The sequence below is a fragment of the Triticum dicoccoides genome, chromosome 4B (assembly GCF_002162155.2).
Source record: "Triticum dicoccoides isolate Atlit2015 ecotype Zavitan chromosome 4B, WEW_v2.0, whole genome shotgun sequence".
Taxonomy (NCBI): Eukaryota; Viridiplantae; Streptophyta; class Magnoliopsida; order Poales; family Poaceae; genus Triticum; species Triticum dicoccoides.
In genome coordinates, this window is record NC_041387.1 from 194828198 (window position 1) to 194900286 (window position 72089).

The 72089-nt window shown below is 44.1% G+C and overlaps 2 protein-coding genes across 2 annotated transcripts; one reads left to right on the forward strand and one right to left on the reverse strand.

Moving 5' to 3' along the window:
• The first annotated feature begins 31155 nt into the window (after window positions 1-31155).
• LOC119295754 (pentatricopeptide repeat-containing protein At3g24000, mitochondrial-like) lies at window positions 31156-34719 on the forward strand. Its single transcript, XM_037574207.1, has one exon. The coding sequence runs from the start codon at window positions 31534-31536 to the stop codon at window positions 34303-34305; it is 2772 nt and encodes a 923-aa protein (XP_037430104.1). The 5' UTR covers window positions 31156-31533; the 3' UTR covers window positions 34306-34719.
• Window positions 34720-52746: 18027 nt separating this feature from the next.
• On the reverse strand, window positions 52747-55264 carry LOC119293536 (probable glycerol-3-phosphate acyltransferase 3). Its single transcript, XM_037571987.1, has 2 exons — window positions 54524-55264; window positions 52747-53926 (listed from the first exon to the last, which is right to left on the reverse strand). Exons 1-2 carry the CDS (start codon window positions 55262-55264, stop codon window positions 52994-52996), a joined length of 1674 nt encoding a protein of 557 aa, XP_037427884.1. The 3' UTR covers window positions 52747-52993.
• Between the last annotated feature and the right edge of the window lie 16825 nt (window positions 55265-72089).

Genomic DNA, 72089 nt, shown 5'->3' on the forward strand with positions numbered 1-72089 from the left:
TACTCATAACTATGCTCAATTCTGTCAATTGCTCAACAGTAATTTGTTCACCCACCGTAGAATATCTATGCTCTTGAGAGAAGCCACTAGTGAAACCTATGGCCCCCGGGTCTATTCTCATCATATCAATCTCTATCGCTATGTTTACTTGCTTTGTTTTTACTTTGCCTTTTACTTTTCACTTTGCATCTATCTATCAAAAATACCAAAAATGTTATTTATCATCTCTATCAGATCTCACTCTCTTAAGTGACCGTGAAGGGATTGACAACCCCTAATCGTGTTGGTTGCGAGTAGCTATCGTTTTGTGTAGGTGCGAGGGACTTGTGCGTGGTCTCCTACTGGATTGATACCTTGGTTCTCAAAAATTGAGGGAAATACTTACGCTACTTTGCTACATCATCCTCTCCTCTTCGGGGAAATCCAACGCAGTGCTCAAGAGGTAGCAAGAAGAATTTCTGGCGTCGTTGCCGGGGAGGCTCACGCAATCAAGTCAACAAAACCAAGTACCCATCACAATCCCTATCTCTCGCATTACATTATTTGCCATTTGCCTCTCGTTTTCCTCTCCCCCACTTCACCCTTGCCGTTTTATTCGCCCTCTCTTTCCGAATCTCCTCCTCTCTTTCCCGTTTGCTTTTCCCATTGCCTTTCTGTTTGCTCGTGTGTTAGTTTGCTTGCTTGTCGTCATGACTAGTCTCATATCTTCTCCGTTATCTCCCGAGAATGGAGTTCTAAATTTTAAGCAAAGGGAGGGAGACAATTTAAAAGATGCTTGGTATAGAATTTGCAATGCTCAAAATAGATCTACCAGGAAGCAATCTACTTCAGTTCTTCTTCGTAATTTTTACGTAGGTGCTAATACTTGGTATAGATATATCCTTGATACCATTACCGGAGGGAATTTCTTGGGTAGCCATACTTTTGATTCTTATAATGCTTTAATAGATTTATTTGGCTCACCACCCCTTTTGATTAATGGAACTACGTTAACTTTGGAGCATGTTATGCAAAGGCTTGAAACTATTGAGAATAAAGTTTCTACCATTGAATCAATTGAAAATCTTGATAAAAAGATCCACAATCAAATTACCCTATATGGATCTAAGGTAGGAATGACTTTGAAAAATATTAAAGAAAAAGAACCCATAGTTAATGAGAAAATAAATCTAGATTCCACAAGAATCGATAAACTTGAGGGTATCATTACCAACTTGGGAACCTCTTTTTCTTCCGTTCAAAACACTCCAAGTTCTTCTACTAAAAATACTAAGCTTACTTATGTTCCTAAGAATAAGGGAGAATCATCTAGTAAGGAAACTGCGGATCTTAAATCTATAAGTGTTCATCCCAATCTTTTTACCATCATTAAGGAACCATTTGCTATAAATGAATTTTTCGATCATTTTCTTGAAAATTTGATAATTGCTAGAGAGAAAGAAAATTCTAAAAGGGGTAGATATCTCATCAAAGAATTTCCTACCAAAGATGGCAATACCTAGATCTATCCTTGCTTTTATGCCTAGCTAGGGGCGTTAAACGATAGCGCTTGTTGGGAGGCAACCCTATTTTATTTTGTGTTTTTTTTCCTTCTGTTTAGGAATAAATAATCCATCTACCTTATGTTTGGATGTGGTTTTATGTTTTAATTAGTGTTTGTGCCAAGTAGAACCTATAGGATAACCTACGATGATAATTGATTTGATTCTGCTGAAAAACAGAAACTTTGCACGCACGAATAGAATTTTGTTAAATCACAGGAACGTGATTTTGCATTGATTCTTTTTTATTATGATCAATAAACAAATTGTACAGGACTTAATATTTTGGTAGAATTTTTAGAGTTCCAGAAGTTTGCGTTAGTTACAGACTGCTACAGACTGTTCTGTTTTTGACAGATTCTGTTTTTGCGGGTGTTGTTTGCCTATTTTGATGAATCTATGGTTAGTAAATTAGTTTATAATCCATAGAGAAGTTGGAATACAGTAGGTTTAAAACCAATATAAATAAATAATGAGTTAATTATAGTACCTTAAGTAGTTCTTTGTTTTCTTTCTCTAACGGAGCTCAGGAGATTTCTGTTGAGTTTTGTGTTGTGAAATTTTCAAGTTTTGGGTGAATTCTTTTGATGGAATATGGAACAAGGAATGGCAAGAGCCTAAGCTTGGGGATTCCCATGGCACCCCAAGATAATCCAAGGACACGAAAAAGTCAAAGCTTGGGGATGCCCCGGAAGGCATCCCCTCTTTCGTCCACTTCCATCGATAATTTACTTGGAGCTATATTTTTATTCACCACATGATATGTGTTTTGCTTGGAGCGTCTTGTATTATTTGCGCCTTTGCTTGTTAGTTTACCACAATCATCCTTGCTGTACACACCTTTTGAGAGAGCCATACATGAATTGGAATTTGTTAGAATACTCTATGTGCTTCACTTATATCTTTTGAGCTTGATAGTTTTGCTCATAGTGCTTCACTTATATCTTTTGAGCGTGATAATTTTTGCTCTAGTGCTTCACTTAGATCTTTTAGAGCACGGTGGTGGATTTGTTTTAAAGAAACTATTGATCTCTCATGCTTCACTTAGATTATTTTGAGAGTTGTTAATAGCATGGTAATTCGCTTAATATTAGTATACTTGGTGTTCAAGATATGTGAAACTTTCTTTTGAGTGTGTTGAATACTAAGATAAGTTTGATGCTTGATAATTGTTTTGAGATATGAAGATGGTGATATTAGAGTCATGCTAGTTAAGTATTTCTGAATTTAAAGAATACTTGTGTTGAAGTTTGTGATTCCCGTAGCATGCATGTATGGTGAACCGTTATGTGATGAACTCGGAGCATGATTTATTTATTGATTGTCTTCCTTATGAGTGGCGGTCGGGGACGAGCGATGGTCTTTTCCTACCAATCTATCCCCCTAGGAGCATGCATGTAATACTTTGCTTTGATAACTTCTAGATTTTTGCAATAAGTATATGAGTTCTTTATGACTAATGTTGAGTCCATGGATTATACGCACTTTTTCCATCCTTCCACCTTTGCTAGCCTCTCTAATACCGCGCACTTTTCGCCGGTATCATACACCCACCATATACCTTCCTCAAAACAGCCACCATACCTACCTATCATGGCATTTCCATAGCCATTCCGAGATATATTGCCATGCAACTTTCCACCGTTCCGTTTATTATGACACGCTCCATCATATTGCTAGCATGATCATGTAGTTGACATCGTATTTGTGGCAAGGCCACCATTCATAATTCTTTCATACATGTCACTCATGATTCATTGCATATCCCGGTACACCGCCGGAGGCATTCATATAGAGTCATACTTTGTTCTAAGTATCGAGTTGTAATTGTTGAGTTGTAAGAAAAATAAAAGTGTGATGATCATCATTATTAGAGCATTGTCCCAAGTGAGGAAAGGATGATGGAGACTATGATTCCCCCATAAGTCGGGATGAGACTCCGGACGAAAAATAAAAATAAGAGGCCAAAAAAAGAGAAAGGCCCAAATAAAAAAATGAGAGAAAAAGAGAGGAGGGACAATGCTACTATCCTTTTACCACACTTGTGCTTCAAAATAGCACCAAGATCTTCATGATAGAGAGTCTCTCATTTTGTCACTTTCATATACTAGTGGGAATTTTTCATTATAGAACTTGGCTTGTATATTCCAATGACGGGCTTCCTCAAAATGCCCTAGGTCTTCGTGAGCAAGCGAGTTGGACGCACACCCACTTAGTTTCTTTTGTAGAGCTTTCATATACTTATAGCTCTAGTGCATCCGTTGCATGGCAATCCCTACTCACTCACATTGATATCTATTGATGGGCATCTCCATAGCCCGTTGATACGCCTAGTTGATGTGAGACTATCTTCCCTCTTTTTGTCTTCTCCACAACCACCATTCTATTACACATAGTGCTATATCCATGGCTCACGCTCATGTATTGCGTGAAGATTGAAAAAGGTTTGAGAATGTCATAAGTATGAAACAATTGCTTGGCTTGTCATCGGGGTTGTGCATGATTTAAATATTTTGTGTCGGGAAGATGGAGCATAGCCAGACTATATGATTTTTTAGGGATAACTTTCTTTGGACATGTTATTTTTAGAAGACATGATTGCTTTGATTAGTATGCTTGAAGTATCATTATTTTTTATGTCAATATGAACTTTTGTCTTGAATCTTTTGGATCTGAATATTCATATCACAATTAAGAAGATTTACATTGAAATTATGCCAAAGTATCACTCTGCATCAAAAATTCTTTTTTTATCATTTACCTACTCGAGGACGAGCAAGAATTAAGCTTGGGGATGCCTGATACGTCTCCAACGTATCAATAATTTTTGATTGCTCCATGCTACTTTATCTACTGTTTTGGACTATATTGGGCTTTATTTTCCACTTTTATATTATTTTTGGGACTAACCTATTAATTGGAGGCCCAGCCCAGAATTGCTGTTTTTTTTGCCTATTTCAGTGTTTCAAAGAAACGGAATATCAAACGGAGTCCAAACGGAACGAAACCTTTGGGAACGTGATTTCCTCACCGAACGTGATCCAGGAGACTTGGACCCTACTCCAAGAAGTGCCAGAGGCGGTCATGAGGGTGGAGGGCGCCCCCCTGGGTGCGCCCCCTACCTCGTGGGCCCCTTGTTGCTCCACCGACGTACTCCTTCCTCCTATATATACCTACGTATCCCCAAACGATCACCAGAGGAGCCAAAACCCTAATTACACCGCCGCAACCTTTTGTATCCACGAGATCCCATCTTGGGGCCTGTTCCGGAGCTCCGCCGGAGGAGGCATCCACCATGGAGGGCTTCTACATCAACACCATAGCCCCTCCGATGAAGTGTGAGTAGTTTACTTCAAACCTTCAGGTCCATAGCTAGTAGCTAGATGGCTTCTTCTCTCTTTTTGGATCTCAATACAATGTTCTCCCCCTCTCTCGTGGAGATCTATTTGATGTAATCTTCTTTTTGCGGTGTGTTTGTTGAGACCGATGAATTGTGGGTTTATGATCCAGTATTATCTATGGAAAATATTTCAATCTTCTCTGAATTCTTTTATGTATGACTGAGTTATCTTTGCAAGTCTCTTCGAATTATCCTTTTTGGTTTGGCCAACTAGATTGGTAGTTCTTGCAATGGGAGAAGTGCTTAGCTTTGGGTTCAATCTTGCGGTGTCCTTTCCCAGTGACAGAAGGGGCAGCAAGGCACGTATTGTATTGTTGCCATCGAGGATAACAAGATGGGGTTTTTAACATATTGCATGAATTTATCCCTCTACATCATGTCATCTTGCTTAAGGCGTTACTCTATTTTTAACTTAATACTCTAGATGCATGCTGGATAGCGGTCGATGAGTGGAGTAATAGTAGTAGATGCAGAATCGTTTCGATCTACTTGTCTCGGACGTGATGCCTATATACATGATCATTACCTAGATATACTCATAACTATGCTCAATTCTATCAATTGCTCAACGGTAATTTGTTCACCCACCGTAGAATATCTATGCTCTTGAGAGAAGCCACTAGTGAAACCTATGTCCCCCGGGTCTATTCTCATCATATCAATCTCTATCACTTTATTTACTTGCTTTGTTTTTACTTTGCCTTTTACTTTTCACTTTGCATCTATCTATCAAAAATACCAAAAATATTATTTATCATCTCTATCAGATCTCACTCTCGTAAGTGACCGTGAAGGGATTGACAACCCCTAATCGCGTTGGTTGCGAGTAGCTATCGTTTTGTGTAGGTACGAGGGACTTGTGCGTGTTCTCTTACAGGATTGATACCTTGGTTCTCAAAAACTGAGGGAAATACTTATGCTACTTTGCTGCATCATCCTCTCCTCTTTGGGGAAATCCAACGCAGTGCTCAAGAGGTAGCATTGCGTCTCTTGATTCCGCCCAACCCTTCTCAAGCTACTGCGTAGATGCGTTGGCCTCGCGACTAAGTCCTCACACTAAGGACATCTGGCGTGTTAATTCTACGACAACTGGCCTGGATGATGTCCGGAATCATAGTTGGGGTCGTACTGCACTGCGGCAGATACCGCTTGGCGAGCTGCCTCCTGAAGACGAGCAGCCTCCACTTCTCTCTCATACTCATTTGCCTCCTCTCTAGTTATAAAATATCGTCCATTTGCGTGAAAGTTAAAGAAAGCAGGAGCAGGAAGAGTAACATGGATGGTTTGTCGTCTATCAAAGATTAGTCTGTACTGGAGGAACTGCTCGTTCCTCTTAAGAAACTGATATCGTACCATATCCTCATAATCTAGAAAAGCAGGTGGCAACTCAATATCATACCCTCTAATAGGTACACCCAAATAGTTAGCTAAACAAGTTGCATAGATCCCACCAAATAAATCTCCATCTTTAGCATTATGGTGTAACCTCCTAGCAATAATAGCCCCTAAATTATATCGTTTATCATCCAACACCACATGAGGACACTAAGATCTGAGGCACAAAGGTGGTTATGATCATGTTTACCATTAATGCATCTTTCTATAAAGAGAGCAAAATAATATACGGCAGGAAAATGAATGCTCCCCATGGAAGCTTGTGTGATATTTCTAGTTTCTCCAACTGTGGTGCTAGCAAGGAAATCAGTGTATTCAGATTTGTGAGGCTCCCTAAGATTACCCCACTATGGAATTTTGCATGCATCGCAAAAATATTCTAGGTCCATAGTATAAGATTCATCATAAAGATCAAACAAGACAGTATGAGTATTATGCTTGGATGAAAACTCAAACCTTCGCACAAAGTAGTCGGTGAGATAATAATACTATAAGCACTTGTCTGATAAGAATTCCTCGAGGTCGGCATTTTGTATGTACGCATAGAATTCATCCTTGAAACCTGCACGATCCATAAATTCATCCGATGGCCATTCGCAAGGCTTCACTTGAGGTTCCCTTGGCGGTTCAAGGTCCTGCTCATGAATTGCAGGCCTTGGTCCTTGCTTCCTCGAAGAACCACCTTGATACATTTTCCTGGACATTTTTCTTCCTCTGAAAAATTTCTGAAATTTTTAGCGACTCAAAATATAAGTGAACCAAACTCAACAAAATTGATAGCAACTACTCCTACAAGTGCCTAGAGGCTATATCATGCATCAAAACTACTTTGGACCATATGAATTTGACATGCAAGCTCAAGTACAAGGTCACCACAGCAGCAAAAATTTGCAATGAATAAAGCACTAGAACAAAAACTAATTGGACCATTGGAGGAGTCACATACCGAAGAACAATCCCCCAAAGCAATTTTGTGAATGGGGATTTGAGCAAGGAGACCGAAAATGGCAGCAAGATGAGAAAGAACACGAGTTTGAGCTATGGAGTGATTTTTTCTAGAGGAAGAAGGAGTGGATGGGTGCTGGAATAAGTGGAGGGGGCCACGGATGCGGGGGAACTTTAAGACGAGATAGAATACCTAATATGGTAGTGGTTTAAGTGAGGGGGCCCACAAGGTCAGGCGGGCGCGCTCTCCACCCTTGTGGCCAGCTGGTGAGGCCCCGTGGTGTGTTCTATGTTCCAGAAATTCTCAAATATTTTATAAAAAATCATACTCAATTTTTAGGGCATTCGGAGAACTTTTATTTTCGGGACATTTTTTTATTGCATGGGTAAAAAGAAAATGGACAGAAAATACTATTTTTGCTTTATTTAAACTAAATAACAGAAAGTAAAAGATGGGTACAGAGAGTTGTGCCTTCTAAATTCATCCATCTCATGCTCATCAAAAGGAATCTATTAACAAGGTTGATCAAGTCTTACTAACAAACTTCTTTCGAATGACATGAAACCGGAGAACTTTTGAATAACAGTAGGTTACCTCAACGGGGATATGCATTTCCCCAACAATAAGAATATCATATTTCTTTTAGATAGTAGGAAGAGGGAATTCAAAACCTCCGATAGTAATAGTTGAAATTTTGCAATAGATTTTATACTATGAACTTGAGGTTGTTTCTTTGGAAAGTGTACCATATGCTCATTACCATTAACGTGAAAGGTGACATTGCCTTTGTTGCAACCAATAACAGCCCCTGCAGTATTTAAAAAGCGTCTACCAAGGATGATCGACATACTGTCGTCCTCGGGAATATCAAGAATAACAAAGTCCGTTAAGATAGTAACATTTGCAACCACAACAGGCACATCCTCACAAATACCAATGGGTATAGCAGTTGATTTATCAGCCATTTGCAAAGATATTTCAGTAGGTATCAACTTATTCAATTCAAGTCTACGATATAAGGAGAAAGGCATGACACTAACACTGGCTCCAAGATCACATAAAGCAGTTTTAACATAGTTCTTTTAATGGAGCATGGTATAGTTGGTACTCCTGGATCTCCAAGTTTCTTTGGTATTCCACCCTTAAAAGTATAATTAGCAAGCATGGTGGAAATTTCAGCTTCCGGTATCTTTCTTTTATTTGTAACAATATCTTTCATATACTTAGCATAAGGAGGCATTTTAAGCATATCAGTCAAACGCATACGCAAAAAGATAGGTCTAATCATTTCAGAAAAGCGCTCAAAATCCTCATCATCCTTTTTATTGGATGGCTTAGGAGGAAAGGGCATGGGTTTCTGAACCCATGGTTCTCTTTCTTTACCATGTTTCCTAGCAATGGAGTCTCTCTTATCATAATGTTGATTCTTTGATTGTGGGTTATCAAGATCAACAGCAGGTTCAATCTCTACATCATTATCATTACTCGGTTGAGCATCAACATGAACATCATCATTAACATTAGTGCTAGGTTCATGTTCATCACCAGATTGTGTCTCAGCATCAGAAATAGAAATATCATTGGGATTCTCAGGTGTATCTATAAGAGGTTCACTAGAAGCATGCAAAGTCCTATCAGTTTTGTTTTTGTTTGTAGTACAAGGACTAGGTGCATCAGTATTAGTTCTCTGAGAATCCTGCTCAACTCTCTTAGGATGACCCTCGGAATACAAAGGTTCCTGGGTCATTTTACCACATCTAGTCATAACCCTAACAACATTATCATTATTCTTACTATTCAACTCATTAAGCAAATCATCTTGAGCTTTAAGTACTTGTTCTACTTGAGTTGTAAGCATGGAATCATGTTTACTAATAAGCTTAAGATCATTAACAGTTCTACACATATAATCACCCAAGTGGTCAAGCATGTAATCATTACGTTTCAATTGTCTACTAACATAAGCATTGAAGTTCTCTTGTTTAACAATAAAATTATGAAAATCATCCAAGCATTGTCTAGCAGACTTATTATGAGGAATATCACCTTCATCAAATCTACCGAGAGATTTTACCTCTACTACCTGTGTCTTCAATAGGCGGTAAATTTTAACATCTTCAGCTTTAATACCTTTTTCTTTCATAAATTTCTTTGCCTCTTGCATATCTTCAGGACTTAGAAACAGAATATCCCTTTTCTTCGGAGTTGGTTCAAGAAGTGTACAATCATTATCATTACTCAATATATTATTCAATAGAAATTTCAGCTTGCTTCAACAGTTCTTTCTCTGAAAACACAACCAGCACAACTATCCAGGTGGTCTCTGGAAGCATTGGTTAGTCCATTATAAAATATATCAAGTATTTCATTTTTCTTGAGAGGATGACCAGGCAAAGCATTAAGTAATTGGAGAAGCCTCCCCCAAGATTATGGGAGACTCTCTTCTTCAATTTGCACAAAGTTAAATTTTTCCTTTAAAGCAGCTTGTTTCTTATGAGTGGGGAAATATTTTGCAGAGAAGTTGTAAATCATATCCTGGGGACTACGAACACAACCAGGGGCAAGAGAATTAAACCATAACTTAGCATCACCCTTTAATGAGAAATGAAACAATTTGAGAATATACTAATAGCGAATTTTTTCCTCATGAGCAAATAGGGTGGTTATATCATTCAGTTTAGTAAGATGTGCCACAACAGTTTCAGATTCATAGCCATGAAAAGGATCAGATTCAACCGAAGTAATTAACTCAGGATCGATAGAGAATTCATAATCCTTATCAGTAACAAAGATAAGTGAAGTAACAAAAGCGAGATCATATTTCATTCTAGCATTCAAGGATTTTTCTTTCAACTTAGCTAACAATTTCTTAAAATCCTCTCTATCATTGCAAGCAAAGAAGTCTCTAGCAGTTTCTTCATCCATAACATAACCCTTAGGTACAACAGGCAATTCATATCTAGGGGGAGAATCATAATCTTCGGTTCCAATAATATCATCAGTTTCAGTAATTTCATTCTCTCTAACCCTAGCAAGTTGTTCATCAAGAAATTCACCTAGTGGCACAGTATTATCAAGCAGAGAAGTAGTTTCATCATAAGCATCATGCATACGCAGAAGTGGCATCATCAATAACATGCGACATATCAGAATCAATAGCATGTGTAGGTGTCGCAAGTTTACTCAAGACAGAAGGAGAATCAAGTGCAGAGCTAGATGGCAGTTCCTTACCCCCCCCCCTCCCCTCGTGGTTGAGGGGAAAATCTTAGTTCTTTGATCTTTCAAATTATTCATAATGATCAACATATATAAATCCCAAGTGACTCAGAGAATAGAGCTATGCTCCTCGGCAACGGCGCCAGAAAAAGGTCTTGATAACCCACAAGTATAGGGGATCACAACAATTTTCGAGGGTAGAGTATTCAACCTAAATTTATTGATTCAACATACGGGAGCCAAAGAATATTCTCAAGCATCAGCAGCTGAGTTGTCAATTCAACCACACCTAAAAGATTTAATATTTGCAGCAAAGTATTTAGTAGCAAAGTAGTATGGAAGTAACGGTAACGGTAGCAAAAGTAATAGTAGAAGTATTGTAGCAATTGTAAGAGTGGCAATGGAAAAGTAACTTAGCAAAGATCAATATGTGAAAAGCTTGTAGGCAATGGATCAATGATGGATAATTATGTCGGATGGCATTCATCATGCAACGGTTATAACATAGGGTGACACAAAACTAGCTCAAGTTCATCACTATAATGTAGGCATGTATTCTAAATATAGTCATACGTGCTTATGAAAAAGAACTTGCATGACATCTTCTGTCCTACCCTCCCGTAGCAGCGTGGTCCTATTGGAAACTAAGGGATATTAAGGCCTCCTTTTAATAGAGTATCGGACCAAAGCATTAGCACTTAGTGAATACATGAACTCCTCAAACTATAGTCATCGCCGGGAGTGGTCCCGACTATTGTCACTCCATGGTTGCCGGATCACAACACGTAGTAGGTGACTATAACTTGCAAGATAGGATCAACAACACAAATATATTCATGAAAACATAATAGGTTCAGATCTGAAATCATGGCACTCGGGCCCTAGTGACAAGCATTAAGCATAGCAAAGTGATAGCAACATTAATCTTAGAACATAGTGGATACTAGGGATCAAACCCTAACAAAACTAACTCAATTACATGGTAAATCTCATCCAACCCATCATGGTCTAGCAAGCCTATGATGGGATTACGCACGCGCGATGGTGAGCATCATGAAATTGGTGATGGAGGATGGTTGATGATGACGATGGCGACGGATTTCCCTCTCCAGAGCCCCGAATCGTAAAACGCGATGAATCCTTCTCTCTGATTTTTTTCTCCCTGAGAGTGAATATATGGAGTTGGATTTGAGGTCAGTGGAGATCCAGGGGGCCCACAAGGTCGAGTGGCGCGCCCTAGGGGGGTGGGCGCGCCCCACCCTTGTGGCCAGGGTGTGGGCCCCCTTCACTTGATTCTTTCGCCAATATTTTTTATTAATTCCAAAACTTATCTCCGTGAAGTTTCAGGTTATTCCGAGAACGTTTATTTCTGCACAAAAATAACACCCGTGCAATTCTACTAAAAAAGTGTTAGTCCGGGTTAGTTCCATTCAAATCATGCAAGTTAGAGTCCAGAACAAGGGCAAAAGAGTTCGGAAAAGTAGATACGACAGAGACGTATCAGCAGCATGACCAACCCACCCCTCGATCAGGTCAGGCCCAGGCGACGCCGAGGTCCATGCACCTGGAGAAGCATCGCCGCTTCCTGGTGACCATGGCGACCACCGAGCCAACCCAGCTCGTGTCGATGAAGACAGACCCCGGAGCCACGCAAACCTGCAGGATTTCCGCCTCCGCACCAAGGTACAGCCCACATCCTTTCCTCCACCCCAGCGTGCCGCCCCAGCCCTCTCGGTCACCGCCTCAGATCTCGCTCCGCCTAACGCTGGTATGGACCCGCAGATCCGCCCGCCCACAGCGCCACCAACATCGGCCTTCCCTCCAATAGAGCACCCCTTCGCCCCTAGCAACTCTTGTTCACCCTTCAGCTTGACCCGCCGCGCGGGGCTCTCCTCTCCGACGCCCATGCCGACCGGTGTGTTCTCCCCCTGCGCCCCCTCTGTCACGGCCTCGTCCTCCAATTCCACCCCGAGCACCCGGAACCGCCCCACCCCCCGACGCACCGCCCATGCCTTCCACTACGAAGGGAAACACCTAGCTAGCCGTGGCCGGTGAGCCACACGCTGGATTCACCCCTCCGACGGTGGCGCCCTACACAAAGGGACGGGGGACGAGGACGAGCGAGCACATGATGAGTGATGTCTACTACACAACCTTCTTCTTGTAGACATTGTTGGGCCTCGAAGTGCAGAGGTTTGTAGGACAGCAGCAAATTTCCCTCAAGTGGATGACCTAAGTTTTATCAATCCATGGGAGGCGTAGGATGAAGATGGTCTCTCTCAAACAACCCTGCAACCAAATAACAAAGAGTCTCTTGTGTCCCCAACACACCCAATACAATGGTAAATTGTATAGGTCCACTAGTTCGGCGAAGAGATGGTGATACAAGTGCAATATGGATGGTAGATATAGGTTTTTATAATCTGAAATTATAAAAACAGCAAGGTAACTAATGATAAAAGTGAGCGAAATCGGTATTGCAATGCGTTGAAACAAGGCCTAGGGTTCATACTTTCACTAGTGCAAGTTCTCTCAACAAGGATAACATAATTAGATCATATAACTATCCCTCAACATGCAACAAAGAGCCACTCCAAAGTCACTAATAGTGGAGAACAAACGAAGAGATTATTGTAGGGTACGAAACCACCTCAAAGTTATTCTTTGCGATCAATCCATTGGGATATTCCTATAAGCGTCACAAACAGCCCTAGAGTTCGTAGTAAAATAACACCTTAAGATACAAATCAACCAAAACCCTAATGTCACCTAGATACTCCAATGTCACCTCAAGTATCCGCGGGTATGATTATACGATATGCGTCACACAATCTCAGATTCATCTATTCAACCAACACAAAGAACTTCAAAGAGTGCCCCAAAGTTTCTACCGGAGAGTCAAGACGAAAATGTGTGCCAACCCCTATGCATAAGTTCACAAGGTCACAGAACTCGCAAGTTGATCACCAAAACATACATCAAGTGGATCACGTGAATATCCCATTGTCACCACAGATAAGCACATGCAAGACATACATCAAGTGTTCTCAAATTCTTAAAGAGTCAATCCGATAAGATAACTGCAAAGGGAAAACTCAATCCATTACAAGAGAGTAGAGGGGGAGAAACATCATAAGATCCAACTATAATAGCAAAGCTCGCGGTACATCAAGATCGTGCCAAATCAAGAACACGAGAGGGATATATATATATATATATATATATATATATATATGTATATATATATGTATATATATATATATAGAGAGAGAGAGAGAGAGATCAAACACATAGCTACTAGTACATACCCTCAGCCCCGAGGGTGAACTACTCCCTCCTCGTCATGGAGAGCGTCGGGATGATGAAGATGGCCACCGGTGAGGGATCCCCCCCTCTGGCAGTGTGCCGGGACAGAGTCCCGAATGGTTTTTGGTGGCTACAGAGGCTTGCGACGACGGAACTCCCTATCTAGGTTTCTTTTCGGGGGTTTCTGTATTTATAGGAATTTTTGACGTTGATGTCACGTCAGGGGGGGTCTCTGAGTCATCCACGAAGCAGGGGGGCGCGCCCTCCACCCTCGTTGATGGCTCGGGACTCTTCTGGCCCAACTCTTTTACTCCGGGGGCTTATTTTGGTTCATAAAAAATCATCAAAAATTGGCACGTCAATTGGACTCCGTTTGGTATTCCTTTTCTGTAAAACTCAAAAACAAGGAAAAAACAGAAACTGGCACTGGGCTCTAGGTTAATAGGTTAGTCCCAAAAATCATATAGAATATCATATAAATGCATATTAAACATCCTAAATGGATAATATAATAGCATGGAACAATAAAAAATTATAGATACATTGGAGGCGTATCAAGAATCCCCAAGCTTAATTCCTCCTCGCCTCGAGTAGGTAAGTGATAAAAATAGAATTTTTGATGTGGAATGCTACCTAACATATTTATCAATGTAATCTTCTTTATTGTGGCAAGAATATTCAGATCCATAAGATTCAAAACAAAAGTTTAATATTGACATAAAAATAATAATACTTCATGCATACTAACAAAGTAATCATGTCTTCTCAAAATAACATGGCCAAAGAAAGTTCATCCCTACAAAATCATATAGTTTGGCTATGCTCCATCTTCGTCACATAAAATATTCAGATGATGCACAACCCCAATAACAAGCCAAGCAATTGTTTCATACTTTAGTATTCTCAAACTTTTTCAACTTTCACGCAATACATGAGCGTGAGCCATGGACATAGCACTGTAGGTGGAATAGAGTGGTGGTTGTGGATAAGACAAAAAGGAGGAAGATTGTCTCACATCAACTAGGCGTATTAATGGGCTATGGAGATGCCCATCAATAGATATCAATGTGAGTGAGTAGGGATTGCCATGCAATGGATGCACTAGAGCTATAAATGTATGAAAGCTCGACAAAAGAAACTAATAGGGTGTGCATCCAACTTTCTTGCTCACAAAGACCTAGGGCATTTTGAGAAGCCCATTATTGGAATGTACAAGCCAAGTTCTATAACAAAAATTCCCACTAGTATATGAAAGTGACAAAATAAGAGACTCTCTATCATGAAGATCATGGTGCTACTTTGACGCACAAGTGTGAAAAAAGGATAGTAGCATTGTCCCTTCTCTCTTTTTCTCTTTTTTTTGTTTGGCCTCTTTTTTTTCATTGGCTTCTTTGGCCTTTCTCTCTCTTTTTTTCTCACACGGGACAATGCTCTAATAATGATGATCATCACACTTTTATTTATTTACAGCTCAAGGATTAAAACTCGATACCTAGAACAAAATATGACTCTATATGCGTGCCTCCAGCGGTGTACCGGAATGTGCAATGACTCATGAGTGACATGTATGAAAAAATTATGAATGGTGGCTTTGCCACAAATACGATGTCAACTACATGATCATGCAAGTCAATATGACAATGATGGAACGTGTCATGATAAACGGAACGGTGAAAAGTTGCATGGCAACATATCTCGGAATGGCTATGGAAATGCCATAATATGTAGGTATGGTGGCTGTTTTGAGGAAGGTAAATGGTGGGTTTATGGTACCGGCGAAAGTTACGCGGTACTAGAGAGGCTAGCAACTGTGGAAGGGTGAGAGTGCGTATAATCCATGGACTCAACATTAGTCATAAAGAACTCACATACTTATTGCAAAAATATACAAGTCATCAAAAACCAAGCACTACGTGCATGCTCCTAGGGGGATAGATTGGTATGAAAAGACCATTGCTCGTCCCCGACCGCCACTCATAAGGAAGACAATCAAAGAAACACCTCATGCTTCAAATTTGTTACACAATGGTTACCATACGTGCATGCTACGGGACTTGCAAACCTCAACACAAGTATTTCTCAAATTCAAAATTAATTTACAAGCATGACTCTAATATCACCATCCTCATGTCTCAAAACAATCATCAAGCATCAAACTTCTCATAGTATTCAACGCACTTTATATGAAAGTTTTTTTATTATACCCATCTTGGATGCCCATCATATTAGGACTAGCTTTATAGCCAAAGCAAATTACCATGCTGTTCTAAAAGACTCTCAAAATAATATAAGTGAAGCATGAGAGATCAATAATTTCTATAAAATAAAACCACCACCGTGCTCTAAAAAGATATAAGTGAAGCACTAGAGCAAAATTATATAGCTCAAAAGATATAAGTGAAGCACATAGAGTATTCTAATAAATTCTGATTCATGTGTGTCTCTCCCAAAAGGTGTGTACAGCAAGGATGATTGTAGTAAACTATAAAGCAAAGACTCATATCATACAAGACGCTCCAAGCAAAACACATATCATGTGGTGAATAAAAATATAGCCTCAAGTAAAGTTACCGATAGACGAAGACGAAAGAGGGGATGCCTTCCGGGGCATCCCCAAGCTTAGGCTTTTGGTTGTCCTTGAATTTTATCTTGGGGTGCCTTGGGCATTCTTAAGCTTAGTATCTTGCCACTCCTTATTCCAAAATCCATCAAATCTTCCCAAAAACATGAAAACTTCACAACACAAAACTTCAACAGAAAATCTCATGAGCTCCGTTAGTATTAGAAAATAAATCACCACTTTTGGTACTGTTGTGAACTCATTCTAAATTTATATTGGTGTAATATATACTGTATTCCAACTTCTCTATGGTTCATACCCTCCGATACTACTCATAGATTCATCAAAATAAGCAAACAACACATAGAAAACAGAATCTGTCAAAAACAGAACAGTCTGTAGTAATCTGTAACTCTAGAATACTCCCGTAACTCCAAAAATTATGAAATAAATTGGTGGACGTGAGGAATTTGTATATTAATCTTCTTCAAAAAGAATCAACTTAAAATCACTCTTCTGTAAAAAAAATGACAGCTAATCTCGTGAGCGCAAAGTTTCTGTTTTTTACAGCAAGATCACATTAACTTTCACCCAAGTCTTTCCAAAGGTTCTACTTGGCACTTTATTGAAACAAAAGCTATAAAACATGATTACTACAGTAGCTTAGTCATGTGGACACACAAAACAGTAGGGGTAAATATTGGGTTGTCTCCCAACAAGCGCTTTTCCTTAATGCCTTTTTAGCTAGGCATGACGATTTCAATGATGCTCACATAAAAGATAAGAATTGAAACATAAAGAGAGCATCATGAAGAATATAACTAACGCATTTAAGCCTAACCCACTTCCTATGCATAGGGATTTTGTGAGCAAACAATTTATGGGAACAAGAATCAACTAGCATAGGAAGACAAAACAAGCATAACTTCAAACATTTTAACACATAGAGAGGAAACTTGATATTATTGCAATTCCTACAAGCATATATCCTCCCTCATAATAATTTTCAGTAGCATCATGAATGAATTCAACAATATAACCATCACATAAAGAATTATTTTTATGATCTACAAGCATATAATTTTTATTACTCTCCACATAAGAAAATTTCTTCTCATGAATAGTAGTGGGAGCAAACTCAACAAAATAACTATCATGTGAGGCATAATCCAATTGAAAATTAAACTCAAGATGACAAATTCATGGTTATCATTGTTCTTTATAACATACATGGCATCACAATAATCATCATAGATAGCAAATTTGTTCTCATAATCAATTGGAACCTCTTTCGAAATAGTGGATTCATCACTAAATAAAGTCATGATCTCTCCGAAACCACTTTCATAAACATAATCATCATAAAAAGGAGGCATGTTATCATCATAATAAATTTTCTTATCAAAACTTGGGGGACTAAAAATATCATCTTCATCAAACATAGCATCCCCAAGCTTGTGGCTTTGCATATCATTAGCATCATGGATATTCAAAGAATTCATACTAACAACATTGCAATCATGCTCATCATTCAAATATTTAGTGCCAAACATTTTGATGCATTCTTCTTATAACACTTGAGCACAATTTTCCTTTCCATCATTTTCATAAAAGATATTAAAAAGATGAAGCATATGATGCAACCTCAATTCCATTTTTTTGTAGTTTTCTTTTATAAACTAACTAGTGATAAAACAAGAAACTAAAAGATTCGATTGCAACATCTGAAGATATACCTTCAAGCACTAACCTCCCCGGTAATGGCGCCAGAAAAGAGCTTGATGTCTACTACACAACCTTCTTCTTGTAGACGTTGTTAGGCCTCCAAGTGCAGAGGTTTGTAGGACAGTAGCAAATTTCCCTAAAGTGGATGACCTAAGGTTTATCAATCCGTGGGAGGCATAGGATGAAGATGGTCTCTCTCAAACAACCTTGAAACCAAATAACAAAGAGTCTCTTGTATCCCCAACACACCCAATACAATGGTAAATGCTATAGGTGCACTAGTTCGGCGAAGAGATGGTGATACAAGTGCAATATGGATGGTAGATATAGGTTTTTATAATCTGAAATTACAAAAACAGCAAGGTAACTAATGATAAAAGTGAGCGAAAACAGTATTGCAATGCGTTGAAACAAGGCCTAGGGTTCATACTTTCACTAGTGCAAGTTCTCTCAACAAGGATAACATAATTAGATCATATAATATCCCTCACCAGGCAATAAAGAGTCACTCCAAAGTCACTAATAGCGGAGAACAAGCGACGAGATTATTGTAGGGCGATACGTCTCCAACGTATCTACTTTTTCAAACACTGTTGCCCTTGTTTTGGACTCTAACTTGCATGATTTGAATGGAACTAACCCGGACTGACGCTGTTTTCAACAGAATTGCCATGGTGTTATTTTTGTGCAGAAATAAAAGTTCTCGGAATGACCTGAAACTTCACAGAGAATATTTTTGGAAATAATAAAAAATATTGGCGAAAGAATCAACACCAGGGGGCCCACACCCTGTCCACGAGGGTGGAGGGCGCGCCCACCCCCCTGGTGCGCGCCCCCTGCCTCCTGGGCCCCCTGAGGCTCCACCGATGTCAACTCCAACTCTATATATTCACGTTCGGGGAGGAAAAAAAATCAGAGAGAAGGATTCATCGCATTTTACGATACGGAGCCGCCGCCAAGCCCTAATCTCTCTCGGGAGGGCTGATCTGGAGTTCGTTCGGGGCTCCACAGAGGGGAGTCCGTCGCCATCGTCATCATCAACCTTCCTCCATCACCAATTTCATGATGCTCACCGCCGTGCGTGAGTAATTCCGTCGTAGGCTTGCTGGACTTTGATGGGTTGGGTGAGATTTACCATGTAATCGAGTTAGTTTTGTTAGGGTTTGATCCCTAGTATCCATTATGTTCTAAGATTGATGTTGCTATGACTTTGCTGTGCATAATGCTTGTCACTAGGGCCCGAGTGCCATGATTTCAGATCTGAACCTATTATGTTTTCATGAATATATATGAGTTCTTGATCCTATCTTACAAGTCAATAGTCACCTACTATGTGTTATGATCCGGCAACCCCGAAGTGACAATAATCGGGACCACTCCCGATGATGAGCGTAGTTTGAGGAGTTCATGTATTCAATAAGTGTTAATGCTTTGGTCCGGTACTCTATTAAAAGTAGGCCTTAATATCCCTTAGTTTCCAATAGGACCCCGCTGCCACGGGAGGGTAGGACAAAAGATGTGATGCAAGTTCTTTTCCGTAAGCATGTATGACTATGTTCGGAATACATGCCTACATTACATTGATTAACTGGAGCTAGTTCTGTGTCACCCTATGTTATAACTGTTGCATGAGGATTCGCATCAGACATAATTATCCATCACTGATCCATTGCGTACGAGCTTTTCACATATTGATCTTTGCTTAGTTACTTTTCCGTTGGCACTGTTATGATTACTACAAAACTGCTACTGTTACTTTTGCCACTGTTACCATTACTTCCATACTACATTGCTACTAAGTACTTTGTTGCGGATATTAAGTCTTCCAGGTGCTGTTGAATTGACAACTCAACTGCTAATACTTGAGGATATTCTTCGGCTCCCCTTGTGTCGAATCAATAAATTTGGGTTGAATACTCTACCCTCGAAAACTATTGTGATCCCCTATACTTGTGGGTTATCAAGACTATTTTCTGGCGCCGTTGCCGGGGAGCATAGCTCTATTATTTGAGTCACTTGGGATTTATATCCGTTGATAACTATGAGGAACTTGAGAGACGAAAGAACTAAGATTTTTCCCTCAACTACGAGGGGAGGTTTGGAACTGCCATCTAGCTCTGCACTTGATTCACCTTCTGTTTTGAGTAAACTTGTGACACCTACACCTGTTACTGATTCTGATATGTCGCATGTTATTGATGATTCCACTTATACTTTGCATGATACTTATGATGAAACTACTTCTTTGCTTGATAATACTGTGCCACTAGGTGAACTTCTTGATGAGCAACTTGCTAAGGTTAGAGAGAATGAAATTATTGAAACTGATAATATTGATGAAAGTGATGATGAAGATTCTCCCCCTAGATATGAATTGCGTGATGTGCCTGAGGGTTATGTTATGGATGAACAAACTGCTAGAGACTTTTTTGCTTGCAAAGATAGATATGATCTTAAGAAACTGTTAGCTAAGCTGAAAGAAAAATCTCTGAATGCTAGAATGAAATATGACCCTGCTTTTGCTACTTCACCTATTTGTATTTCTGATAAGGATTATGATTTGTCTATCGATCCCGAGTTGATTATTTTGGTTGAATCTGATCCTTTTTATGGCTATGAATCTGAAACTGTTGTGGCACATCTTACTAAATTAAATGATATAGCCACCCTATTCACTCATGAGGAAAAAATTCGTTACTACTATATCCTTAAGTTATTTCCGTTCTCATTAAAGGGTGATGCTAAAATATGGTTTATTTCTCTTACTCCTGGTTGTGTGCGCAGTCCCCAGGATATGATTTATTACTTCTCTGCTAAATATTTCCCCGCTCATAAGAAACAAGCTGCCTTAAGGGAAATATATATTTTTTGTGCAAATTGAAGAAGAGAGTCTCCCACAAGCTTGGGGGAGGCTTCTCCGATTACTTAATGCTTTGCCCGATCATCCTCTTAAGAAAAATGAAATACTTGGTATCTTTTATAATGGACTAACTGATGCTTCCAAAGACCACCTGGATAGTTGTGTTGGTTGTGTTTTCAGGGAAAGAACTGTTGAGCAAGCTGAATTGCTATTGAATAATATATTGAGTAATGATAATGATTGGACACTTCCTGAACCAACTCCTAAGCCAACTCCGAAGAAATGGGGTATTCTATTTCTCAGTCCTGAAGATATGCAGGAGGCAAAGAAATCTATGAAAGAAAAAGGTATTAAAGCTGAAGATGTTAAGAATTTACCATCTATTGAAGAAATACATGGTCTTGATAACCCGACACAGGTAGTAAAGGTAAATTCTCTCTATAGATTTGATGAAGGTGATATTCCTCGTTATAAGTCTGCTAGCCAATACTTAGATGAGTTTGATAATTTTATAGTTAAACAAGAAAACTTCAATGATTATGTTGGTAGACAATTGAAACGAAATGCTTATAAGACTGAACACTTGAGTGATTATATGTCTAGAGTTAAAGGTGAACTTAAACTCATTAGTAAACATGCTTCTATGGTTACCACTCAAGTAGAACAAGTGCTTAAAGTACAAGATGATTTGCTCAATGAATTAAATAATAAGAAAAAAATGATGTTAGAGTTGTGATGGGGTAGAATGACTCAGGAACCTTTGTATCCTGAGGGCCACCCTAAGAGAATTGAGCAAGATTCTCAGAGAACTAATATTGATGCACCTAGTCCTTCTAAGAAGAAGAAAAAGAAAAATGATTGGACTTTGCATGCTTCTACAGTGAACCTGTTGTTGACACACCTCAGAATCCCAATGATATTTCTATTTCTGATGATGAAACACAATCTAGTAATGAACATGAACCTAGTCATAATAATAATGATGATGTTCATGTTGATGCTCAACCTAGCAATAACAATGATGTAGAGATTGAACCTGTTGTTGATCTTGATAACCCACAATCAAAGAATCAACGTTATGATAAGAGAGACTTCGTTGCTCGGAAGCAGGGTAAAGAAAGAGAACCATGGGTTCAGAACCCATGCCCTTTCCTCCTAAACCATCCAAGAAAAAGGATGATGAGGATTTTGAGCGCTTTGCTGAAATGATTAGACCTATCTTTTTGTGTATGCGTTTGACTGATATGCTTAAAATGAATCCTTATGCCAAGTATATGAAAGATATTGTTACGAATAAAAGAAAGATACCGGAAGCTGAAATTTCCACCATGCTTGCTAATTATACCTTTAAGGGTGGAATACCAAAGAAACTTGGAGATCCAGGAGTACCAACTATAGCATGCTCCATTAAAAGAAACTATGTTAAAACTGCTTTATGTGATCTTGGAGACAGTGTTAGTGTTATGCCTCTCTCTTTATATCATAGACTTGATTTGAATAAGTTGACACCTACTGAAATATCTTTGCAAATGACCGATAAATCAACTGCTACCTGTCGGTATTTGTGAGGATGTGCCTGTTGTGGTTGTGAACGTTACTATTTTAACGGACTTTATTATTCTTGATATTCCCGAGGACGATAGTATGTCGATTATCCTCGATAGACCCTTTTTGAATACTGCAGGGGCTGTTATCGATTGAAACAAAGGCAATGTCACTTTTCATGTTAATGGTAATGAGCATACGGTACACTTTTCGAGGAAACAACCTCAAGTCCACAGTACCAATTCTATTGAAAAAATTTCAATGATTACTATTGAAGGTTTTGAATTTCCTCTTCCTACTTTCAAGAAGAAATATGATATTCTTATTGTTGGGGACATGCATATCCCCATTGAGGTAACCTAGTGTTATTCAAAAATTCTCCGGTTTCATGTTATTCGGAAAGAGTTTGTTAACAAGACTTGATCAACCTTGTTAATGGATTCCTTTTGATGAGCATGAGATGGATGAAGTTAGAAAGCACAACTCTCTGTACCCTCCTTTTACTTTCTGTTATTTAGATTAAATGAAGCAAAAATAGTATTTTCTATCTGTTTTCTAAATTATCCTTGCAATAAAAAATACCCCGAAAATAAAAGTTCTCCAAACGTCCCGAAAATGAAATATGAATTTTTGTAGAATATTTAAGATTATCTGGCACTAAGAACACACCAGAGGGGGCCACCACCTGGCCACGAGGGTCCATGGCTGCCCACCCCCTGGGGCGCACCCCCTGCCTTGTGGGTCCCACGTGGACCCCTCCACTTATTCCAGGACCCACTCACTTCGTCTTCCTACAGAAAAAATCCTCCCATAGCTCAAACCCGTGTTCTAGCTCATCTTGCGGCCATTTTCGATCTCCTTGCTGAAAGCTCCACTCACAAAACTGTTTTGGGGATTGTTCTTTGGTATGTGACTCCTCCAATGGTCCAATTAGTTTTTGTTCTAGTGCTTTATTTATTGCAAACTTTTGCTGCTTAGGTGACCCTGTTCTTGAGCTTGCATGTCAAATTTATATGGTCCAAAGTAGTTTTAATGCATGATATAGCCTCTAGACACTCGTGGGAGTAGTTGCTATCAATCTTGTTGAGTTCGTTTCACTTTTTATTTTGAATCACTAAAAATTTCAGAAATTTTCAAAGGGAGAAAATGTTGAAGAGGTTGTTGAGAGGTTCGTCGAGCCGAAGCTCGAAGGATAAGCAAAATGAAGAGAACAAAAAGCCCAATATAATCTTCCTCGCACTGCGGAGGTTCGGCCGTGTGAATGGCCTTGTGATGACTTCTTGAGAGCCGCCGGAATTTATGATGATTTTTATCAGTTGGCAGAGAATGCAGGCCTCACCGACTTCCTCCATGACCAACGCGAACAATATCTCCTACTCACTAATTTTTTTGTGCAAAATTTTTATTTTCATGCTAAGAAATCACCACCTTCGGTGGAGTTTCATTTATATGATGAGGTTAAGGAGATGTCACTCCATGATTTTTGTCGGTCTGTAAGATACCCTTTGTAGGCAGCATCGAGGAACCACACCATAATGATGTGGAGGAATTTATTGATAAAATTGCTGTAGGGGAAACGAGGAAAGTTTCAGATGCAAGAATTACTAATATACATTTTCCTGTTCTATGTTAATTTGCAATATTTGCTAGTAGATGCTTAATTGGTCGCAGGAACAGTGGAAATCTTAGTGCTCCTGATATTGTTATTTTGCGCCATGCTTTGTTTCGTGATACAACTTTCAGTTGAGGCGCTATTATTGCTAAACGATTAAGTCTGAACCGTACAAAGGGCCCCATATTTGGTGGCATCTTTGCTTCGCGCCTTGCTGCACACTTTGAGATACCTATTAGGCACTATGAGAAAGAGGAAAAGTTGCTGCCCCCTATTTTTCGATATTATAAGAGTATGGTAGCACATGATTTAATTGTTAAAAATAAGAAGAAACTGCTTAAGTATAATTTGATATTTGGTAAAACTCACTATGAGGTTATTACCTTGCCTGCACCCTCTTTGTTTAATATACTTTCAGGCACGTACCTCATCTTGCCACATGCCATTTATGCATACAGGAGCCTGACATGAGTTCCAGAGCCTGGGCCTGAGCCACCACTGGACCCTTATCGACAATCTGTTTATCAGTGGGATCCAGAGGAGATCGCCAACCAGTGGCACCCATAAGACACTCCTCCATACACTGGAGAGGGTAGCTTTGAGCCGTGGCCATAGACCAACTTAGGCTAAAAGCCTAAGCTTGGGGGGGTACGTATTTCCCACCGACATTACATTCATGTTCACACACTCATTCTAGTTGCCTGTGCTCATACTTTTTCATTGTACTATCCATGCTAGTTTATTTTCTTTTCTAGCCTTCTTCTTGTGTGTTTGAAAAACCTTAAGAAAAACAAAAAAAATAGTTGTAGCTTTTAGCTAGTTTACTTTCCATGCCTGTAGTAGTAATAATTAAAAGAAACCCCAAAAAGATTTCTCGTTCTTCTTTTGTTTGTTGGGAGCTTTCCCGTGTAAATAGTTTTATTTCTTTTCTTTTCTTTGGGGGTCGAGAGGAGAAGACCATGATGAAAATGTTGACGTGGCTCTTATATGCATTTTTGTTGATTTAACCAAGGGCCCATATTACCTTGTATTCTCCCTTGTATTAAATGCTTGCAGATTCCAGCTTAGTCCAATGCACGTGCACTATTATTATTATCCACGTCATTTGCTCGTGCAAGTGAAAGGCAATAATGACGAGATATGATGGACTGATCGAGATGAGAGAAGCTGGTATGAACTCGACCTATCGTGTTTTTATAAATATGATTAGTTCATCGTTCCTGATTCAGCCTATTATGAATGAAACATCTTTGCAATGACAACTAGAGATTATAGTTGCTCATGCCATCCTTAATTTGCTAAGAGTTTATAATGGTTTACCTTGCGTGCCAACATGCTATTAAGATGGTTGTGATGTGGTATGATAGGGTGGTATCCTCCTTTGAACAATCCGAGTGGCTTGACTTGGCACATGTTCACGCATGTAGTTGAAACAAAATCAACATAACATCCATGATATTTATGTTCATGGTGAATTAACCTACTTATGCTTGCACTTAGTGTTGATTAATTTTAATGCATGTTCATGACTGTTGTCGCTCTCTGGTTGGTCGCTTCCCAGTCTCTTTCTAGCCTTCACTTGTACTAAGCGGGAATACTGCTTGTGCATCCACTTCCATAAACCCCAAAGCTATTCCATATGAGTCCAACATACCTTCCTATATGCGGTAATTACTTGCCATTCCAAGTAAATTTGTATGTGCCAAACTCTAAACCTTCAAATGAAATTCTGTCTTGTATGCTCGAATAGCTCATGTATCAACTAGGGTTGTCTATATGTTCCATGCTAGGTGGGTTATTCTCACGAGGAGTGGACTCCGCTCCTCATTCACGAGAAAATGGCTGGTAACCGGGATGCCCAGTCCCATGCTCAAATCAAAATAATTGCAAACAAAACTCCCCCGAGATTGTTGTTAGTTGGAGGCACCCATTGTTTCAGACAAGCCATGGATTGATGTTTGTTGGTGGTGGGGGAGTATAAACTTTACCATTCTGCTTCGGAACCGCCTATAATGTGTGTAGCATGGAAGCTATCGAGATCTCTTGGTTGTTATGTTGACAATAAAAGTATGCCACTCAAAATATCATTTATCTCTGTTTCAAAACTCGAGCTCTGGCACGTCTACAAATCCATGCTTCCCTCCGCGAAGGGCCTATCTATTTACTTTTATGTTGAGTCATCATCCTCTTATTAAAAAGCACCAGCTGGAGAGCACCGCTGTCATTTGTATGCATTACTATTAATTTACATTGAGTATGACTGTGACTGGATCTCTTTTACCATGAATTACAATATTTAGTCAGTCCTTGATCTTCAGAGGTGCTCTGCGTTTATCTTTTGCGGTCTCAGAAAGGGCTAGCGAGATACCATCTTGTTATATCATATTATGATTGTTTTGAGAAAGTGTTGTCATCCGAGATTTATTATTATTGCTCGCTAGTTGATTATGCCATTGATATGAGTAAACATGAGACCTAAGTGTTATTGTGAATATGGTTAGTTCATAATCTTTGCTGAAAACATGAATGCTGGCTTTACATATTTACAACAACAAGAGCAAACAGAGTTTGTAGAAGTTTTTCTTTATCACTTTCAGTTTGTCAACTGAATTGCTTGAGGACAAGCAAAGGTTTAAGCTTGGTGGAGTTGATACGTCTCCAATGTATCTAATTTTCCAAACACTTTTGCCCTTGTTTTGGACTCTAACTTGCATGATTTGAATGGAACTAACCCGGTCTGGCGTTGTTTTCAGCAGAATTGCCATGGTGTTATTTTTGTGCAGAAATGAAAGTTCTCGGAATGACCTGAAACTTCACGGAGAATGTTTTTGGAATTAATAAAAAAATACTGGCGAAAGAATCAACACCAGGGGGCCCACACCCTGTCCACAAGGGTGGAGGGCGCGCCCACCCCCCTGGGGGCGCCCCCTGCCTCGTGGCCCCCCTGAGGATCCACCGACGTCAACTCCAACTCTATATATTCATGTTTGCGGAGAAAAAATCAGGGAAAAAGATTCATCGCATTTTACGATACGGAGCCGCCGCTAAGCCCTAATCTCTCTCGGGAAGGCTGATCTGGAGTCCATTCGGGGCTCCGAAGAGGGCAATCCGTCGCCATCGTCATCATCAACCTTCCTCCATCACCAATTTCATGATGCTCACCGCCATGCGTGAGTAATTCCATCGTAGGTTTGCTGGACAGTGATCGGTTTGATGAGATTTACCATGTAATCGAGTTAGTTTTGTTAGGGTTTGATCCCTAGTATCCATTATGTTCTAAGATTGATGTTGCTATGACTTTGCTATGCTTAATGCTTGTCACTAGGGCCCGAGTGCCATGATTTCAGATCTGAACCTATTATGTTTTCATGAATTTATGTGAGCTCTTGATCCTATCTTGCAAGTCAATAGTCACCTACTATGTGTTATGATCCGGTAACCCCGAGGTGGCAATAATCGGGACCACTCCCGGTGATGACCGTAGTTTGAGGAGTTCATGTATTCACTAAGTGTTAATGCTTTGGTCCGCTACTCTATTAAAAGGAGGCCTTAATATCCCTTAGTTTCCAATAGGCCCCCACTGCCATGGGAGGGTAGGACAAAAGATGTCATGCAAGTTCTTTTCCATAAGCACGTATGACTATATTCATAATGCATGCCTACATTACATTGATGAACTAGAGCTAGTTCTGTGTCACCCTATGTTATAACTGTTGCATGAGGAATCGCATCTGACATAATTATCCATCATTGATCCATTGCATATGAGCTTTTCACATATTGATCTTTGCTTAGTTACTTTTCCATTGCCACTTTTACGATTACTACAAAACTGCTACTGTTACTTTTGCCACCATCACCGTTACTTCCATACTACTTTGCTACTAAATACTTTGCTGCAGATATTAAGTCTTCCAGGTGTGGTTGAATTGACAACTCAGCTGCTAATACTTGAGGATATTCTTTGGCTCTCCTTATGTCGAATCAATAAATTTGGGTTGAATACTCTATCCTCTAAAACTGTTGCAATCCCCTATACTTGTGGGTTATCATAGGGTACGAAACCACCTCAAGTTATTTTTTCCGATCAATCCATTTGGCTATTCCTATAAGTGTCACAAACAGCCCTAGAGTTCGTAGTAAAATAACACCTTAAGACACAAATCAACCAAAACCCTAATGTCACCTAGATACTCCAATGTCACCTCAAGTATCCACGGGTATGATTATACGATATGCATCACACAATCTCAGACTCATCTATTCAACCAACACAAAAAACTTCAAAGAATGCCCCAAAGTTTCTACCGGAGAGTCAGGACGAAAACGTGTGCCAACCCCTATGCATAAGTTCACAAGGTCACAGAACTCGCAAGTTGATCACCAAAACATACATCAAGTGGATCACGTGAATTTCCCATTGTCACCACAGATATGCACATGCAAGACATACATCAAGCGTTCACAAATCCTTAAAGACTCAATCCGATAAGATAACTTCAAAGGGAAAACTCAATCCATTACAAGAGAGTAGAGAGGGAGAAATATCATAAGATCCAACTATGATAGCAAAGCTTGCGGTACATCAAAATCGTGCCAAATCAAGAACACGAGAGAGAGAGAGAGAGAGAGAGAGAGAGAGAGAGAGAGAGATCAAACACATAGCTACTGGTACATACCCTCAACCCCGAGGGTGAACTACTCCCTCCTCGTCATGGAGAGCGTTGGGATGATGAAGATGGCCACCGGTGAGGGATCGCCCCTCCGGCAGGGTGCCGGAACAGGGTCGTGATTGGTTTTTGGTGGCTACAGAGGCTTGCGGCGGCGGAACTCCCGATCTAGGTTTCTTTTCGGAGGTTTCTGTATTTATAAGAATTTTTGGCGTCGGTCTCACGTCAGGGGGGGTCTCCGAGTCATCCACGAGGCAGGGGCGCACGCGCAGGGGGGGTAGGGCGCGCCCTCCACCCTCCTTGCTGGCTCGGGACTCTTCTAGCCCAACTCTTTTACTCCGGGGGCTTCTTTTGGTCCATAAAAATATCAAAAATTGGCACGTCAATTGGACTCCGTTTGGTATTCCTTTTCTGTAAAACTCAAAAACAAGGAAAAAACAGAAACTGGCACTGGGCTCTAGGTTAATAGGTTAGTCCCAAAAATCATATAAAATAGTATATAAATGCATATAAAACATCCTAGATGGATAATATAATAGCATGGAACAAAAAAAATTATAGATACATTGGAGACGTATCAACGAGTTCTCCCCAACGGTCATTTTTCCCTCGAGCCTTCGTAGCCGACCATGAAATGTAGTTTCATAGTATATATATTTGGTATTGTAGATGGTGATATTTTTTAATATAAATTTGGTCGAACTTTATAAAATTTGACTTGAGACAAATATAATACGCAGAGTAAAAAGGACCAGAAGGAAAACATGATGCATCTTTGATGAAATTCCGAAGCTGCCTCCAAAGTCCGAGACAAAGCGGAGAGAAGAGCACACACAGAAAAAGAAGAGATGTCTAAAAACTTGCAGGGAGAAAGAAAGCAGCGTTGTCGGCGAAGAAATCCACTTCCGCCACCGAGACGGGGTTCCTCCGCCATCCTCGCTCCCCCTCCGCCGGGCTGCATCGGAGAGGCTGGGCTACGGGGAGAGGTCCTATGTGTCGCATTTTGCGGCAAATTGCCGCCATATCGCACAGGGAGCGCTACCGAGTGGGCTGACCCATTAGCAGCACAACAGCGAGCGAACAAACTCGATGTAGCTCAAAAACTTAGTGCCCCCATGGGGGATCGAATCGAATGCCTCTCTCTAGCCACTCGAGCTGATGACACATTGATGGTTATTGTATACCGCGGAGTACTAAATACACTATGGGGAGGGGTAGATCAAACATGTACTATAGCGACCGGACCGTACTGTAACGACACGAACAAGGCAATGCAGAGTTTTTTAGAAGCTCCAAATCTTTCTTTTAAAAACGTGAACATTTTTTAAAAACACAAATAAAATTTCGAATTTCAAACATTTTTCAAAAAGACAAAAAAAATTAGAAACCACAAAAGTATTTTGAATTTGTGAACATTTTTTTTGAAAAAAGGAACAATTTTTAAATTCTGAACAAATTTTGAAAGCCTAAACATTATTTGAAACTCCCCGAACAATTTTTGAATTTGTGAACAAATTTTGAAAACAAGAACATTTTTTGAAATTGCAAACAAAATTTTGAAACCACAATCATTTTTTGAAATTGTAAACATTTTTAGAATTTGTGAACAAATTTCAAAATGAGAACATTTTTCGAAATTCTGAATGATATTTTTTAAATTTTCAAAAAAGTTCGAAAAGCAAAATAAAATTGAAAAATAAAAAGAGAAAAATGAAAAAGAAAACAAAAAAAATGTTCAGAAATTCATGAAGGTTATTTTCAGAATATTTAGAAAATAAGCGAATAATTTTTGACATTTCTGAAGAAAATTTGAAAACAGGAACATTTTCAAAAAATAAGGAACATTTTTTGAAATTCCCAAACAATTTTAAAATGCGAACATTTTCTGAATGTAGGAACAAAATTTGAAAACAGGAACATTTTCCAAAACTTGAACTATTTTTAGAATCTTGAATATTTCTGGAAAAAGAAAAATTAAATTGAAGAAGAAGAAAACAGAAAAAAAAACCTGACCACAAAGAAATAGAAAAAAAGAACAGAAAATAAAAAACTGTAGAAAAGAAAAAACCGGTGCAGGAAACCTTCTGGAATGTTTCCAAAACCGGATGGGGTAGTGCCAACGCGATCTGGCCGGCCCAGTCGTGTCGGTCGGCCGCTCGCCTGTGTGTTGCCCCGGCAACTTGCCGCAACGAGCGGCAAATAGGAAATTCCGGCTATGGGGGCGAAGGGAAGCCCGTGGTCACGACAGTGGGCTTGGGCCTCCAAATTCGTATCCAGCTTCCTACATTTTCGTCGACAGGCCGAGAAGCGAAACCGCGAAAAATCCGTTTCCTTTCTCTTCGCCCTCTCTTACTCTTCTTTGGTGGAGACCAGGACCGAAACACGAAGCCGCCCGCCATTTTCCTAGCCGCCAAACTGGCGAGGCAGTCCTCCCGCGACTGCTTCAACCGAGCAGCGCCGCGCCTCGCCGCCGCCACCTGCCCCTCCCGTCGCCTCTCCTCCACCGCGCAATCATGCCCTGTCGACCCATCTCCGCCTCACCCCTTCAGCCTCCTCGCCGACCACCCGCACCCCGCGGTAGCCCAGTTCCCGAGCACCGGCTTCTCCCACCTCGCCGACAGCCCGCGCCTCGCACGCGCCATCCACGCGACCGTCCTCCGCCGCGCGCTGCCGCTCAGCGCCTTCCACAGCAACACCCTATTCGCCTTCTACTTTCGTCACCGCTCACCAGATGCTGCGCTCCACCTGTTCGACGCAATGCCGGACCGCTCCCCGTCCTCCTGGTACACCGCCATCTCCGGCTGCGTCCGCTGTGGCCACGAATCCACTGCGTTCGACCTGCTGTGTGGCATGCGTGAACGTGCAGTTCCGCTCAGTGGCTTTGCTCTCGCCAGTCTCATCACCGCGTGCGAGCGCCGGGACAAGGAGGAGGGCCGCACGTGTGGAGCCGCCATACACGCGCTGACCCACAAAGCCGGACTCATGGTGAACGTGTACATCGGGACAGCGCTCCTTCACCTGTATGGCTCCCGGAAGGATGTGTTGGACGCACATAAGTTGTTCCGGGAGATGCCTGAGCGGAATGTTGTGTCGTGGACGGCACTGATGGTGGCCTTGTCGTCAAATGGGTACTTGGAAGAGGCATTGAGAGCTTATTGCCGGATGAGAATGGAAGGTGTTGCGTGCAATGCAAATGCGTTTGCGACGGTGGTCAGCTTGTGTGGGTCGCTCGAGAGTGAGATGGCTGGGCTTCAGGTATTTTCCCAGGTCTTAGTTTCTGGCCTACAAAGGCAGGTCTCCGTGGCAAATTCACTGATTACAATGCTTGGTAACATCGGAAGGGTGAAAGATGCTGAGAAGCTCTTTTATCGAATGGAGGAACGTGACACTATATCATGGAACGCTATGGTATCAATGTACTCACATGAAGGACTCTGCAGTAAATGCTTTATGGTATTTTCGGATATGCGTCGTGGTGGATTGTTAAGGCACGATGCAACTACTATGTGCAGCCTGATATGCGCCTGTGCCTCGCCAGATTATGTCAACACTGGAAGTGGAATTCATTCCCTGTGTCTCAGGGGTGGTCTGCACTCTTATATTCCCGTGATTAATGCCCTTGTTAATATGTATTCCGCTGCTGGGAAGTTGGTTGATGCTGAGTTTCTGTTCTGGAGCATGGGCAGAAGGGATCTAATATCATGGAACACTATGATTTCATCATATGTCCAAAGCGGTAATAACATGGATGCATTGAAGACACTAGGTCAGTTACTTCAGACTAATGAAGCTCCAGATCGCATGACATTTTCCAGCGCTTTAGGAGCATGTTCAAGTCCAGGAGCTTTGATGGATGGCAGAATGGTTCATGCCATGATATTACAGTTAAGTCTTCACCGCAATCTACTGGTTGGTAATTCTCTCCTCACGATGTATGGTAAATGCAGTTCTATCCAAGATGTCGAGAGAGTATTTCAGTTGATGTCCACTCACGATGTTGTTAGTTGCAATGTACTTATTGGGAGCTACTCAGCGCTTGAGGATTGTACCAAGGTAATGCAGGTATTTACTTGGATGAGAGGTGCAGGATTAAAGCCAAATTACATAACATTAGTGAATATCCAGGGTTCTTTCAAATCTTCAAATGAGTTACGCAATTATGGATTGCCCCTGCACGCATACACAATCCATACTGGATTCGTAGCTGATGACTACGTTAGTAACTCTCTGATCACAATGTATGCTAACTGTGGCGACTTAGATTCAAGCACTAAAGTCTTCCGCACAATCATCAAGAAAAGTGTTGTTTCCTGGAATGCTATGATCGCCGCGAATGTTCAGCATGGCCACGGAGAGGAAGGCTTAAAGCTTTTCATGGATATGTGGCATGCTGGAAATAATCTTGATCATGTTTGTCTAGCTGAATGTTTGTCATCCAGTGCAAGCCTGGCATCACTAGAAGAAGGCATGCAACTACATGGTCTTGGTGTGAAGTGTGGGCTGGATAATGACAGTCATGTGGTTAATGCTGCAATGGATATGTACGGGAAATGTGGAAAAATGGATGAAATGTTGAAAATGCTCCCTGATCCTGCCGTTCGACCCCAACAATGCTGGAATACATTGATATCAGGTTATGCAAGATATGGATATTTCAAGGAAGCTGAGGACACATTTAAGCATATGGTGTCGATGGGGCGAAAGCCAGATTACGTAACATTTGTCACTCTTCTCTCAGCTTGTAGTCATGCTGGTCTAGTGGACAAGGGTATTGATTACTATAACTCTATGTCTTCTGTATTTGGTGTTTCCCCTGGAATAAAGCATTGTGTTTGCATTGTGGATGTCCTTGGACGTTTAGGGCGATTTACAGAAGCAGAGAAGTTCATTGAAGACATGCCAGTCTTAACAAATGATCTAATTTGGCGTAGCCTGTTGTCCTCTAGTAGAACTCACAAAAATCTGGATACTGGGAGGAAAGCCGCCAAGAAACTCCTTGAGCTGGATCCTTTTGACGACTCAGCTTATGTTCTTCTGTCAAACTTATATGCGACAAGTGCAAGATGGTCCGATGTTGATAGACTAAGAAGTCACATGAAAAGCATCAATTTAAATAAAAGGCCTGCTTGCAGTTGGCTTAAGCAGAAGAAAGAAGTAAGCATCTTTGGTATTGGTGACCGGAGTCATAATGACACAGAAAAGATCTACGCGAAGCTAGATGAAATCTTTCTGAAGCTCAGGGAGGTAGGTTATGTTGCTGATACCTCATCGGCACTGCATGATACAGATGAGGAACAAAAAGAGCAGAACCTTTGGAATCACAGCGAGAAGCTTGCATTGGCATATGGCCTTATCACTGTTCCGGAAGGATGTACAGTAAGGATATTCAAGAATCTTAGGGTCTGTGCGGATTGCCATTTGATATTTAAGCTTGTCAGCATGGTTTTTGACAGGGAAATTGTCCTGAGAGATCCTTATAGGTTCCACCATTTCAAAGGCGGATCATGCTCCTGTTCAGATTTTTGGTGACATTAGTTGTGCACAAAAGACAGTTGATGCGATGTGTAGGACTGGTAACTGTACAGAGAGAATTTGTTGCCTGGCTGGAGCAAAAGAAGAAAAAAAGGTTTTGTGCTCAGAATTATCGATCTCAGTATTGCTAATTAATGCTATTGCTGTGGTACTGGCCTATTCCAATCATGGTTCTTGAAGCAATATAACAACGGCATATAAATCGAAAGAAGCATAGCTCTTGAAAAATTATATATTTGGAGCCAACACAGGTAAAGTTTTTAAGGTTACTATTTATCACTTTGATGATTCGCGAAGAAACCACACCAGGAATCTGCCTGTGTTCTTTCCGGAACATATTATCTGGAACCAGCGAGCAGCAGACGATTCATGACCTAATGTTTTGTTAGTGCATACACTGAACAATGAATATGAACGCCGCATCATGTCAGTTCAAGGTTTTCGAGTCGATGAGTCGACGAGTCGCTCAGGGGGGGCGACTCTAGACTAGTCGTGACTAGTCTAGACTCATGGTCGACGAGTCGACATGCGATGAGTCGACGTGAGTTAAGCAGTAGGGAGCAGACCAGCAGCAGACCAGCAGCAGCCAGCGGCAACCAAGGGAGGAGTCGCAGCAACCAACCAAGACAAGGCCATCAGGAGATGGGAGGAGCAGCCCAACAACAGCGGCAACCAAGGGATGAGCAGCAGGCAGCAGCAACCAGGGGAGAAGGGGACGAGCAGCAAGCCAGGCGGCGGCTGCTGCAGAAGAGGGCTGGGTCGGGGGAGGGGGGCTGGAACTGTTCGATCTAGGTTTCCAGACGCTCCAATCTTCCTTCAATACTGGCCCACACGACAATATTGGCCCAGTAAGGCCCAATGAAACCCTAGCCTGCCTAGCTCAATCTGGACCATCCATATTCTCTAATCTTCACCGTCCATCCACTCTCGTCTTAACTCTCTCTCTCACCTGCTCCCCTTCCAGCCCCCAGGCACGAATCGACAGCCGCAATGGCCTTGCTGCAGCTCCTCCTCCATGGCTTCTCTGCCTCCACCCCTTCCTCTCCGCCTCCCCCATCCTTCCCTGGAGCCACCCCTCCTTCCCTGCTCCATTTTCTCTGCCCAACTTCTCTTTCATGACAGATTGAACGAGTCGTTCGCCTCAAAAACTGCGACTAGTCGAGACTAGTCGGGACTAGTCGATCGAGTCGATCGACTCATCCAATGATTCGAGTCGACAGGTTGAGTCGACCTTCATGTAACGACTTGTCGACTAGTCGCGACTAGTCATTCAACTCGAAAACAGTGTCAGTTACAGTTCCTCCTTTTGGTCCTTAGTGTTGAAAGTATGGGCCCTTGATTTAATTATATGTACTATCGCCCTTTGTACTACCGCAAAAAACAAAAAAAAAACAGTTATAGGTAATAGGAGTAGATGACTGGCCGGTGCATTGATTCCGGCCGGCAGATGAAGCATGATCGCCGCCTCCCGCCTTGATTGTACCTGATCAGACGCACTCACGCGCCGCACAAAGAAGGCCCCTCGCTCTCGGTGATTAACTCCGCAGTAGTGTGTATTAAGGGCAGCGGTGGCCCGAGTACAGTATGCCTTTTCGCGTCGCCATGAATGGCTAACCGCCGCCTGTTGCTTCCACGGCCAGCAACCTACTCATCAGTCACCAACCGTTTCTTTTTACTCCGCATATAAGATTTGATTAAAGTCAAACTACACAAAATTTAACCAAATTTATATAAAAAAGTATGAACATCTACAATACTAAAACTATATAGTATGAAAATACGTGTCATGGTGCATCTGATAATATTGATTTCATATTGTAAATATTTATATTTTTTAATATAAAGTTAGTCAAACTCTGCAAAGCTTGACTTTGACCAAACCTTATATGCGGACTAAAAAGAAACATAGGGAGTACTAGTATCATGCATATGATACTAGTGCATGATATGATCGCTGCTAAGAGCATCTCAAGCCGCGCCCCCAACAGGCCCTCCCCAGGCGTTTCTGCCGCGCCGACGTCCAAAAATCGGCCCAGTCGCGTCCCCAGTGGCCCGTTTTTCACCGGCTTGGGCCGAAATTGACGCCGGCGGACCCAGGCCGAACCTGGCGCGCTGGGGGCGCCCGAGGGCGTCGGCACAAGCGAAAAGGGGCGTGGGGCCGGTCTGTCGGCGAGTCGAGAGCCTCTTCCCGCCGTTTCTTCCCGCCCTCGCTCCCACTTCCCTCTCATTCTTTCCTTTCCTCCCGCCAATCTCCCTCTCGCTCGCCTCCCCGCGACCGTCATGTCGCCGAAGAAGTACTTGATCCCCCGCGCCGCGACGAATGCGACCGCCGATGTCACGCAGCCGAAGTAGAGGAAGTCGAGTGCGCCGCCGTCCAAGCCACCGGGCATGTCAAATGCCAACTGGAGGGTGGAAGTTCAGCGACGGGAGGCTGTCACCGCCGACCAGCAGAACAGGGCCATCGCCAAGAAGGCCCGGGACAACGCGGCGCGTGCGGCTGCGGCGGATCAAGCCGAGGCCGAGGCGGCTCGCGCGGGGATGATGAACCCACCCGGCGGCCACGCCCAGTACGCGGCCTGGAGTCAGCAAAGCGTCGGCTCTCTGGCCGCCTTCTCGTCGTCGCCGCAACCGCGGGGATGCACACCATCGCCGGGCTACGCCGATGGGGACGCGCACGGTGGGTTTGACCCCAACGTCACCTTCCTCCATGGACACCTGGCCCAGCGCATGTTGGAAATATGCCCTAGAGGCAATAATAAATTAGTTATTATTATTATATTTACTTGTTCATGATAATCGTTTATTATCCATGCTATAATTGTATTGATAGGAAACTCAGATACATGTGTGGATACATAGACAACACCATGTCCCTAGTAAGCCTCTAGTTGACTAGCTCGTTGATCAATAGATGGTTACGGTTTCCTGACCATGGACATTGGATGTCGTTGATAATGGGATCACATCATTAGGAGAATGATGTGATGGACAAGACCCAATCCTAAGCCTAGCACAGAGATCGTGTAGTTCGTATGCTAAAGCTTTTCTAATGTCAAGTGTCTTTTCCTTAGACCATGACATTGTGCAACTCCCGGATACCGTAGGAATGCTTTGGGTGTACCAAACGTCACAACGTAACTGGTGGCTATAAAGGTGCACTACAGGTATCTCCAAAAGTGTCTGTTGGGTTGCCACGAATCGAGACTGGGATTTGTCACTCCGTGTAAACGGAGAGGTATCTCTGGGCCCACTCGGTAGGACATCATCATAATGTGCACAATGTGATCAAAGAGTTGATCGCGGGATGATGTGTTACGGAACGAGTAAAGAGACTTGCCGGTAACGAGATTGAACAAGGTATCGGTATACCGACGATTGAATCTCGGGCAAGTACAATACCGTTAGACAAAGGGAATTGTATACGGGATCGATTGAGTCCTTGACATCGTGGTTCATCCGATGAGATCATCGTGGAACATGTCGGAGCCAACATGGGTATCCAGATCCCGCTGTTGGTTATTGACCGGAGAACGTCTCGGTCATGTCTGCATGGTTCCCGAACCCGTAGGGTCTACACACTTAAGGTTCGATGACGCTAGGGTTATAAAGGAAGTTTGTATGTGGTTACCGAATGTTGTTTGGAGTCCCGGATGAGATCCCAGACGTCACGAGGAGTTCCGGAATGGTCCGGAGGTAAAGATTTATATATGGAAAGTTGTTGTTTGGGTTCCGGGAAAAGTTCGGGTTTTTCCGGTATTGTACCGGGAAGCTTCCAGAAGGTTCCGAAGGATTCTGGAGGGGTCCGGAGGTCCGGAAATTGTTCCACCACGTCCAATACAGCAGCATGGGCTGTAGGGGGTGCCCTAGCCTTAATGGGCCAGGAGCACCAGCCCCCCCAAGGCCCATGCGCATGGGAGAGGGGAAACCCTAAGGGGGAGGGCCTCCACTTGACTTGGGAGGCACTCCTCCCCCCTTGGCCGCCGCCCCCTCCTCAGATTGGATATGAGGGGGCCGGCCCCCTCTCCCTTGCCCCTATATATATGTGGGGGGTGGGAGGGCAGCCGCACCCAAGTTCTGGCGCAGCCCTTCCCCTCTCCCAAGTTCTCCTCCTCTCCCGCGGTGCTTGGCGAAGCCCTGCAGGATTGCCACGCTCCTCCACCACCACCACGCCGTTGTGCTGCTGCTGGACGGAGTCTTCCTCAACCTCTCCCTCTCTCCTTGCTGGATCAAGGCATGGGAGACGTCACCGGGCTGTACGTGTGTTGAATGCGGAGGTGCCGTCCGTTCGGCACTAGGATCTCCGGTGATTTGGATCACGACGAGTACGACTCCTTCAACCCCGTTCTCTTGAAAGCTTCCGCTTAGCGATCTACAAGGGTATGTAGATGCACTCTCCTTCCCCTCGTTGTTGGTTTCTCCATAGATAGATCTTGGTGACACGTAGGAAAATTTTGAATTTCTGCTACGTTCCCCAACAGTGGCATCATGAGCTAGGTCTATTGCATAGATTCTTTGCACGAGTAGAACACAAAGTAGTTGTGGGCGTTGATTTTGTTCAATATGCTTACTATTACTAGTCCAATCTTGTTTCGACGGTATTGTGGGATGAAGCGGCCCGGACCGACCTTACATGTACACTTACGTGAGACAGGTTCCACCGACTGACATGCACTTGTTGCATAAGGTGGCTAGCGGGTGCCAGTCTCTCCCACTTTAGTCGGATCGGATTCGATGAAAATGGTCCTTATGAAGGGTAAATAGCAATTGACATATCATGTTGTGGTTTTTGCGTAGGTAAGAAACGTTCTTGCTAGAAACCCATAGCAGCCACGTAAAACATGCAAACAACAATTAGAGGACGTCTAACTTGTTTTTGCAGGATATGCTATGTGATGTGATATGGCCAAAAGAATGTGATGAATGATATATGTGATGTATGAGATTGATCATGTTATTGTAATAGGAATCACGACTTGCATGTCGATGAGTATGACAACCGGCAGGAGCCATAGGAGTTGTCTTAATTTATTGTATGACCTGCGTGTCATTAAACAACGCCATGTAATTACTTTACTTTATTGCTAACCGGTAGCCATAGTAGTATAAGTAATAGTTGGCGAGACAACTTCATGAAGACACGATGATGGAGATCATGGTGTCATGCCGGTGACGATGATGACCATGGAGCTCCGAAGATGGAGATCAAAAGGAGCAAAATGATATTGGCCATATCATGTCACTATTTGATTGCATGTGATGTTTATCATGTTTATACATCTTATTTGCTTAGAACACGGTAGTAAATAAGATGATCCCTCATTAAAATTTCAAGAAAGTGTCCCCCCTAACTGTGCACCGTTGCGAAAGTTCGTTGTTTTGAAGCACCACGTGATGATCGGGTGTGATAGATTCTTATGTTCACATACAATGGGTGTAAGCCAGATTTACACACGCGAAACACTTAGGTTAACTTGACGAGCCTAGCATGTACAGACATGGCCTCGGAACACAAGAGACCGAAAGGTCAAGCATGAGTCGTATGGAGGATACGATCAACATGAAGATGTTCACCGATGATGACTAGTCCGTCTCACGTGATGATCGTACACGGCCTAGTTGACTCGGATCATGTAATCACTTAGATGACTAGAGGGATGTCTATCTGAGTGGGAGTTCATTAGATGAACTTAATTATCCTGAACATAGTCAAAATCACTTTGCAAATTATGTCATAGCTCGCGCTTTAGTTCTACTGTTTTAGATATGTTCCTAGAGAAAATATAGTTGAAAGTTGACACTAGCGATTATGCAGACAGTAGAAAGCTTATGTCCTTAATGCACCGCTTAGTGTGCTGAACCCCAAATGTCGTCTATGGATGTTGCGAACATCGGACATACACGTTTTGATAACTACGTGATAGTTCAGTTAAAAGGTTTAGAGTTGAGGCACCAAAGACGTTTTCGAAACGTCACAGAACATATGAGATGTGTCGAGGGCTGAAATTGGGATTTCAGGCTTGTGCCCACGTCAAGAGGTATAAGACCTCCGACGATTTTCTTAGCCTGTAAACTAAGGGAGAAAAGCTCAATCTTGAGCTTGTGCTCAGATTGTCTGAGTACAACAATCACTTGAATCGAGTGGGAGTTGATCTTCCTGATGAGATAGTGATGTTTCTCCAAAGACATTGCCACCAAGCTACTAGAGCTTCGTGATGAACTATAACATAACAAGGATAGATATAATGATCCTTGATCTATTCGCAATGTTTGACACCACGGAAGTAGGAATCAAGAAGGAGCATCAATTGTTGATGGTTGGTGAAACCACTAGTTTCAAGAAGGGCAAGGGCAAGAAGGGATACTTCATGAAACAACAAATCAGCTGCTGCTCTAATGAAGAAACCCAAGGTTGAACCCAAACCCGAGACTAAGTGCTTCTGTAATAAGGGGAACAGCCACTGGAGCAGAATTACCCTAGATACTTGGTAGATGAGAAGGCTGGCAAGGTCGATAGAAGTATATTGGATATACATTAAGTTAATGTGTACTTTACTAGTACTCCTAGTAGCACCAGGGTATTAGATACCGGTTCGGTTACTAAGTGTTAGTAACTCGAAATAAAAGGCTACGGAATAAACGGAGACTAGCTAAAGGTGAGCTGACGATATGTGTTGGAAGTGTTTCCAAGTTTGATGTGATCAAACATCGCACGCTCCCTCTACCATCAAGATTAGTATTAAACCTGAATAATTGTCATTTGGTATTTGCGTTGAGCATAGACATGATTGGATTATGTCTATCGCAATACGGTTACTCATTTAAGGAGAATAATGGTTACTCTATTTATTTGAATAATACCTTCAATGGTCTTGCACCTAAAGGAATGGTTTATTGAATCTCGACCGTAGTGATACACATTTTCATGCCAGAATATATAAGATAGTAATGATAGTACCACTTACTTGTGGCACTGCCATGTAAGTCATATTGGTATAAAACGCATGAAGAAGCTCCATGTTGATGGATCTTTGGACTCAATCGTTTTTGAAAAGTTTGAGACATGCGAACCATGTCTATTGGTGTATACGCATGAAGAAACTCCATACAGATGGATCGTTTGGACTCACTTGATTTTGAATCACTTGAGATATGCAAATCATACCACATGGGCAAGATGACTGAAAAGCCTCGTTTTTCAGTAAGATGGAACAAGATAGCAACTTGTTGGAAGTAACACATTTTGATGTGTGCAGTCCAATGAGTGCTGAGGCATGCAGTGAATATTGTTATGTTCTTACTTCACAGATGATTCGAGTAGATGTTGAGTATATTTACTTGATGAAACACAAGTCTGAATTATTGAATGGTTCAAGTAATTTCAGAGTGAAGTTGAAGATCATTGTGACAAGAGGATAAAAGGTCTATGATATGATCATAGAGATGAGTATCTGAGTTACGAGCTTTGGCACGCAATTAAGACATTGTGGAAATTGTTTCACAATTAATACCGCCTGGAACACGATAATGTGATGGTGTGTCCGAACATCATATTTGCACCCTATTGGATATAGTGCGTACCATGATGTATCTTATCGAATTACCATTATCGTTCATGGGTTAGGCATTAGAGACAACCGCACTCACTTTAATAGGGCACCATGTAATTCCATTGAGACGACACCGTTTGAACTATGGTTTGGAGAAACCTGAGTTGTCGTTTCTTAAAAGTTTGGGGCTGCGACGCTTATGTGAAAAGGTTTCAGGTTGATAAGCTCGAACCCAAAGCGGATAAAATGCATCTTCATAGGACACCCAAAATAGTTGGGTATGCCTCCTAATTCAGATCCGAAAGCAATAGGGATTGTTTCTTGAATCGGGTCCTTTCTCGAGGAAAAGTTTGTCTCGAAAATTGAGTGGGAGGATGGTGGAGACTTGATGAGGTTAATGAACCATTACTTCAACCAGTGTGTAGCCGGGCACAGGAAGTTGTTCCTGTGGCACCTACACCAATTGAAGTAGAAGCTTATGATAGTGATCATGAAGTTTCAGATCAAGTCACTACCGTACCTCGTAGGGTGACAAGGATGCTACTACTTCAGAGTGGTACAGTAATCCTGTCTTGAAGGTCATGTTGCTAGACAACACTGAACCTACGAGCTATGGAGAAGCGATGGTGGGCCCAAATTCCGACAAATGGTTAGAAACCATGAAATCCGAGATAGGATCCATGTACCAGAACAAAGCATGGACTTTGGTGGACTTGCCCGATGATCGGCAAGCCATTGAGATAAATGGATCTTTAAGAAGAAGACGGACGTGGACGGTAATGTCACCGTCTATGAAGCTCGACTTGTGGCGAAGAGTTTTTCACAAGTTCAAGGAGTTGATTACGATGAGATTTGCTCATCGGTAGCGATGCTTAAGTCCGTCGGAATCATGTTAGCATTAGCTGCATTTATGAAATCTGGCAGATGGATGTCAAAACGAGTTTCCTTACCAGTTTTCGTAAGGAAAGGTTGTATGAGATACAATCAGAAAGGTTTTGTCGATCCTAAGGATGCTAAAAGGTATGCTAGCTCCAGCGATCCTTCCATGGACTGGAGTAAGCATCTCGGAGTTGGAATGTACGCTTTGATGAGATGATCAAAGATTTTGGGTTTATACAAAGTTTATGAGAAACTTGTATTTCCAAAGAAGTGAGTGGGAGCACTATAGAATTTCTGATGAGTATATGTTGTAAACATATTGTTGATCAGAAATGATGTAGAATTTCTAGAAAGCATATAGGGTTATTTGAAAAGTGTTTTTCAAGGGAAAACATGGATTAAGCTACTTGGACATTGAGCATCAAGATCTATGAGGATAGATCAAAACCGCTTAATGGTACTTTCAAATGAGCACATACCTTGACATGATCTTGAAGGTGTTCAAGATGGATCAGTCAAAGAAGGATTTCTTGCCTGAGATGTAAGGTACGAAGTTAAGACTTAAAGCTCGACCACGGCAGAATAGAGAGAAAGGACGAAGGTCGTCCCCTATGCTTCAGACGTAGGCTCTATAGTATGCTATGCTGTGTACCACACCGGATGTGTGCCTTGCCATGAGTCAGTCAAGGGGTACAAGAATGATCCAGGAATGGATCATTGGACAGCGGTCAAAATTGTCCTTGGAGTAAATAAGGACATGTTTCTCGATTATGGAGGTGATAAAGAGTTCGGCGTAAAGAGTTACGTCGTTGCAAGCTTTAACACCTATCCGAGTGACTCTGAGTAGCAAACCGGATACGTATAGTGGAGCAGCCATTTGGAATAGCTCCAAGTGGAGCGTGGAAGCAACATTTACAGAATGACCTAGAGATTTGTGAAGTACATACGGATCTGAATGTTGCAGACCCGTTGACTAAAACCTATCTCACAAGTAAAACATGATCAAACCCCAGAACTCATTGAGTCTTAATCACATGATGATGTGAACTAGTTTAATGACACTAGTAAACTCTTTGGATGTTGGTCACATGGCGATGTGACGTATGATGTTAATCACATGGCGATGTGAACTAGATTATTGACTCTAGTGCAAGTGGGAGACTGTTGGAAATATGCCCTAGAGGCAATAATAAATTAGTTATTATTATTATATTTCCTTGTTCATGATAATCGTTTATTATCCATGCTATAATTGTATTGATAGGAGACTCAGATACATGTGTGGATACATAGACAACACCATGTCCCTAGTAAGCCTCTAGTTGACTAGCTCGTTGATCAATAGATGGTTACGATTTCCTGACCATGGACATTGGATGTCGTTGATAACGGGATCACATCATTAGGAGAATGATGTGATGGACAAGACCCAATCCTAAGCCTAGCACAGAGATCGTGTAGTTCGTATGCTAAAGCTTTTCTAATGTCAAGTATCTTTTCCTTAGACCATGAGATTGTGCAACTCCTGGATACCGTAGGAATGCTTTGGGTGTACCAAACGTCACAACGTAACTGGGTGGCTATAAAGGTGCACTACAGGTATCTCCGAAAGTGTCTGTTGGGTTGACACGAATCGAGACTGGGATTTGTCACTCCGTGTAAATGGAGAGGTATCTATGGGCCCACTCGGTAGGACATCATCATAATATGCACAATGTGATCAAAGAGTTGATCGCGGGATGATGTGTTACGGAACGAGTAAAGAGACTTGCCGGTAACGAGATTGAACAAGGTATCGGTATACCGACGATCGAATCTCGAGCAAGTACAATACCGTTAGACAAAGGGAATTGTATACGGGATCGATTGAGTCCTTGACATAGTGGTTCATCCGATGAGATCATTGTGGAACATGTGGGAGCCAACATGGGTATCCAGATCCCGCTGTTGGTTATTGACCGGAGAACGTCTCGGTCATGTCTGCATGGTTCCCGAACCCGTAGGGTCTACACACTTAAGGTTCGATGACGCTAGCGTTATAAAGGAAGTTTGTATGTGGTTACCGAATGTTGTTCGGAGTCCCGGATGAGATCCCGGATGTCACGAGGAGTTCCGGAATGGTCTGGAGGTAAAGATTTATATATGGAAAGTTGTTGTTCGGGTTCCGGGAAAAGTTCGGGTTTTTCCGGTATTGTACCGGAAGCTTCCAGAAGGTTCCGGAGGCACTCCTAAGGGGGAGGGCCTCCACTTGACTTGGGAGGCACTCCTCCCCCCCTTGGCCGCCACCCCCTCCTCAGATTGGATCTGAGGGGCCCGGCCCCCCTCTCCCTTGCCCCTATATATATGTGGGGGGTGGGAGGGCAGCCGCACCCAAGTTCTGGCGCAGCCCTTCCCCTCTCCCAAGTTCTCCTCCTCTCCCGCGGTGCTTGGCGAAGCCCTGCAGGATTGCCACGCTCCTCCACCACCACCACGCCGTTGTGCTGCTGCTGGATGGAGTCTTCCTCAACCTCTCCCTCTCTCCTTGCTGGATCAAGGCATGGGAGACGTCACCGGGCTGTACGTGTGTTGAACGCGGAGGTGCCATCCGTTCGGCACTAGGATCTCCGGTGATTTGGATCACGACGAGTACGACTCCTTCAACCCCGTTCTCTTGAACGCTTCCACTTAGTGATCTACAAGGGTATGTAGATGCACTCTCCTTTCCCTCGTTGCTGGTTTCTCCATAGATAGATCTTGGTGACACGTAGGAAAATTTTGAATTTCTGCTACGTTCCCCAACAGCGCACGCCCTCGCCGGCCTTCGCCGGCGTGCAGTACCCTCCATACAACTACTCGCCGCCGACTTACGCGTCCTCCTCCCCGACGCCCCCTCTCTGTCGTGGCGCGCTACCCTTCTCACAAGCTTCGACGTCGCACCTCGGCGACACCGACGAGACCGACGCCGACATGGACGACATCATCGCGGCAGGCTCGGCCGCGGCCGCTGCGTCCCCCGGCTTCGCTACCCATGACGACACGATGGACCTCAGCGGCGGCATGGAAGGCGAGCTCGAGTATGGCGAGGAGGAGACGGAGGAACAGGAGCAGGAGCAGGAGGACGAGGACAAGGACAATGAGGAGGAGGAGCCGGCGACTGTTCCAGCGAGGAGGCGGAAGAAGAAGAAGGGGCGGCCAGGACCGGCGAGCCGTGCATCAAGTGGGCGTCCAAGGAGGAGGAATGTCTCGCCGAAGTGTGGAAATTCGTCTGCCTCGACCCGACCACCGGCACGAACCAGAGCATCGAGACATACTGGGAGCGCATCAAGGCCGAGTTCGACGAGCGCAAGCTCGTCGACCCCTACTTCAAAGGCGTCTACATGTAGCGCGGGGCGAAGGCGATGGAGAACCATTGGGGGCTCATCCAGGCGGCGTGCAACAAATGTCATGGGTTCGTCGAGGAGGTCGCGGCTCGCCCGGAGAGCGGCGCCAACGTTGAGGATCAGGTATGGCACGCCGGTCTCCCGCTTTTCTTCACCGTGTGCGCCCGCCAAATATTTGTTCCTCGGCGCAGCTGGTGCGCATGTTCGCCATGTATCGCCAGGGCAACAACGACCAAGAAGTCAAGTACCTCCACATCTACAAGAGGATCGACAAATGCGAGAAGTGGACGGAAGTCCGACGCACCCTCGACAAGGCCAAGGAGACCTACAAGCCGGACGCGCCGACGCCGGGTGCATCAGAAGGGCGGCTAGACGGCAACAAAGGGGCCAAGAACGGGAAACACGCCGCCGCGGCTGCCGCGCGAGTGTAGGAGTCCATCGAGCATTGCCTCGCCGATGCATAGGGCCGGGCGGCCCTGCATGAAGAGAAGACCAAGGCGCGATGGTCGGCGTTGATGACGAACAACGCCATCAAGCTCGACCTGCTTCGGACCAATGTCGCCGCGAAGAAGAGGAACACCGACCTGGCTTTTCTAATGGGCGGGGCGGACATGCTCCACAAAAACGATGGGCAGCTCAAGGCGTGGTACATGGCGGAGTGCGGCCTCATCCTGAACCAGCTGCCGATGATGGCGACGCCCACGCAGCCGCTGCCGCCAAGCCCGAGTGATGATGCCTCCACGATGCCCAGCAGCACTGAAGCCACGCCGACTCCGCCGGCGCCGGAGGCCGACCCCGCCGAGTGATGCACGCGTCCAGACTTGTGGCGCTCTTTTTTTGTACGCCGAACTGTGACCTACGATCGCCGAACTGTGCCGGACTGTGGCCTATGATCGTTGGACTTGTGGCGTCTTTGTGATGAGCGGGAAGTTCCCAAGTTTAAAATTACCGCGTCCTGGGGGCGGCGCCTGGGGGCGTGACTGGGAGCTAGGTTGCCCCCAGGGGCCGATCTAGCGCCGGTTCGCCCCCAGGCCGCTCTTTTTAGGCGCCCTGGGGGGCCGAACGGCTGGAGATGCTCTAAAATTTCCCCCTTCCTTGCTTCTGATCGGCGCTTCTTTGGCCCTATGGATGACTGGCACCAATTTTCATATTTCATTCGCAAATTCCTTCGTGGCTGGGCCAGGAATCGTGCCGCGAACATGCGTAGAGACAAACTTCGCCTCACAGACCAAATTGGCTCCCTCGATAGGCGGGCTGATGGCCATGGCCTCTCTGATCATGAATGGCAGGTTCGGTATGCGCTTGAAGAGGCTCTGTTGCAGCTGCACCGATAGGCTGAGGTCTACTGGCGTCAACGAGGCACGGTTAATTGGATCCTGAAAGGGGATTCTCCCACGACATACTTCTTTGCCATTGCGAACGGTAGATGGAGGCGCTATATGATCGATAGCTTGCTTAATAACAGTTCCAAGGTCTCGGATCAATCCCTCATTATGTCTCACGTGGTAGACTTCTTCTCCTCTCTCCTCTCTGCTAAACCCGAGGTTGCTCGCTCTTTTTGGACGGACCAAGAGAAGGTTTCTCCTGAGGAGAATGCAGGCCTATTGCTTCCTCTATCGAAGGAGGAGATTTTTGAGACCATCCGGTCAGCCAACCCTAACTCTGCTTCGGGCCCAGATGGCTTCTCTATTCCCTTCTTCAGAAAATTTTGGCCACAGCTGCGTGGCCTCGTACTTGCTATCATTCAAGGCTTCCGTTTGGGGACAATTGATATCTCTCGTCTGAATTATGTTGTTCTCACCCTCATCCCTAAAGTTAAAGGGACCGACAAAATTACTCAGTTCAAGCCAATAACTCTCATCAACAATTTTGCTAAGATCCCTGCTAAAGGCTTTGCCATGCGGCTCTCCCCTATCGCTCACCGGACCCTCAGTCCGTTCCAATCTGCTTTCGTTAAGGGTCATTTCATCCTGGACGACATTCTGTGTCTCCACGAGATAGTTCATGATATACGTGCCAGCGGGACTAAAGCGGTGATCTTTAAACTGGACTTTGAGAAGGCTTATGATTCTGTTAGTTGGGACTTCCTACTTTAGGTGCTTTTGGGCAAAGGTTTTGATGGGTCCGTGGTTCACAGACTTATGCAGTTGGTCACGGGAGGCCATACCGCGGTTTTGGTCAACGGAACCATTAGCAATTTCCTCGCCAACGGTAGGGGCTTGAGGCAGGGCGACCCGGCCTCCCCTTTCCTTTTCAATTTAGTCGCCGACTCCTTATCCCATATCCTGTCACGGGCGGCGACAGTTGGGCATATCACTCCTGTTTGTTCCCACCTCCTTCCTGGTGGTATTTCGCACCTACAATATGCGGACGACACAATCATCATGGTTGAGCTTAATTACGGTTGCCTGGCCCACCTAAAGTTCATCCTTCTCTGCTTCGAAGCTTTGTCTGGGCTTAAGATCAACTTTCCTAAGAGCGAAGTCATCGTCACTGGGGTTTCGGAGGACGAAGCCCGCAGGGTTGCACAGTTGCTCAATTGCTCTCTTGGCTCCTTTCCTTTCAAGTATCTGGGCCTCCCTATCTCCTCTTCCAAGCTAGTGGTGAAATATTTTGCTCCGTTAGTATCCAAGCTAGTGGGTAATCGAGTTATGCTTTGGAGAGGCAGGTACAACACTCAAGCGGGCAAGGTTGCCCCAATTAATGCTTGTCTTTCCTCCCTCCCTATGTTCTTAATGGGTTTCTACCTCCTCTCTGGTGGGACGCATGCGGGTTTTGACAAGCACATTGGTGCCTTCTTTTGGAATTCGGCCGAAAACAAACGTAAATACAGGATGGTAAAATGGAAGTTCATTTGTCGCCCCAAAAACCTTGGTGGGCTGGGAATCATTAACACCGCTGTTATGAACAAGTGTCTCATCATCAAGTGGTGGTGGAAGATTATGACCGTCCCAGAGACCCCGCTTTGGCTATCTATTCTTAAAGCTAAATACTTCCCGACCTCTAGCCCCATGTTTTCTCCTGCGATGGCTGGCTTCCAGTTTTGGTGAGATCTGGTCAAACTTCGTCTGATTTTTAAATCCTTGGTGAAATTTGTGGTCCATAATGGCAAATCTACTCGTTTCTGGTTGGACTAGTGGTGTGGGGATTCCTTGTTAGCTGTGGCTTTTCCAGTGCTCTTTTCTTATTGTTCGGACCCAGAGATCTCCATCTCTGAGCTCTCTAGGAATAACTGGGACTTGAACTTCCGCATAACTCTCTCTCCTGCAGAGTTGGGAGACTGCCATCGCCTCGTTGCCGTCTTCCCCATGCTCTCGGAGGGCGAGGACTCGGTTGTTTGGCCCCATTCTGCTTCTAGCAGATTCAGTGTCAAGTCGTTGTACTCTAAGTTGATCTCAGGGTCCCCCACCTCTAAGTTTAAGAACATTTGGCCCGCTCGTGTTCCTCCTAAGATAAAGATCTTCTTATGGCAAGCCTTCCATGGCAGATTGCCTGCGGCTGACCAGATGCGAAAAAGGAATGGGCCTGGCTCTGACAGATGTGCTTTGTGTGGTGCCCTTGAGGATACGCAACATATTTTCTTTCATTGCCCCTTGGCTAAATTCGTTTGGTGCTACATCCGTTCCTGGCTCCAAGTTGCGTGGAACCCTTCCTCCTTTGCTGATCTTAGGGCCTTTGCCACGGGCCTGTCGGGGTCCTCTAAACGGGTTTTCTAGGTAGGGTTTGTGGCGATCTGTTGGTCGCTGTGGACCACGAGGAACAAATGTACTATCGAACATGTCTTCCCGGCTAAACCTGTTGACTGCTTATTTAAAACTGGCATATTTTTTGCAGCAGTGAAGATCATTGACTAAGGACGCCGACCACGAGGCCTTCGACTTGATGTCTTCCAAGATTCGGGCTACAGCTTCCTCTTTGGCGCACAGAATACCAGAAGATTAGCGGGCTGATTTCCTTGGTGTGTCATGAGTTCTATGGCCTGCACGCCTTATTGGGCTTGGATGCCTTGTATCAAAACTCCTTTCGTTTGTCTATTTCGTGTTGGATGCTACTCTTTCGATTGGTTGTGGATGCTGCCTGATGGCTTTATTTATAAAGTCGGGCTAATGCCTTTTATTTGAAATGATACTAGTGTATGATACTATATCCGTAATGCATAGTATCATATGTTGGTATCATAGAGGATTTTATTTATTGTCATGCATGACACAAAGTAGCACATTATTTAATATGATATGTATCATGATATGATACTCAAACCTTTCTTTTTTTATTTAATTCTGTGCCAGCTCATCAAATTGCCTAGTTGGCATGTATGATAGTACTACATATGGTACTCCCATTATACAGCCGTGTCCCGATCATCTCCCGTTCTCCTCGTACGAATACATCAAATATATCTCCTATTCATAATAGTGTCAGAATGATACATGGATCATCCAAATCACTCTTTGGGGTGTTTTTTCTATTAAAAAATTAATACGGTTGCACCTTCCCAAACCTGAGAAAGAAGAGCCCCCATTAAAATCTTCTGGTGAGGACCAAAGAGAAAGGAGGCCTGGAAGGCTGCGCTGATAAATATACTCTTAGTCTTTGCTAGACATATTAGTACTCTCTTCCTTTCATAATGTAGTGCATAATTTTTTTTGAAAATCAAACCTCACAAACTTTGATCAAATTTGGAAGAAAAAAATTACATCTAGAATGTCAAACATATCTCATTAGATTCTCATAAGATGTAATTTAACATTTTATATTTTTATTATTGTGGATATAAATAGTTTTCTTTATAAACTTCATCAAAGTTTGGCTTTTAAAAAAAGTTGTACGCACTACATTATAGAACGGAGGGAATACTACACATACAAAGTACAATATGTTTTTGTCCCTCAAGTTTACAAAAATCTAGTGTCCGAGATTTTTTGTGCTACATTTTGTTCTTGATGTCTCAAAACCACATAACTCTCTCTCTCTCTCTCTCACAAACACACACACGCACACGCACACGCACACGCAATAATAAGCGCACATCAATACAGTACAATACCTTAGGTGTGGACGTTCCTTTTAGCGTCTATGAAATGATCGTACCAATCTTGATTGCACTTTCACCGTTGCGAACGCACAGATGGAAGAGAGGAGAGATTTCTGTTTGCATATAGATGGTGTCAACTTGCTTCTTTTTGTCCACCGACCTTCCATTATCAGTGCCCGTAATCGTTGGATAAGAGAAAGTAACTGTTTGGACTGGTGTAATGCGATAAAGTTGGGAGTTGGGTTGAAGATGGAGTTTAAAAGAAAAAAATGTATTAATGGTGACCGTTGGCGGGCGGTGGTTGAAATTGAATTGTTAGTGGATACAAAAAGAATAATATACCAGTTTTGTTGCACGGCAGTCGTCTGAAATTCAAATTTGGCCAGTCGATTCAGTGGAGAGGAAGTAGCAACCGCGGAGGAGCACCGAGGCTACCGGCGGAGGCAGCAGGAGCCGCGGTGGAGTAGCCTCCTCGTCTATCTTAGGGGTGCAGCGGATGTAGGGGGAGCATCAACCTCCTTGTCTATCTTAGGGGTGGCGTGGGGTGCAGGTTCGCCGGCGTCGGAATTGGAGGTCTGCCGGGGTTAGAAGGAAGATCTTGGGTGGCGGCAAGCTTGATGGTGGGGGGAGGTTTAGGGGAGGGTGGGACGGCGAGGCGGTCACGAGAGCGCCGCCGACAGAAAAAGGTGGTTAGGCCGTCGGTGGCTCGGCGTTTCGAGGTTGAAGACGACGGCTGGAGGTTGAATACGCTCATTTGGATGTTCATTCTTCATCGGACGGCTCAAACCAGTCGATTGACCCAAATTGCATTTTCAATCGACTGGTTTCTAGCCAGTCCCATAATATACTGTCACTATTTATATCTATATATACCAATATTTTAAATAACGCGCTACAAAATATAGCGAGACCCTTCTCTAAATGCTACACAAGTTATAGCGTGCTATATTTCAAAATAGCGTTTGCAAAAGAAATCAAATATATCTAGAAATAAAGTATTTAAGCAACTAAATTTTTCATAGGAGCAAGCAATATATGCATAAGGGCCAAATCCAGCACATAAAAAGGAGTGAGAAAGGGATGAGAAGTGAGAACTAGGGTTAGCCGGTTAGGTCTCATGGGAGAATCTGATAAAAGGAGTGATAAAGCTAGTGATCGTGGGTTGGTTTTGGCCTGCTGGACCTGCTGGGCTGTGCTTATTTCAGTTTTGCATGGTCTGCACGTTGTAACGTTATAACGTTACAACGTTATAGCGTGTGTAGCGCGCTAATTACGCGATTAGCGTCGTAGCGTCCGATTTTTCCAAAACGTATTGTCTCTCTTTCAAATATGCTATAACCGCGTTATAACGGCGAAATAGCGTGCTATTTAAAATATTGATATATACCAATAGAAAAAGAAGAAGAAGTGGAGATCAAACAAATCTCACTCATTCAACCGCTTCTATCCAATGGTATAATTTGTTCCTGTGTTTACCGTAAAATTGTTAAACACTATAAACACGTTTTGCACCATCCACTAAGTACTATCATGCCTAAATCACTGCCATCATTAACCAAGTAATTATATCCTACCATTAAGTTGATAACATTCATATCTAGGCAGGAGTGTACGGGTAGCTGCAGGTTGTCCACTAAAAATTTGCGTGTGCAATAACCTTTTTATACTCCCTCCAATCCATTAATTTAGTAGAGTACTACAACTTTGTAGTACTAAATTAGCCACAATTAACATGGATTAGAAGGAGTAGATATGCTATAGGAAATGAACAGTCACCTAGTACAAAGAAAAACTGTGTGCAACGACTTTCATCCATGACGAGTAACTGTAAGGACAAAATAGACAGGTGTAGATATGATTCATCATCAGTTGTTCGTCCTCCCCGCTGGAGGAGACGAGCACTTGCCGTCTACTTTGCGGACGACGCCGTCGTTGCCGGCCAGCATGAGGTACTTGTCCTTCCTGGTGAGCATAGTGCAGCTGTATCCGAGCGCATCTCCAATCTTCTTCTGCACGAGATTGGCCATGTCGGCGCTCGGCACCTTCCCCTCCCTGACCACCGCCGTGCGCACCCGCTCCAGGAACTGCACCGTGTAGCACATCCTCGGGTTGACCATGTAGAAGAACGGGTCGAGGCACTTGAGCCCCCCCGCCGTGGTGGGGTAGAACATGGCCGTCTCGACGGCGACACCCACGGGGACCACGTCGTCGCTGAGCTCCGCGAAAAGTGGACTGAACCGGAGCAGGTACGGCTCGCGGCAGGTGGTGCCCTCGGGGCAGACGACGACGAGGTCCCCCATCTCCAGGAGTCGGGCCATGGCACGTCCGTCGGCGTCGCGGTCTCGTGTCAGCCGCACGGTGCGGCCGATTGGTGAGATGAGCTCCGAGAGCCGGCTGAGGCTATACGACACGGCGCGCACCGGTCGGTCCAGCGCCACTGACACGTACACCGGGTCGAGGAGGGTGCGGTGGTTGCACACAAACAGCTGCCCGCGCCGGCAACCTCGCTCGACGCCAGCGGTCTGCAGCGGTGGCCCATCGCCGGCCTTGAGCCGCCATGACATGCCGGTGGCCGCCAGGATCGGCGTGGAATATCGATATGGCACGGTGAGCGCGACGGTGAGGCGGGCGGAGGCAAGTGCAACGCCGAAGGGCAGCCACATGAACATGGCGAGCGTGCTGCCAGCGGTTGGCCGGAACGCGAGACGGCCGTCATGGAACACCACGGCCTTGGGGTACTTGCTCCTCGGCAGCGCCTGCCACGTGGCCCTGTCGTCTCTTGTCGCGAGGTAGATATCCTGGACGTCGTACCCAGAGAGCAGAGTAAATGTGTCACGACTTACAAGTTTGTCATGTAGCATGTGTTGTATTGCGTGATGTCCTTGAGAAAGTGTCATATTTCAAAAGGTAAGCTCGTGACAAATGGTACAAACACCGACTGGTTCATCAAAATTATGAAAGGTGAGAGATTGACCAAACTATACTCCTACTATTCCCTCTATCTCATAATATAAGATTTTTTTTACACTATGTAGTTTCAAAAGATGTCTTATATTATGGAATCGAGGAAGGTACTTTATTGTTTAGTAAGACACGAACCAATCATGAGCAAAAGGTAGAAAAGCATGTGTAGGTAGGTGAAGGATTGCATGATAAGCACGGCACCAACTTATTCGACAGATGAAATGTGCATGCATACACGTACTACTCCGTACTTCGCATATTTCCATTTAGATTTCTTTTTGGGTGTAATTAACAGACACACAAACACATGTATGTATAAAGAGTATGGTGTTGTTATTCTTTATATAGTGATTAGTTATTTTTTCCTGGGGAGTGATTGCCAAGAGAAAACACGCAGCTTGCTAGATGGAGATTTATGTTACACTACGTACCTTGCAAGAACGTGAAATAGGATGCAAGAGAAACTCTAACGACCCGATGAATCCCAGAGCATCATCACCCTCCGCCATGATCTTCTTCTCCTCTTCCAACACCACCTCGCCTTCTTCCTCCATTAGTCCAGTGTAGAACCCCCACAGCACCTTCATCTCCTTTCCGACTACAGCCTCGGCGCCGAGGTAATCCCTCAGGAGCCCCTCCACCATCACTCTCGGTAACCGCCTCGTCACGCACACTCTCCGCCCGCCAGCGGCGCCGCTCATCCTCATGGCCTCGAACCCTTCAACCACCACGTCCTCCATGAACCACTTGGGTAGCATGGCGCGGCCGGCACGGAACCGGCTCGCGCGCAGCCCGCAGAAGGCCACCATGGCCATCACCCTCACTGCCACATCGCTGGCGCGGCCCATGCTTAAGATGATTGGGTAGATGAGGAGGAGTACGAGGCCTCGTACGTATCCTCCAGCCTCGAGAGCCACGAGCATAAAGTAGGGGAAGAGGGATGACGACGACGGGACGAGGAGCGCGGCGTCCACGTCGAGGACGAGGGTTCGCCCGGCGGCGATCTTCTCTGCCATGGGAGGATGTGAGGATCTGCCGAGGTGGTGCAGCGAGGAAGGGTGCGGTGACGATTCAGTCATGGCGGTGGCAGTGACCCGGCTGGAGATCGGGGGCCTAGTCCCGTGGAGGAGGAAGGAGAGCAGGGCGGAGAAGAGCTTCGGCTTCTTGGCCATGGTGGATAGATGCGCTAGCTTGTTATGGTGAGCAAGCTGCACCTAGCTTATATATAGGACGGGAGCAGTAACTATGCAGCTGGGAGCTACCTTAAGCTTGCCGGTTTTAGCAGATCTATGCAGCCACGCGCAGTAACTATCGGCGGTACGGGCAGCTTTTTCTAGTGCCTTCTCTTGCAACAAACTCATGCTAGCTACAGTAGCATAGCTAGAGAGAGTTGTATGCATGTCCTTCCGTGGGGTCTTTTTTGACTACTAGTGGACCTGTTACGCCAAATAACGTAGAGACCCGTTGAATCCATGTTCACATTAAAAAAATCCATAATTTAATTGGTATAGTTGTGAGCAAGCACGTATGGTAACAAAATTTAATGCCCTTTAATAAAAAAAGAATAGTGGCTTGCTTTCTGCAATGAGATGTACGCACAAATTTAAATGAGAGTACCTAGAACTCATCAAGATGAGATATAATTTGGTCTCATTCACTTTGAAAACAAGAATAAATACAACCCACGTCAGTACACACGCATCTTATAGCATTACATCCAATGGACATAAAAGGTGAATGAGACCAAATTATATCTCATCTAAATGAGTTTTAGCAAAACTGAATTTAAATTCGGCAGCACAAAGTCCCATTGAAAACTATGTTGCGCTGAAAATATTTGTATTTTTCAGTAATCTTTTGTTGAGCAAGCACGCACGTTAAGAATTTAGATCCCCATACATAAAAAAAGAATACTTATCAGTTAAGGAGGTCTTAATTAAGGTACATTCGCAAAAAAGAGAGGCTTTAAGGTAGTGCTTGTATCAATTTGTTTGTGTGTGTTTGAAAAAAGAGAGACTATTTTTGTGTCACTTAGACACATGTCCTTTTTTTAGGCATGACCGGTTTTAGTTGATATAAAACTGTTCTTTGTTTCAAAGAGCAACAACATGAGATTATGCCCAATCTTGCTTCATGTGCATGTTGCTGCCCTCCTTTCCCCTCTAATTTGGCCTGCTTTATCTTGTATGAAGTCGTATACTTTCAACTTTGTTCAACTTTGCAAAGTTATATCAAGTTCGCTTTCAAGTGTACTTGGCTACACCTGCAACATGATGCATATCTCTTCCGGTTTGAATATGTGAAGTTGTAAATCTGCTGATGTTTACTTCTTGTTTGTTGCAGACCCTTGATGTCACATTTGGCGGAAATGACTCCATTACCGTGGCAATAGTAGTATCACCCTTGTGGCGCATACTGTTGTATAGAGATGGATATTGTTCCCGGAGGGTGGTATTTTCTAGCCACTTGTCCTCCTAGAATCTAATTTCCGAGTCGTCCTTAATTGAGAAGGATCCATAGCCAAAGAAATATTTCTTCGTAGCCATTAGACCCGCCCAAAAATGGGGATCCCCGGGCTTCCAGTATACTTGGGATACCGCCTTGGAACCTACATATTTCCTCCTTCGAAGGGTTTGCCATACACCATCTTCTGTCAGTAATTTAAACAACCATTTACCGAGGAGGGCCCTATTCTTAACCTCAAGATCATGAATGCCCAACCTGCCTTGGTCTTTGGGACGGCAAACCACATTCCATTTAGCTAGTCAATATTTCCTTCTCTCGCTATCTCCTTGCCAAAAGAATATTGATTGGAAATAATCCAATCTATGTAAGACTCCTTTCGGTAACTGGAAGAAGGAAATCATATATAGTATCATATTACTTAGTACTAAATTTATGAGGACCAATATTCCACCCAGAGATAGTACTTTACCTTTCTAACTGTTAAGTCTTTTTGCAGTCTCTCATCGACGTGTTTCCATTCAGCATTTGTGAGTCACCGATAATGTATCGGTATTCTCAAATATGTGATCGGAAACTGGCCCAACCCACATTCGAATAATTCAGCGTACATGTGGGCCTCGTTTTGAGCGTTGCCAAAGCAAAACAATTCACTTTTATGAAAATTGATCTTGAGACCCGAGAGTTGCTCGAATGTTGTTAAAATCAATTTCATATTTCTCGCTTTCTCGAGGTCATGATCCATGAAGAGAATCATATCGTCGGCATATTGAAGTTTAGAGAGACCACCATCAACTGGATGATTTACTACCCCATCAATTTGACCATCAACCTTGGCGCTCTCAATCATGACCGCTAGCATATCCGCCACCATCAACTGGCCGCCTTCTCGTCGTCGCCGCAACCGCGGGGATGCACACCATCGCCGGGCTACGCCGATGGGGACGCGCACGGTGGGTTTGACCCCAACGTCACCTTCCCCCATGGACACCTGGCCCAGCGCATGTTGGAAATATGCCCTAGAGGCAATAATAAATTAGTTATTATTATTATATTTCCTTGTTCATGATAATCGTTTATTATCCATGCTATAATTGTATTGATAGGAAACTCAGATACATGTGTGGATACATAGACAACACCATGTCCCTAGTAAGCCTCTAGTTGACTAGCTCGTTGATCAATAGATGGTTACGGTTTCCTGACCATGGACATTGGATGTCGTTGATAACGGGATCACATCATTAGGAGAATGATGTGATGGACAAGACCCAATCCTAAGCCTAGCACAGAGATCATGTAGTTCGTATGCTAAAGCTTTTCTAATGTCAAGTATCTTTTCCTTAGACCATGAGATTGTGCAACTCCCGGATACCGTAGGAATGCTTTGGGTGTACCAAACGTCACAACGCAACTGGTGGCTATAAAGGTGCACTACAGGTATCTCCAAAAGTGTCTGTTGGGTTGGCACGAATCGAGACTGGGATTTGTCACTCCGTGTAAACGGAGAGGTATCTCTGGGCCCACTCGGTAGGACATCATCATAATGTGCACAATGTGATCAAAGAGTTGATCGCGGGATGATGTGTTACGGAACGAGTAAAGAGACTTGCCGGTAACGAGATTGAACAAGGTATCGGTATACCGACGATCGAATCTCGGGCAAGTACAATACCGTTAGACAAAGGGAATTGTATACGGGATCGATTGAGTCCTTGACATCGTGGTTCATCCGATGAGATCATCGTGGAACATGTGGGAGCCAACATGGGTATCCAGATCCCGCTGTTGGTTATTGACCGGAGAACGTCTCGGTCATGTCTGCATGGTTCCCGAACCCGTAGGGTCTACACACTTAAGGTTCGATGACGCTAGGGTTATAAAGGAAGTTTGTATGTAGTTACCGAATGTTGTTCGGAGTCCCGGATGAGATCCTAGACGTCATGAGGAGTTTCGGAATGGTCCGGAGGTAAAGATTTATATATGGAAAGTTGTTGTTCGGGTTCCGGGAAAAGTTCGGGTTTTTCCGGTATTGTACCGGGAAGCTTCCAGAAGGTTCCGGAGGATTCTGGAGGGGTCCGGAGGTCCGTAAATTGTTCCACCACATCCAATACAGCAGCATGGGCTGTAGGGGGCGCCCTAGCCTTAATGGGCCAGGGGCACCAGCCCCCCCAAGGCCCATGCGCATGGGAGAGGGGAAACCCTAAGGGGGAGGGCCTCCACTTGACTTGGGAGGCACTCCTCCCCCCCTTGGCCGCCGCCCCCTCCTCAGATTGGATATGAGGGGGCCAGACCCCTCTCCCTTGCCCCTATATATATGTGGGGGGTGGGAGGGCAGCCGCACCCAAGTTCTGGCGCAGCCCTTCCCCTCTCCCAAGTTCTCCTCCTCTCCCACGGTGCTTGGCGAAGCCCTGCAGGATTGCCACGCTCCTCCACCACCACCAAGCCGTTGTGCTGCTGCTGGACGGAGTCTTCCTCAACCTCTCCCTCTCTCCTTGCTGGATCAAGGCATGGGAGACGTCACCGGGCTGTACGTGTGTTGAATGCGGAGGTGCCGTCCGTTCGGCACTAGGATCTCCGGTGATTTGGATCACGACGAGTACGACTCCTTCAACCCCGTTCTCTTGAACGCTTCCGCTTAGCGATCTACAAGGGTATGTAGATGAACTCTCCTTCCCCTCGTTGTTGGTTTCTCCATAGATAGATCTTGGTGACACGTAGGAAAATTTTGAATTTCTGCTACGTTCCCCAACAGTGGCATCATGAGCTAGGTCTATTACGTAGATTCTTTGCACGAGTAGAACACAAAGTAGTTGTGGGCGTTGATTTTGTTCAATATGCTTACTATTACTAGTCCAATCTTGTTTCGACGGTATTGTGGGATGAAGCGGCCCGGACCGACCTTACATGTACACTTACGTGAGACAGGTTCCACCGACTGACATGCACTTGTTGCATAAGGTGGCTAGCGGGTGCCAGTCTCTCCCACTTTAGTCGGATCGGATTCGATGAAAATGGTCCTTATGAAGGGTAAATAGCAATTGACATATCACGTTGTGGTTTTTGCGTAGGTAAGAAACGTTCTTGCTAGAAACCCATAGCAGCCACGTAAAACATGCAAACAACAATTAGAGGACGTCTAACTTGTTTTTGCAGGATATGCTATGTGATGTGATATGGCCAAAAGAATGTGATGAATGATATATGTGATGTATGAGATTGATCATGTTATTGTAATAGGAATCACGACTTGCATGTCGATGAGTATGACAACCGGCAGGAGCCATAGGAGTTGTCTTAATTTATTGTATGACCTGCGTGTCATTAAACAACGCCATGTAATTACTTTACTTTATTGCTAACCGGTAGCCATAGTAGTATAAGTAATAGTTGGCGAGACAACTTCATGAAGACACGATGATGGAGATCATGGTGTCATGCCGGTGACGATGATGATCATGGAGCCCCGAAGATGGAGATCAAAAGGAGCAAAATGATATTGGCCATATCATGTCACTATTTGATTGCATGTGATGTTTATCATGTTTATACATCTTATTTGCTTAGAACGACGGTAGTAAATAAGATGATCCCTCATTAAAATTTCAAGAAAGTGTCCCCCCTAACTGTGCACCGTTGCGAAAGTTCGTCGTTTTGAAGCACCACGTGATGATCGGGTGTGATAGATTCTTACGTTCACATACAACGGGTGTAAGCCAGATTTACACACGCGAAACACTTAGGTTAACTTGACGAGCCTAGCATGTACAGACATGGCCTCGGAACACAAGAGACCGAAAGGTCAAGCATGAGTCGTATGGAGGATACGATCAACATGAAGATGTTCACCGATGATGACTAGTCCGTCTCACGTGATGATCGTACACGGCCTAGTTGACTCGGATCATGTAATCACTTAGATGACTAGAGGGATGTCTATCTGAGTGGGAGTTCATTAGATGAACTTAATTATCCTGAACATAGTCAAAATCACTTTGCAAATTATGTCATAGCTCGCGCTTTAGTTCTACTGTTTTAGATATGTTCCTAGAGAAAATATAGTTGAAAGTTGACACTAGCGATTATGCAGACAGTAGAAAGCTTATGTCCTTAATGCACCGCTTAGTGTGCTGAACCCCAAATGTCGTCTATGGATGTTGCGAACATCGGACATACACGTTTCGATAACTATGTGATAGTTCAGTTAAAAGGTTTAGAGTTGAGGCACCAAAGACGTTTTCGAAACGTCACAGAACATATGAGATGTTTCGAGGGCTGAAATTGGGATTTCAGGCTTGTGCCCACGTCAAGAGGTATAAGACCTCCGACGATTTTCTTAGCCTGTAAACTAAGGGAGAAAAGCTCAATCTTGAGCTTGTGCTCAGATTGTCTGAGTACAACAATCACTTGAATCGAGTGGGAGTTGATCTTCCTGATGAGATAGTGATGTTTCTCCAAAGACATTGCCACCAAGCTACTAGAGCTTCGTGATGAACTATAACATAACAAGGATAGATATAATGATCCTTGATCTATTCGCAATGTTTGACACCACGGAAGTAGGAATCAAGAAGGAGCATCAATTGTTGATGGTTGGTGAAACCACTAGTTTCAAGAAGGGCAAGGGCAAGAAGGGATACTTCATGAAACAACAAATCAGCTGCTGCTCTAATGAAGAAACCCAAGGTTGAACCCAAACCCGAGACTAAGTGCTTCTGTAATAAGGGGAACAGCCACTGGAGCAGAATTACCCTAGATACTTGGTAGATGAGAAGGCTGGCAAGGTCGATAGAAGTATATTGGATATACATTAAGTTAATGTGTACTTTACTAGTACTCCTAGTAGCACCAGGGTATTAGATACCGGTTCGGTTGCTAAGTGTTAGTAACTCGAAATAAAAGGCTACGGAATAAACGGAGACTAGCTAAAGGTGAGCTGACGATATGTGTTGGAAGTGTTTCCGAGTTTGATGTGATCAAACATCGCACACACCCTCTACCATCAAGATTAGTATTAAACCTGAATAATTGTCATTTGGTGTTCGCGTTGAGCATAGACATGATTGGATTATGTCTATGCAATACGGTTATTCATTTAAGGAGAATAATGGTTACTCTATTTATTTGAATAGTACCTTCAATGGTCTTGCACCTAAAGGAATGGTTTATTGAATCTCGATCGTAGTGATACACATTTTCATGCCAGAATATATAAGATAGTAATGATAGTACCACTTACTTGTGGCACTGCCATGTAAGTCATATTGGTATAAAACGCATGAAGAAGCTCCATGTTGATGGATCTTTGGACTCAATCGTTTTGAAAAGTTTGAGACATGCGAACCATGTCTATTGGTGTATACGCATGAAGAAACTCCATACAGATGGATCGTTTGGACTCACTTGAGATATGCAAATCATACCACATGGGCAAGATGACTGAAAAGCCTCGTTTTTCAGTAAGATGGAACAAGATAGCAACTTGTTGGAAGTAACACATTTTGATGTGTGCAGTCCAATGAGTGCTGAGGCATGCAGTGAATATTGTTATGTTCTTACTTCACAGATGATTCGAGTAGATGTTGAGTATATTTACTTGATGAAACACAAGTCTGAATTATTGAATGGTTCAAGTAATTTCAGAGTGAAGTTGAAGATCATTGTGACAAGAGGATAAAAGGTCTATGATATGATCATAGAGATGAGTATCTGAGTTACGAGCTTTGGCACGCAATTAAGACATTGTGGAAATTGTTTCACAATTAATACCGCCTGGAACACCATAATGTGATGGTGTGTCCGAACATCATATTTGCACCCTATTGGATATAGTGCGTACCATGATGTATCTTATCGAATTACCATTATCGTTCATGGGTTAGGCATTAGAGAAAACCGCACTCACTTTAATAGGGCACCATGTAATTCCATTGAGATGACACCGTTTGAACTATGGTTTGGAGAAACCTGAGTTGTCGTTTCTTAAAAGTTTGGGGCTGCGACGCTTATGTGAAAAGGTTTCAGGTTGATAAGCTCGAACCCAAAGTGGATAAAATGCATCTTCATAGGACACCCAAAACAGTTGGGTATGCCTCCTAATTCAGATCCGAAAGCAATAGGGATTGTTTCTTGAATCGGGTCCTTTCTCGAGGAAAAGTTTGTCTCGAAAATTGAGTGGGAGGATGGTGGCGACTTGATGAGGTTAATGAACCATTACTTCAACCAGTGTGTAGCAGGGCACAGGAAGTTGTTCCTGTGGCACCTACACCAATTGAAGTACAAGCTTATGATAGTGATCATGAAGTTTCAGATCAAGTCACTACCGTACCTCGTAGGGTGACAAGGATGCTACTACTTCAGAGTGGTACAGTAATCCTGTCTTGAAGGTCATGTTGCTAGACAACACTGAACCTACGAGCTATGGAGAAGCGATGGTGGGCCCAAATTCCGACAAATGGTTAGAAACCATGAAATCCGAGATAGGATCCATGTATCAGAACAAAGCATGGACTTTTGTGGACTTGCCCGATGATCGGCAAGCCATTGAGATAAATGGATCTTTAAGAAGAAGACGGACGTGGACGGTAATGTCACCTTCTATGAAGCTCGACTTGTGGCGAAGAGTTTTTCACAAGTTCAAGGAGATGATTACGATGAGATTTGCTCATCCGTAGCGATGCTTAAGTCCGTCGGAATCATGTTAGCATTAGCTGCATTTATGAAATCCGGCAGATGGATGTCAAAACGAGTTTCCTTACCAGTTTTCGTAAGGAAAGGTTGTATGAGATACAATCAGAAAGGTTTTGTCGATCCTAAGGATGCTAAAAGGTATGCTAGCTCCAGCGATCCTTCCATGGACTGGAGTAAGCATCTCGGAGTTGGAATGTACGCTTTGATGAGATGATCAAAGATTTTGGGTTTATACAAAGTTTATGAGAAACTTGTATTTCCAAAGAAGTGAGTGGGAGCACTATAGAATTTCTGATGAGTATATGTTGTAAACATATTGTTGATCAGAAATGATGTAGAATTTCTAGAAAGCATATAGGGTTATTTTAAAAGTGTTTTTCAAGGGAAAACATGGATTAAGCTACTTGGACATTGAGCATCAAGATCTATGAGGATAGATCAAAACCGCTTAATGGTACTTTCAAATGAGCACATACCTTGACATGATCTTCAAGGTGTTCAAGATGGATCAGTCAAAGAAGGATTTCTTGCCTGAGATGTAAGGTACGAAGTTAAGACTTAAAGCTCGACCACGGCAGAATAGAGAGAAAGGACGAAGGTCGTCCCCTATGCTTCAGACGTAGGCTCTATAGTATGCTATGCTATGTACCACACCGGATGTGTGCCTTGCCATGAGTCAGTCAAGGGGTACAAGAATGATCCAGGAATGGATCATTGGACAGCGGTCAAAATTGTCCTTGGAGTAAATAAGGACATGTTTCTCGATTATGGAGGTGATAAAGAGTTCGGCGTAAAGAGTTACGTCGATGCAAGCTTTAACACCTATCCGAGTGACTCTGAGTAGCAAACCAGATACGTATAGTAGAGCAGCCATTTGGAATAGCTCCAAGTGGAGCGTGGAAGCAGCATTTACAGAATGACCTAGAGATTTGTGAAGTACATACGGATCTGAATGTTGCAGACCCGTTGACTAAAACCTATCTCACAAGTAAAACATGATCAAACCCCAGAACTCATTGAGTCTTAATCACATGATGATGTGAATTAGTTTAATGACACTAGTAAACTCTTTGGATGTTGGTCACATGGCGATGTGACGTATGATGTTAATCACATGGCGATGTGAACTAGATTGTTGACTCTAGTGCAAGTGGGAGACTGTTGGAAATATGCCCTAGAGGCGATAATAAATTAGTTATTATTATTATATTTCCTTGTTCATGATAATCGTTTATTATCCATGCTATAATTGTATTGATAGGAAACTCAGATACATGTGTGGATACATAGACAACACCATGTCCCTAGTAAGCCTCTAGTTGACTAGCTCGTTGATCAATAGATGGTTACGATTTCCTAACCATGGACATTGGATGTCGTTGATAACGGGATCACATCATTAGGAGAATGATGTGATGGACAAGACCCAATCCTAAGCCTAGCACAGAGATCGTGTAGTTCGTATGCTAAAGCTTTTCTAATGTCAAGTATCTTTTCCTTAGACCATGAGATTGTGCAACTCCCGGATACCGTAGGAATGCTTTGGGTGTACCAAACGTCACAACGTAACTGGGTGGCTATAAAGGTGCACTACATGTATCTCCGAAAGTGTCTGTTGGGTTGACACGAATCGAGACTGGGATTTGTCACTCCGTGTAAATGGAGAGGTATCTCTGGGCCCACTCGGTAGGACATCATCATAATGTGCACAATGTGATCAAAGAGTTGATCGCAGGATGATGTGTTACGGAACGAGTAAAGAGAATTGCCGGTAATGAGATTGAACAAGGTATCGGTATACCGACGATCGAATCTCGGGCAAGTACAATACCGTTAGACAAAGGGAATTGTATACGGGATCGATTGAGTCCTTGACATCGTGGTTCATCCGATTAGATCATCATGGAACATGTGGGAGCCAACATGGGTATCCAGATCCCGCTGTTGGTTATTGACCGGAGAACGTCTCGGTCATGTCTGCATGGTTCCCGAACCCGTAGGGTCTACACACTTAAGGTTCGATGACGCTAGGGTTATAAAGGAAGTTTGTATGTGGTTACCGAATGTTGTTCGGAGTCTCGGATGAGATCCCGGACGTCACGAGGAGTTCCGGAATGGTCCGGAGGTAAAGATTTATATATGGAAAGTTGTTGTTCGGGTTCCGGGAAAAGTTCGGGTTTTTCCGGTATTGTACCGGGAAGCTTCCAGAAGGTTCCGGAGGATTCCGGAGGGGTCCGGAGGTCCGGAAATTGTTCCACCACGTCCAATACAGCAGCATGGGCTGTAGGGGGGCGCCCTAGCCTTAATGGGCCAGGGGCACCAGCCCCCCCAAGGCCCATGCGCATGGGAGAGGGGAAACCCTAAGGGGGAGGGCCTCCACTTGACTTGGGAGGCACTCCTCCCCCCTTTGGCCGCCACCCCCTCCTCAGATTGGATCTGAGGGGGCCGGCCCCCCTCTCCCTTGCCCCTATATATATGTGGGGGGTGGGAGGGCAGCCGCACCCAAGTTCTGGCGTAGCCCTTCCCCTCTCCCAAGTTCTCCTCCTCTCCCGCGGTGCTTGGCGAAGCCCTGCAGGATTGCCACGCTCCTCCACCACCACCACGCCGTTGTGCTGCTGCTGGACGGAGTCTTCCTCAACCTCTCCCTCTCTCCTTGCTGGATCAAGGCATGGGAGACGTCACCGGGCTGTACGTGTGTTGAACGCGGAGGTGCCGTCCGTTCGGCACTAGGATCTCCGGTGATTTGGATCACGACGAGTACGACTCCTTCAACCCCGTTCTCTTGAACGCTTCCGCTTAGTGATCTACAAGGGTATGTAGATGCACTCTCCTTCCCCTCGTTGCTGGTTTCTGCATAGATAGATCTTGGTGACACGTAGGAAAATTTTGAATTTCTGCTACGTTCCCCAACAGCGCACGCCCTCGCCGGCCTTCGCCGGCGTGCAGTACCCTCCATACAACTACTCGCCGCCGGCTTATGCGTCCTCCTCCCCGACGCCCCCTCTCCATCGTGGCGCGCTACCCTTATCACAAGCTTCGACGTCGCACCTCGGCTACACCGACGAGACCGACGCCGACATGGACGACATCATCGCGGCAGGCTCGGCCGCGGCCGCTGCGTCCCCCGGCTTCGCTACCCATGACGACACGATGGACCTCAGCGGCGGCATGGAAGGCGAGCTCGAGTATGGCGAGGAGGAGATGGAGGAACAGGAGCAGGAGAAGGAGGACGAGGACAAGGACAATGAGGAGGAGGAGCCGGCGACTGTTCCGGCGAGGAGGCGGAAGAAGAAGAAGGGGCGGCCAGGACCGGCGAGCCGTGCATCAAGTGGGCGTACAAGGAGGAGGAATGTCTCGCCGAAGTGTGGAAATTCGTCTGCCTCGACCCGACCACCGGCACGAACCAGAGCATTGAGACATACTGGGAGCGCATCAAGGCCGAGTTCGACGAGCGCAAGCTCGTCGACCCCTACTTCAAAGGCGTCTACATGTAGCGCGGGGCGAAGGCGATGGAGAACCATTGGGGGCTCATCCAGGCGGCGTGCAACAAATGGCATGGGTTCGTCGAGGAGGTCGCGGCTCGCCCGGAGAGCGGCGCCAACGTTGAGGATCAGGTATGGCACGCCGGTCTCCCGCTTTTCTTCACCGTGTGCGCCCGCCAACTATTTGTTCCTCGGCGCAGCTGGTGCGCATGTTCGCCATGTATCGCCAGGGCAACAACGACGAAGAATTCAAGTACCTCCATGTCTACAAGAGGATCGACAAATGCGAGAAGTGGACGGAAGTCCGACGCACCCTCGACAAGGCCAAGGAGACCTACAAGCCAGATGCGCCGACGCCGGGTGCATCAGAAGGGCGGCTGGACGGCAACAAAGGGGCCAAGAAGGGGAAACACGCCGCCGCGGCTGCCGTGCGAGTGTAGGAGTCCATCGAGCATTGCCTAGCCGATGCACTGGGCCGGGCGGCCCTGCATGAAGAGAAGACTGAGGCGCGATGGTCGGCGTTGATGACGAACAACGCCATCAAGCTCGACCTGCTTCAGACCATTGTTGCCGCGAAGAAGAGGAACACCGACCTGGCTTTTCTAATGGGCGGGGCGGACATGCTCCATAGAAACGATGGGCAGCTCAAGGCGTGGTACATGGTGGAGTGCGGCCTCATCCTGAACCAGCTGCCGACGATGGCGACGCCCACGCTGCCGCTGCCGCCAAGCCCGAGTGATGATGCCTCCATGATGCCCAGCAGCACCGAAGCCACGCCGACTCCGCCGGCGCCGGAGGCCGACCCCGCCGAGTGATGCACGCGTCCAAACTTGTGGCGCTCTTTTTTTGTACACCGAACTGTGACCTACGATCGCCGAACTGTGCCGGACTCTGGCCTATGATCGTTGGACTTGTGGCGTCTTTGTGATGAGCGGGAAGTTCCCAAGTTTAAAATTACCGCGTCCTGGGGGCGGCGCCTGGGGGCGTGACTGGGAGCTAGGTTGCCCCCAGGGGCCGATCTAGCGCCGGTTCGCCCCCAGGCCGCTCTTTTTAGGCGCCCTGGGGGGGCCGAACGGCTGGAGATGCTCTAAAATTTCCCCCTTCCACGAGATAGTTCATGATATACGTGCCAGCGGGACTAAAGCGGTGATCCTTAAACTGGACTTTGAGAAGGCTTATGATTCTGTTAGTTGGGATTTCCTACGTTAGGTGCTTTTGGGCAAAGGTTTTGATGGGTCCGTGGTTCACAGACTTATGCAGTTGGTCACGGGAGGCCATACCACGGTTTCGGTCAACGGAACCATTAGCAATTTCTTCGCCAACGGTTGGGGCTTGAGGCAGGGCGACCCAGCCTCCCCTTTCCTTTTCAATTTAGTCGCCGACTCCTTATCCCATATCCTGTCACGGGCGGCGACAGTTGGGCATATCACTCCTGTTTGTTCCCACCTCCTTCCTGGTGGTATTTCGCACCTACAATATGCGGACGGCACAATCATCATGGTTGAGCTTAATTACGGTTGCCTGGCCCACCTAAAGTTCATCCTTCTCTGCTTCGAAGCTTTGTGTGGGCTTAAGATCAACTTTCCTAAGAGCGAAGTCATCGTCACTGGGGTTTCGGAGGACGAATCCCGCAGGTTGCGCAGTTGCTCAATTGCTCTCTTGGCTCCTTTCCTTTCAAGTATCTGGGCCTCCCTATCTCCTCTTCCAAGCTAGTGGCGAAATATTTTGCTCCGGTAGTATCCAAGCTAGTGGGTAATCGGGTTATGCTTTGGAGAGGCAGGTACAACACTCAAGCGGGCAAGGTTGCCCTAATTAATGCTTGTCTTTCCTCCCTCCCTATGTTCTTAATGGGTTTCTACCTCATCTTTGGTGGGACGCATGCGGGTTTTGACAAGCACATTGGTGCCTTCTTTTGGAATTCGGCCAAAAACAAACGTAAATACAGGATGGTGAAATGGAAGTTCATTTGTCGCCCCAAAAACCTTGGTGGGCTGGGAATCATTAACACCGCTGTTATGAACAAGTGTCTCATCATCAAGTGGTGGTGGAAGATTATGACCGTCCCAGAGACCCCGCTTTGGCTATCTATTCTTAAAGCTAAATACTTCCCGACCTCTAGCCCCATGTTTTCTCCTGCGATGGCTGGCTTCCAGTTTTGGTGAGATCTGGTCAAACTTCGTCTGATTTTTAAATCCTTGGTGAAATTTGTGGTCCATAATGGCAAATCTACTCGTTTCTGGTTGGACTAGTGGTGTGGGGATTCCTTGTTAGCTGTGGCTTTTCCAGTGCTCTTTTCTTATTGTTCGGACCCAGAGATCTCCATCTCTGAGCTCTCTAGGAATAACTGGGACTTGAACTTCCGCATAACTCTCTCTCCTGCAGAGTTGGGAGACTGCCATCGCCTCGTTGCCGTCTTCCCCATGCTCTCGGAGGGCGAGGACTCGGTTGTTTGGCCCCATTCTGCTTCTAGCAGATTCAGTGTCAAGTCGTTGTACTCTAAGTTGATCTCAGGGTCCCCCACCTCTAAGTTTAAGAACATTTGGCCCGCTCGTGTTCCTCCTAAGATAAAGATCGTCTTATGGCAAGCCTTCCATGGCATATTGCCTGCGGCTGACCAGATGCGAAAAAGGAATGGGCCTGGCTCTGACAGATGTGCTTTGTGTGGTGCCCTTGAGGATACGCAACATATTTTCTTTCATTGCCCCTTGGCTAAATTCGTTTGGTGCTACATCCGTTCCTGGCTCCAAGTTGCGTGGAACCCTTCCTCCTTTGCTGATCTTAGGGCCTTCGCCACGGGCCTGTCGGGGTCCTCTAAACGGGTTTTCTAGGTAGGGTTTGCGGCGATCTGTTGGTCGCTGTGGACCACGAGGAACAAATGTACTATCGAACATGTCTTCCCGGCTAAACCTGTTGACTGCTTATTTAAAACTGGCATATTTTTTGCAGCAGTGGAGATCATTGACTAAGGACGCCGACCACGAGGCCTTCGACTTGATGTCTTCCAAGATTCGGGCTACAGCTTCCTCTTTGGCGCACAGAATACCAGGAGATTAGCGGGCTGGTTTCCTTGGTGTGTCATGAGTTCTATGGCCTGCGCGCCTTATTGGGCTTGGATGCCTTGTATCAAAACTCCTTTCGTTTGTCTATTTCGTGTTGGATGCTACTCTTTCGATTGGTTGTGGATGCTGCCTGGTGGCTTTATTTATAAAGTCGGGCTAATGCCTTTTATTTAAAATGATACTAGTGTATGATACTATATCCGTAATGCATAGTACCATATGTTGGTATCATAGAGGATTTTATTTATTGTCATGCATGACACAAAGTAGCACATTATTTAATATGATATGTATCATGATATGATACTCAAACCTCTCTTTTTTTTATTTAATTCTGTGCCAGCTCATCAAATTGCCTAGTTGGCATGTATGATAGTACTACATATGGTACTCCCATTATACAGCCGTGTCCCGATCATCTCCCGTTCTCCTCGTACGAATACATCAAATATATCTCCTATTCATAATAGTGTCAGAATGATACATGGATCATCCAAATCACTCTTTGGGGTGTTTTTTCTATTAAAAAATTAATACGGTTGCACCTTCCCAAACCTGAGAAAGAAGAGCCCCCATTAAAATCTTCTGGTGAGGACCAAAGAGAAAGGAGGCCTGGAAGGCTGCGCTGATAAATATACTCTTAGTCTTTGCTAGACATACTAGTACTCTCTTCCTTTCATAATGTAGTGCATAATTTTTTTTTTGAAAATCAAACCTCACAAACTTTGATCAAATTTGGAAGAAAAAAATTACATCTAGAATGTCAAACATATCTCATTAGATTCTCATAAGATGTAATTTAACATTTTATATTTTTATTATTGTGGATATAAATAGTTTTCTTTATAAACTTCGTCAAAGTTTGGCTTTTAAAAAAAGTTATACGCACTACATTATAGAACGGAGGGAATACTACACATACAAAGTACAATATGTTTTTGTCCCTCAAGTTTACAAAAATCTAGTGTCCGGAGATTTTTTGTGCTACATTTTGTTCTTGATGTCTCAAAACCACATAACTCTCTCTCTCTCTCACAAACACACACACGCACACGCACACGCACACGCAATAATAAGCGCACATCAATACTGTTGGCACAGACAAAATGTTTCAGCTTCCGAGTGACCTTTCGCATAACCGTAGTGCGTGGCAAAAATTTAGACATCGGCTTGGCTCATTCCCGCAACCCGCAACCCGCGGCGCGTCGTGACGAGGCGAGGCGAGGCGTGGCGTGGCGAGGCGAGGCTTGGCGTGGCGAGGCGGGCGGCGGAGGAGGAGCGCGCGTGGATGTCCCTCTTGTTCTCATGCTCATACAAGTGGGGAAGGAGCCTCCCTTATAAGGAGGTCCAACTCCCTCTAAACTAGCAATGTGGGACTAAACTTTAGTAGTATCCCTTGCCTTGCACAAATGGGCTAAGTGGGTCTCTAGGATTTATTAGGAATTTCTGAAATAGTTATTGGGCTGCCCCAATATAACTAAATTCCAGCAATCCCCCACCAGATCCCAGAGGCACACAGAAATTTACCTTTGGTTCCAAAACACTGTTTTATATACCGGTATTGCAGTGGAGACTGTTAAGTTGAACTTCCACCTAGAGCTCTATGCTACACTAGTAAGCAACTTGAACAATGGACTGGGCCTTGAACTGCAAGTTTTCTGCGAATCTAGCTTCACATAAAGCCTTGACCGATACGTGGCTACCGTGGGTCTTCCCCGCGGGTGGAGCTTATGCGTCATACTCCATGACCTTTCATGAGTTTACTAGAGAGAACCCTACTCTCATAGATTGCGACGTTTGACAATCAGACTCATATAGGTGTGTTCTTCAAAAGATGTTCTGCAGGACAACATCTCTGCTTCAAAGAGCCACTTAGAACACATTAAGATTTACATCAACCTGCCATGCAGATTAGGAGAGTATTGCATCTTCATGGAGTGGTATTTTAAAAATAAGGATACTCTCCTCCCAGTTGACCAACAGCTTGTCTTCCACATCTAATTCACGGGATCTCCGATCACAAAGAATAGGTTACCACTGTGAACAACTCATATTGTGGGTCTCATACCCATCTCCCTCGATGCATTATCTATCACATTACGTGATAGACCCTTAGTGAAAGGATCTGCCAGATTTTTAGACGTTTGGATATAATCCAATGCAATAACTCCGGAGTTTCTCATTTTCCTGACAGACTTTAACCTTCTCTGAACGTGTCTTGATGACTTCATGTTATCCTTAGAGCTGTTCACTTTCGTGATCACAGTTTGATTGTCACAGTTCATAAGGATACCCGGTACAGG

Bases quoted from the DNA above. Each gene is read 5' to 3' on its own strand.
- LOC119295754 (XM_037574207.1), top strand. From the start codon at position 31,534: ATGCCGGACCGCTCCCCGTCCTCCTGGTACACCGCCATCTCCGGCTGC.
- LOC119293536 (XM_037571987.1), bottom strand. From the start codon at position 55,264: ATGGCCAAGAAGCCGAAGCTCTTCTCCGCCCTGCTCTCCTTCCTCCTC. The intron at 53,927-54,523 runs GTACGTAGTGTA...TACGACGTCCAG, and splicing joins CTATTTCACGTTCTTGCAAG to GATATCTACCTCGCGACAAG.